This window comes from Chamaea fasciata, unplaced genomic scaffold (assembly GCF_029207755.1).
Source record: "Chamaea fasciata isolate MVZ Bird 193981 ecotype frontalis unplaced genomic scaffold, bChaFas1.0.hap1 SCAF_12, whole genome shotgun sequence".
NCBI classification, from domain to species: Eukaryota; Metazoa; Chordata; class Aves; order Passeriformes; family Sylviidae; genus Chamaea; species Chamaea fasciata.
The window spans coordinates 14,604,584-14,656,672 of record NW_027094097.1 but is presented as its reverse complement, the minus strand read 5'-3'; the positions used below and the strand labels follow the sequence as shown (position 1 = coordinate 14,656,672).

The 52,089-nt window shown below is 56.5% G+C and overlaps 1 protein-coding gene and 1 long non-coding RNA gene across 8 annotated transcripts; one reads left to right on the top strand and one right to left on the bottom strand.

Annotated features, from left to right (window-relative positions):
• The first annotated feature begins 5,579 nt into the window (after positions 1-5,579).
• Positions 5,580-29,190, top strand: KIAA0513 (KIAA0513 ortholog). 4 transcript variants are annotated; one of them, XM_066194731.1, is made up of 13 exons: positions 5,580-5,692; positions 18,114-18,597; positions 19,827-19,926; positions 20,336-20,409; positions 20,532-20,602; positions 21,073-21,283; positions 21,699-21,739; positions 22,171-22,249; positions 22,748-22,825; positions 24,398-24,427; positions 26,761-26,841; positions 27,121-27,215; positions 27,328-29,190. In XM_066194731.1, exons 2-13 carry the CDS (start codon positions 18,257-18,259, stop codon positions 27,375-27,377), a joined length of 1,251 nt encoding a protein of 416 aa, XP_066050828.1. In that variant the 5' UTR covers positions 5,580-5,692; positions 18,114-18,256; the 3' UTR covers positions 27,378-29,190. The 4 variants fall into 4 exon arrangements, with proteins under 4 accessions (XP_066050828.1, XP_066050827.1, XP_066050825.1 ...); XM_066194730.1 differs by lacking the exon at positions 5,580-5,692 and adding an exon at positions 6,060-6,207; XM_066194728.1 differs by lacking the exon at positions 5,580-5,692 and adding an exon at positions 12,995-13,114.
• Positions 29,191-32,670: 3,480 nt separating this feature from the next.
• LOC136295902 (uncharacterized) lies at positions 32,671-36,011 on the bottom strand. 4 transcript variants are annotated; one of them, XR_010722833.1, is made up of 5 exons: positions 35,804-35,938; positions 34,332-34,444; positions 34,113-34,226; positions 33,368-33,521; positions 32,671-32,892 (listed from the first exon to the last, which is right to left on the bottom strand). It is a non-coding gene; the product is annotated as an uncharacterized lncRNA (long non-coding RNA). The 4 variants fall into 4 exon arrangements; XR_010722834.1 differs by lacking the exons at positions 34,113-34,226; positions 35,804-35,938 and adding an exon at positions 35,945-36,011; XR_010722832.1 differs by lacking the exon at positions 34,113-34,226.
• Between the last annotated feature and the right edge of the window lie 16,078 nt (positions 36,012-52,089).

The window sequence follows — 52,089 nt, the reverse complement described above, 5'->3', positions numbered from 1 at the left end:
GGGGTTCAGTCCCAGGGGTTCACTCCCAGGAGTTCAGTCCCGTGGGTTCTATCCCGGGGGTTCAATCCCGTGAGTTCTATCCCGTGGTTTCAATCCCGTGGGTTCTATCCCGTGGATTCAATCCCGGGGGTTCTATCCCGTGGTTTCAATCCCGTGGGTTCTATCCCGTGGATTCATTCTCGGGGGATTCTCCCCGAGCAGCCGCTGCCGGGAGAGGCTGAGCCGCGCCGTGTCCGCCAGGGGGCGCCTGGAGACCGGACACGGACACTCGTGGGATTGGGATCCGCATGGACATGGACACTCGTGGGGTTGCGGTCCCCATAGACAGGGACATGGACACCCATGGGATTGGGATTCACATGGACAAGACATTGACATTCGTGGGACCGGGATCTGCATGGACACGGACACAGATGGACACTCGTGGGATTGGGATCCACATGGATGTGACCAAGTGCCAGCCAGGGATTCACATGGACACCGACGCTTGTGTGACCGGGATCCACACGGACGCCGGTGAGATCAGGATCAAATGGACACTGACATTTATGGGGCCAGGATCCCTATGGACACAGACACTCACGGGATCAGGATCCACACGGACACTCGTGGGACTGGCAGCCACACAGACATGTGAGATGTGGCACCCTGAGGCTCTTGGGTCAGGCCACCTGCTGAAATCGGGACCCCTGGAGGTCCCTGCGGGACTTGGGGCATCCCCCAGATGGGACATGAGGGCACCGGTGGGACGCGGCCCCTCCTTCCCTGCTCCCCCACCAATCCCGTGTCACACCTCCCACCCCTCTCCAGCTGATCCCAAGTGAACCAATTCCCATCATCCCACCTCCGGTACCTGGAGGGACAACCCCAAATTCCCTCCCTCTCTCCTTTCATATCCCGCCTCTCTTGGAAGCGTTTTCCTCCATGGGTGGCTTCTCCCCGGGCCTTTCTGTCACCCTGTCATTCCTCTCCTCACCTCCGGGAACCCAAATTATTCCTGCCCTGGGACACGCTGCCCACCCAGAGCTGCAGTCCCAGCTCTTCCCACGGAGCCTCGTGTGATCCCTGTCCCTGAATTCCGGCTTCCTTCACCCCTGAGCCCTCAGAGCAGGCGTCCCCCTGTTCCCTGCTCCTCATCCCAGCCTGTCGGGGTGATTTTCCTGATATCCCGTGACCCCGAGCTCCGTTACCTGCCTGTTGTGTTCCTGCTAATTAAAAACAAACGAGGAGATGCTGGTGAGTGACGAGTTGGATGGATTCCGCTCCATTTAGGAGTTCTTGCATAAATAACATAGAAATTTAATTTTCTGCCGCTCTGGAAAAGAGAGGCTTTGGATATCACTCGTGTACCTTTCCAAGCGTTTTTGCTGTGAAGGGGAAACTTGGCTTTGCTTGGGACCATTCCCAAATATTCCCGCATGGATAACGTGCTTGTTTCATCCGTGACCACATCTTGGCCGGTGCTATTTTTTTTTATTATTTTTATTTTTTTTTTTAGGGACGTGGTGCCAAATTGTCCCTGCGCTGGGCGGTGCCTGACACGGGGGCGGCTGGGGGGGAAACCTCTGCTCCAAAACAAACGGATACGGCAGCGATGGGAAAAGGCACGGCTGGGAGCCAGGAAACAGGAGCTGTATCCCGGCCCCCGCCGCGCTCGCTCGGAGCACAATTCCCTTCTCCCTCTTTGTTTTCTCTAATTGCACAGCGAGGCCTCCGGGCACAGCCTGTTTCTTCCTCCGCACCGCTACAAAGCCCTGCGGAACGGGGCTGGGACGTGCTGACCCGGGAACGGGGACTGCGACCTCGGGAAGAGGGATCCGACCGCTTTGGGCTTCCCCAAATCGCCTGGGGAGCGATGCTCGGGCCGCTCGGCCCTGGTGGTGACTCTGCCCTGCTGGGCTGTGCGGGATGAGACCCCCGGGCCCCGATTCTTCCAGCTGGAGCATCCCCTGGGATGGATGGATGGATGGATGGATGGATGGATGGATGGATGGATGGATGGATGGAAGTGCTGGGGCAGCCCCACAAACAGCCAGAGCGGGGTCCCCGCAGGGCTGGCAGCAGATTTAACACTTTCCTTTAAGCCTTTGGGGCGGGATATCAGCTCCTCCCGCTGGGCACGAGTTCCCTCCTTTCCCCGGCGCTTCCCTGCCCGCCGCGGGCTTGTTTCCCGTCGGAGAGGGCTCAGGGAGGCGAGGTGGAATTACAGCATTACAGACAAAGCCTTAATATAATCTTCCCCGCATGAACGGCGTTGCAGGGGGAACGTTCTGCGGGGCGGGCTGCAAATGAGGCGCTCCGCGGCGCAGGATGTACGAGGGATTGCTCCATCACCGCTCCTAATGGCTTAACCAACAAAATCCATATTCATAAATCAAGGCAGGAGCGGGAGCCGACCTCTGCTCGGCGGTGCAGCCAGGAATAAAGGCAGATTATGAATTGCACGGAGCTGCTGCGGCTGCCAAGGCTCGGCCTTGGCATTAAAGGGAGCCCAAGGAGAGAAGATACAATCAAAGCTGTCTGGCGGCAGCTGAAGGATTAGCTGAGTCAACCAGCGAAGAGCTGAGCTCATTTATCGGGTTATTTTCAGGACCCTGGATGGAATTTTACCCTCAATTACCGATCTCACCCTTGGACAGGAGGGAAGGATCAAAAACGGGCTTTTGCCATGTGTTGGCTGTTTGGGTTTGGGCATTGCAGGGGTGGAGCTCACCGGGGTGAGCTGGTGAGGGCTGGGAAGCGGAGCCAGGGAGAGATGGATGGATCTGCCCTCTTCGGCCAAGGGAATTGTGGTGCAGGGAGTGTCACAAATGTGTGACAGGGGGAGCCGGTGGTCTCCCACCACCACACAGGGCTGTCACCAGCACTGGGTCAGGCCAGCTGTGGCTTTTTCTGCCCCCACCAGGGACACAGGATTCATCATTTTCCAGCCTGAAAAGGACCAACGACCCCTAAAATGTCATTGGGAAATTCAGCACAAAGTCTGGCTCTGCCCCTTTGCAGCTGAGCTTTGGGTTATCACAGGATCCTGGAATCATTTGGGTTGGGAGGGACCTTAAAGCTCATCCCATTTTACCCCCAGCCATGGGCAGGGACACCTTCCACTGCCCCAGGGTGCTCCAAGGCCTTTCCAGGTGACACTTCCAGGGATCCAGGGGCAGCCACAGCCAGGGCCTGCCCACCTTCCCAGGGAACAATTCCTTCCCAATATTCCATCCACCCCTGCCCTCTGGCAGTGGGAAGCCATTCCCTGTGTCCTGAGCCTCCATCCCAAGTCCCTCTCCAGCTCTCCTGGAGCCCCTTTAGGTGCCGGAAGAGGTTTTAACTTCTCCCTGCAGCTTTCTCTGCGAGCCAGCTGAGGGTGGATTCTGCAGCTCGAACCAAAAGTTCCTCTTTTTCCCCCCCAAATCCATCCATTCCCCGGTGAGTTTGGCAGTGGGAGGGAAGGGGCTCTGCAGGGCTGGCTGCTCTCCCAGCCCCCAGCGGGTGCAGGCAGCAGCTCCCCGTGACGGAGGGGCCAAAAATAGAACCTTTCCCGGGAGAGGAATAATACTTCTCCTGACACCCTGCAATAGCCTCGAGGCTGCCAACGTGGTGATAAGCAGTTGTTTGCCTGTGCTCTGGAGCAAACGTGGTTTATCTCTTCCTTGTTCCAGCGCTGCAGGAAAACCGCAGCGATTTCACTGCCGTGGGACACCCCCACCCCCCAGGTCTGTATTTGATTTTTTCTCTCTTCCAGCAGCACCTGGAGATTTCACTGGAATTCCCAGCCCAGGCAGGGCTCGGGGCCCCGCCGTGCTCTTGGATTAAAAGGCAGAAGCAGGAGGTGCAGGGGAGCTCTGCAGGGGTTGGGAGGGGGGGGGGGGGGGTGAGCTGAGTGGATCTGATTCCTGAATTCGGGGTGTTTTGGAGGCTGGGGAATTCAGGGATGTGAGGCCCCATCCGGGCTGCTCCCTCCGGAGCTTTTCCGGGAGGAGGAAATGTTCCCAGCCGCCTGTGCAAACAAAAGGCCCCGAGGAGGAAACACATCAGGCTGGGGAAAATCCTGACCTCCTCCTGCACAGCTCAGGGCTCCAAGAGAGGATTAAACCCCAGGGAAAACTGGAGTTCTCCCCTCCCTCTGCTGTCCTACCCCCAAAACTCCTGATTTCGGGTGAGGTGATGCCGCTGCCCCGTGCAGGGCTTGGTGATGCTGCGTTTAGTGTGCAGGGTTTGGTGGGCTCAGGAGAAAACCTTGCTGAGACCTTTCACAACAGATTGAAATTCCACACGAAGCTGATTTTAGGTGTTTTTCAGCCAGCAGCTCCTGGGGGTGATGTCTCACTTCAGCGGTCACAGCCTCCTGCAGCAGCAGCAGCAGCAGCAGCCCTGCCCGGGCTCAGCTGAGCTTTTCCCTCCATAAAACTCCTCAAACCCCCTCCTTTGCTTCCACCTTCCCCGGGGCATGGTCGATTCAAGCAGAGGCTTTTCCCAACCCCGGCCCATCTCCAGGAAACTGGGTGACATTAAATCCAAAACAAATTAGGTTGTGCATTGGAGTGAGGCTGCTCGGATGCCTTTTCCCTCCCTAACGATGGAGGCGGTGGGAATTGCAGCACCATTAATTCCTTCTTTGGCCTCCTGCGAGTTGTCAGTGCCTCTCCCCCGTGCCTGGTAAGTGCCTCATCCGCCGGCTCAGGATGCTCTGCTGCGTCCCTGGGACCTCTCGTACAACCTCAGCGCTGAAAGATCTCCCCCGGCAGCCCGGGAATGCTGTGGGGAGAATCCCGGAGCTGCGGGATGCAGCAGGGATCCCAGGGAGCTCCGGAAGGGCCGCCCCACTCCCGGCGTCCCGCAGCGTTTCCCTTCTGCTTTGGAACCTTTTTTGGGGGTTTTGGTGCAGGGTGAGGGGATGGAGCAGCTGCCGGGCTCCAAAGCATCCCCAGCCTGGAGGAAAATCGGCTCTTGGAACGGGAAACTGCAGCTCAGAGGACAATAAAGGTTATTAAATGTCAGGGAGAAATAAAGCTGCCTTTCCCACACTTTTTTTTCCTCCCCCTGGCCGCGCTGTTTGCCGGCGTTTTGTGCTGCAGTGGGAGGTGGGCACTGGGAGCTGCTGTCCCGGGGCGTCCCCGCGGTTCTGGATTTGGGATAGGCGGTTACTGGGGTCACTCCCCGAGCATCTGGGGGTCCCAGCCGCAGGTGGGACCCTCCAAGCCCGGCCTGACTCAAGGACAGATTAAATGGGTTCATTCCCTGGGCAGGCACAGCCTCGCAAGGGGGTGAAATAAGTTTGGGATCCCTCTTTGGGGTATGGGATGCATCCGGCCGGCACTGAGGTGTCCCCAACCCTTTGCCAGGCTCAGGGTGGCGGTGACAGCCCGAGAGGAGGTGACAGCAGCCCGGCTGGCCTCTGCCACACCTCTCCTGGCAGCGCCGTGCCCTCGTGGCTCCGGCAGGAGCACCGACAGGTCTTTCCAGTCCCGCCGGCAGCTGCCAGCGGCGGGCGGCACCCGGGGACACGGAAAAGCAGCGGGTGCATCCCTTGCCTCGCCTTGTTTGGCTTTCACTTTGTCACCCGGAGCTTGAATTAATCATTGGAGGGCGGTGAAGGCCGGCGGGAGTGTCGCCGCCACGCCGGGCTGTCCCCGCCCGGGGCCGGGCATCGCCTGCCCGCCGCGTCCCGAGGAGCAGCCCCGGCCGGGGACAGGAGGTAAAAGGATATTTTGGGGACCCTCTGGGAGCAGGCTGGTGCTGATTCCACTTGGAAAAGCTGCTGAGAGGGAATATTGGGCGCTGGCCTGCAGCAGGGAGGTGTGGAACGGCAAAAGTTGGAAGTTTTGTAGTTTGGAAAGTTTTTGGCGTTTTTTTGGGTGGTGAGCAGGGCGAGCCTGGGGGGGGGGGGGGTCAGAGACCAAAGCGTGGCTCCCATGAGATCCCAAGTTGTGGCATCTCCGCTGATCCCCCTCAGGGGCTCATCCGTGGCACTGCTGTGACACATCCAGTCCCTGTACTGTCCCCTGCACTGCCTGGCTCCCGGTTTGACAGACGGCTGCAGTGACAATTGCTTGCCTCCAAAGGCGACATTTGTGAATTCCTCGTTGGGCTGTTAGCCGGCACGTGGTGGAACTTTACACAAACAGAGATCCAGGAGTCACTGCTGGAGCTGGAAGGGAAAGAACAACACACAAGGTGCTTCCAGAGAGCCCAGAGGCCCGGCCAGGAAAGGTAAAATCAGAGAATCATGGAACGGTGTGGGTCAGAAGGGACCTCAGAGAGCGCCTGGTTCCACCCCACAGCTCAAAATGAGCTTGGTTTGGGTATTTTTGGCGTGTGTTAAAAAAATAACCGCTTAGGGGTGACTGGCACTGACATCTCATCCCATCCCATCCTGCCCCATCCCATCCCACCTGACCCCACTGGAAGGAGCACACCCCATCCCAGAGAGCTGCGGGACCGTGGATTGGAGTTGCCTTCCATGCCTGGAGTTAATTCACTTACTTTTACTATTCTTGGTTGTTTGCTCATGAATTTGGAAGGTCTTTGTGCAAACCAGTCAGGGATGGGATTCCCTGGGCATGGAGTGTTCCCTGCCTGGAAGTGCAGTGGTTCTTTCGTCCTCCCTGTCCCTGTCCCTTGATGCTGACCAGGATGGTGGATGCCGAATCCTCTGGGATTGCAGAGGTGACTTTGGAAAGGATTGGCAGACCAGGGAGGTGACACCTCAGCAGGATGCTCAGGAGAGGATGGGTGAGGTGGCATGCTCAGGGATCCAACCTTTGGCAGGATTTGGGAATACAAGCAGGAAAAGGGCGTTGATCCTCTGCCACTGTCGTGCCTCAGTATCCACATTCCTGGGCTCTGTTCCCACCGTGCTGGTGATGTCACCATGGTTCTGGTTCCCTTTGGCCACTGGGGTGTCCTGAGCATCCTCTGCCCTCGTCCTGGGGGCTGCAGGGCTCCCACCAGCTCCTCTCCCACGTGTGAGGACCACACTCTTCCCAGGGAAGATGGTACAGTTGGAGGTGATGCTCATCCCTGAGCTGGGGCAGGAGAGGGGACACCAGAGCTGTGCTGGAGGTGTCACCAGCACCCCAGGTGTCACCAGCAGCCCGTTTGGGGGAGGCTGGTGGGGAGCTGTGGGGTGGTCAGAGGTTGAGCTGTGCTGCCATTCCCTGTCAATCCCATTGTTTTGCCCGAGCCGAGGTGGATCCCGCTATCCCCAGGCTGCTGCTGCTGCTCCAGGTGGCTCCTGCCACCACCCCAGCCCCGTGACACTGTGACAACAGGACGTGGAGCTGTCACCTTCGCCCTCCCAGCAGCCCCACGGCTCCTCCTTGCCCTTCTCACTGCCTGCAATGGGTGGGAGGGAGGAAAACCAACCTCCTTCCTGCCAGCTCCACCACTGCTGAGGCTCCACGGGTGGTTTTCCGTGCTCCAAGGGTTGCTTTGCCAAGGACTGGATCCCTCTGGATCGCTTCCCCAGCTCCACGTGGACTTGCAGGCAGTGTTGGTGGGTACAGATCCCTGTGGATGTTCCTGTCCCGAGTTTGATGGATCCAAAGAAGCTCCAGGCTTATTTGGAGGGGAAGCAGAGGGGAAGGAGCCCCATTCCTGCTGCTCCAGCCCTGCCACCTGTGTCTCCCTTTACAAACAGGTTCAGCTTCCCTTTTAGGAGAGATAAAACAGCTTTCCTTCTCCGTGGCATGACTTCCCTGCAGATCCCAGGGAGACAGAGGGTAATTATAACACTTTCATCCTCCTGGCTGAGCTGCTCTGACACACGTGTGGTGGCAGATGTTTGCTCAGCGAGAGGACCCCGGGCAGGGTTTTTTCCCCTCCCTGAAGGAATCAGCACCACGGGGGCGTGTGGCTGTGACAAACCCACAGCTTTGTGTCCTCCTGACGTGGGATCCATCTGTGGGGTGGCCTCAGGGAGGGCAGAGCATTCCCAGCCCCGAGTTGTGGTCAGGGGGAATGTGGCTCTGGCATCTTCTGTGGGAATAACGCACCAAATTAACATGGTTTTGGGGCTTGTTTCCTAACCTGGAGCCCAGCTGGGATTCGTGGGGGAAGCTGGAGGTCAGAGCAGGTTTATGTCCTCCAGCTCTTCCCTTGTGTTTGGGTAAGGTGGAGAAAGCTCTGTTTTAAACCCCATGAATCCCAGCAAAGGAGAACTCCTGGCTGTGTCACCCTGGCACAGGGGGAGGTTTTCCACGTGTGGACACAGGGGATGTGCCAGTGGGATGTGGAGTCGGGAGTGCAGGTGTAGCCCTGTCCCCAAACACCTCCACACACGAGGAGAGGGAAGCTCTGGCCACTTTTTCATCAGAGCTTCCACCAGGACCGAGAAAAGATGAGGATTTTCCCAGCTGTTGAGCAAACAGGGGCGTCCAATATGGGAGGGTCCAACTTAATGCCACAAACAAGATTGGATTAGGAGGGATTTGCAGAGGGTCAGTCTGGAAGAGCGGCTTATTTAGGTTTTTAGCAGCTGTGTCACAACCATCCGTGGTGTGGCAACGCTCGGTTGCATTGTGCTGGTGTTGGGTGTTGGGTTTGAGGGCCCAGGGAGCAGCCAGGAGCTCCAGGGCTGGGAGAGGGCTCTGGAGCACGGATCAGCACCAGGAAGCTGGTATTTCCCTTGTCTTGGGAGGCTGAACCAAATCTTTCAGCCCATGAGATGGTGGAGGGTGAGTATCCTTTGGGGCTCAGGTGATTTCCTATTGTTTGTTTGTTTGTTTGTTTTTTAATGCAAATTAATTCATCCTTGTGCAGGTGGCTCAGTGATGTTGAAGCCTCTTGTTGTCACTGTCCCTCTGCAGGTGCTTTGGGTCTGGAGGAGCCCTGCCCAGAGGAGCTGCCCCTCTTTTGGCATGGGGTCAGCCTGGCCCTGTGGACCTGGGTTTTGGGGTTTTTATCAGAGCTGTTATCTCGTTTCTCCCCAGCTTTGCTCTGCTGTCATTCCTTACAGCAGGATTTGACATCACAGTGGGGATGGCAGCAGTGACACCTCTATGATGACCAGGGACAGGACCCAGGGAATGACAGAGCTGTGCCAGGGGAGGTTTAGGGTGGATTTTGGGAAAGGTTCTTCCCCCAGAGGGTGCTGAGCATTGCCCAGGCTCCCCAGGGAATGGGCACAGCCCCGAGGCTGCCAGAGCTCCAGGAGCCTTTGGACACTCCCAGGAACAGGGTGACACTGTTGGGGTGTCACACAGGGACTGGATTGTCCCTCTGGGTCATTTCCCACTCAGGACAACCTGTGATCCTGGGATCCTTCTGCCATCAAACCCCTGGCTCCTTCCCGAGTCTGCCAGCTCCTCCCCCGGCCCCTGAGCCTGATCCTGCTGCTCAGGGGTGTGAAGCAAAAAAAAAAATAATTACCCAATACCTCAGTAACTTCCACAAAATTTGCCTCCCCTGGGTGGATGTGGGTGTCACCCTGTGCCTGATGGGGATGTCACCCTGTGCTCAGCACCCACCCCTGGCAGATTGTGGCTGTGGCACTGCTGCTGCTGCTGGAGCCGTGCTGGGATGGGCTGGAAAAGGGAAAATAGGGCAGTGGTGGTGTGTGACAGACACAGCCACCCCCGGAGCCTTTGTCTGAGCAACGGGAACGTCCGTGTCACGGGCAGAGCTCCCTGTGCCAGCGCCGCAGCTGCGGCCCCTTGGCCCCGCACCGTGCCAAGGAGGGAGCAGGGAGGTGTGGAGGAGCCGAGGGGGGCACTGGGAGATGGTTCTGGGCTGAGGAGGCGTCGCTGTAGGATGCAAAAGGCTCCAAATGTTTCAGAAGGCAAAGAGTGTCGCCCTGATTTTTCAGCCTTCGGATGTTTTCACATTTTTGCTGGAGCTTTCTCAGGAGCTGTAAGATAAACCAAGAGTGATGTTCTGTAAATTCATTCCTTCCGGGGGGAAGGACAAATTGACAGACTTCTAGTTTAACCAGTGGGGCCAGAAAAGTGTTAACCTCACCTCCCAACCGCTGGTCAAAGTCCAAACCCTATTTCAACCTCAAACCAAAATAAACTTTCTTCTTGTTCTCACTTCTCAACTTGAGGGGTGAGTTTCCTTCTTTTCATGTCCTCTAGTGACAAAAGATCACAGAAAAAGAAGGCTTTATTTTCTAATTTTTACTATCTTTTATAAGGTGTTCCCCCACAGACTTAACATGGTTGGTGAATAGGATCAACACCTCTCTGATCCCACTGGTTAAACCAGAGAAAAACAGCAAAACACCAGCTGGAGAAAGATTGTTTTGAGAAAGGAGGGTGTTTTGCCAACATTGTTCTGAGAAGAAATTCTCTTGAGAAATTTTTTCCTTGGGGAAAAAGTTAGCAGCTGCCAGCAGGCTGAAAATCTCTCAGGCCCACAAGGCTGGAGCTGGGAGAAGGGTGACCCTCCCAGGAGGGGCAGCACCATGGGGACGTTTCCACTTGGGAAGTCTTGGAAGTCTCATCTGCGTGAGGAGGGTGAATAACTCAACCTGAGCCTGGGTCCTGCTCCTTGGCTGCTGCCAACCGTGGCAGCTGGCAGCCGTGGGATGGATGCTCTCCCAGTGCCTGGGGACTCTCCTTTCCTTGTTAAGGTGAAGAATTCCCAGGCAGGGCTGTGAGCTGAGGTGAAGGAGGCACAAAACTTCATAGAACCATGAGATTTTAGGTTTAGAACCTTAAAGCTCATCCAAACCTTAAAGTTCCACCCCCTGCCAAGGGCAGGGACACCTTCAACTACCCCAGGCTGCTCCAAACCCAACCTGGCCTGGAACATCTCCAGGTGCCAGGGACATGTGTATTCCCAGGATTTCCACCTCCCGTGCTTCAAACCCAGGGTCAACAGCAGAATAATCAGATAAAACCAAACAAATCAAGGCCAGGCATCCACGTGGAAAACCCAACCGGCAAGAACTGGCAAGGGGGAGGCACCAAAACCCTCCCTGCGGTGTCCTATCAAAACTGGGGAGCTGGGGGGTGTTTTCTTCCATGTCACCTGCAATTCCTGAAGTCTGGCTTAATTATAACAATCTCCCCGGGCAGACAGTCAATTAGGGATGCTCCCGGGTTTGTGCTGAGCTCAAGCGCTGTGTCACAGGAGCCCTGTTCCCTCCGTGTGGGGACAGAGGGGACAATGAGCAGTTTCACGCTAATTGGCATCGTTTGAGCTCTCCTGACCAGGATGCTCGGTGGCAGGAGTGACTCATCCATCACCCTCACTCCTGCCTGGCTCCAGAGCACTGAAAACCTCACAACTGAGGCTTTGGATTCTCTCCCAAGGGTGCCCCTGAGCAGCAGCACTGGGGTTTGGCCGGGCTGTGCCGGGGGTGCTGCATTTCCCACCCCAGCTGTACTTCCCTTGGGATCACACCATTTGCTGCTCTTTGGCATCTCCAGAGGGGGAGGATGTGTCTCTTGCTGGTTTTAGCTCTTCTTGGGGATCAGAGCAGGACTGCAGGTCCTCCAGGGCGTGCCGGGTCAGAACTTCCTGCCTCCCTGTCCATGGGGGATGCTCTGAGGCACAGAAAAGGGCTCTGCTCGGCGTCGGGGTGGTGCTGGGGCAGGGAGGATGAGCAGGACCAAGGATCCTGTGCTGATATGGGGGTTTCCAGCCTCCTCTCTCCGTCAGGGGCTGCTGCTCCCCCAAATCCTCAGAGAGATCCCTCCGGGTTCCTGCAGGCAGTGCTGGGCCCTTTTGGGAGGGGCTGAGGTGTCCTTGTGAGCTCTTTCAGTGGTTTTCTGTGGTTTACCTCAAGGTTACAAGGACATGACAGCTTAAAAAGGTGTGATCTCAAATTCCTTACATGATTGGTGCCGATATATTGATTATTATATGATGTGGACTTGTTGATTTTCTATATTTGTTGCTGACTTCTTATATGCTTTGGTGGGGATCCTGCCTAGTTTTGTTTAATATTCCAGCTGTCAGGGCACAGAGGGACAAGGACAAGGAGTTTTGGGCTGGAAAATCCTCCTTTTATGGGCACCCCACCGTACCCTAGTAGATATTTGGGATATCTGCATGTGCAGGTAGTTAGGCTGCAGGACTCCCCATCGATGGAGGCTCCACCTTATTTTAGTTAATTTATTTATTATTTGATTAGATAATTAAATAAGAAATGATGTAATTTATTATTTAAGTTAATAGATTTATTTAATAGATTAATGGAATTATTTAATAGATTTATTTATTTTATTTATCATTTAGTTAATAGATTTGGGGTATCTTGATGTGTCGGTCTGGTTTGGGGTGGAGAATTTGTCTTTGATGTGACTCCTGTCTAATTTTGCTCAATATCCCATATGTCAGGGTGCACAGGGGCTTGGACGGGCTGCTTTGAGATGGAGAATCCCCCTTTTATGGGAACCCCACCTTATTTTAGTTAATATTTGGGATACCTGCATGTTCCAGGGCTTCACCTGGTTTGGAGAATTCCTCTTTGATGTGAATCCTCCCTTATTTTGCTTTAATATCCCAGATTTCAGGGTGCACAGGAGCTTGGATGGGCTGTTTCAGGCTGGAGAATCCCTCCTTGATGGGAACCCCACCTTATTTTGCTTGACATTTTGGATATCTGCACGTGCAGGGACTTAATTTGGTCCCCACCTTTTGATGGGGACCCCACCTGATATTTTGGATATTTGCCTGTGCAGCTGCTTAGGCTGGAGAACTCCCATTTGATGGAGATCCCACCTAATTTTTCTCAATATTCCCTCCGCCAGCGCGCACCGGGGCTGTTTTTTCGGGGGAGGAAGGGATGATGCCCGGCGTGGGGAATCCCTCCCCAGGCAAAACGCCGGCTCTGCGCCTCAGGAAAAACTCCGGGGAGGCACCGGCCGTGCAAAAGCGTGGCCGGAATGACACCGGGAGCCCTTTTTTTTTTTTTTTTTTTTTTTTTTTTTTTTTTTTTTTTTAATCCTTCGGCCCTTTTTTTTTTTTTTCTCCCGGGAGCCGGCGCCGTGCGCGCAGCCGCGCGTGGGCACCGCGATGCGCCGGAGCTCCGCGGGGAGGGAGGGACGGAGGCAGCGCAGCGTCGCCTCCATCGCCCGCTCCCCGGCGTGCCGGCCACGCCGGCCACCCCCAGGGCCCGATGCTGCTGAGCCAGGGGCCAGCCGAGGCGCTGCGAGGCTCCCGGGTGTAGGTAAAAAGCCGAGGGAGGCGGCGGAAGGAGGGAGGATGAGGATGGGGATGGCGCGGTGACCCCGCGCTTGGGGACAGGCCTGGGCTTTAATCCGTTCTCTGTCCCCGTATCGCGCCGGGAGGTGACACTCTGCTGGTTTTTCCAGCTGTTTTTAAGCTCGGCACATCCTGGGGGATGCGTCCATCCTCCCCGGGAAGGGTCCCCGCCTGCTCCCGGCGTCCCCAAGGCTGCGTTGGCAGCGCCGGCTGCATCCCGGACCCCTCCGGAGGGGCTGGGAGCAGCGTTTCCCGTGGGAATGGGCGGGCTGAGGGTGGTCGGAGCAGGGAATCCCCCCCCTCCACCCACGCTTGCGCTTTTCGGGGGGTTCACTCCCAAAATACAGCCTGGTATGGCCCCCGGGGGGAATTGCTGCCAGGTAAAAATGGGATTTTGCGGAATAAGTAGTTGTGCGGCTCGCCGGGGATGTGGCCGTGGCCGAGGGGGGTGTGTGGGAGCTGCGCCGCCGGGAAGTGTGAAAGGAGAAACCGCTGCTCGGCACAAAAGCCCGGCTTACGCAGCTCGGGTCTATTCAAGAGACATTTAATTCTCCTCGCCAAGCCCAGGCGAACGGGGAGCTGCCATCTGGTGTCTGATGGCAGCGGGGGGAAAGGAAAAGGCTCTCCGGGAAGCGGGGCAAGCTGGGAGCTCGCCGGGCTTCACATTCCCTGGAAATGGCTCCGGTTTAAGGGCTGGGTGATGGTTTTGTCCGTGCCCCGTGTGGGAAGGGGAACGATCCACCTGCAAGGCAGCAGCGCCCCAGCGCCCCGGCCGGGAGAGGGAATGATGATGGGGGAAAGATCCTCTAGACCTCCACACATCGCATCCCAAAAATCCTCCTCCATCAGCGATTGGGAGATCCCGGTGCGGGCTCGGGGTGAGCTGGGAGCTGACTCTGGCACGCACCGGGTGCGTGCGGTCTCTGCCCCACCTGAGCATCCCCTTGGCATCCAGGGAATTATTTTCCCGGGCCGTGGGCAGTGCTGCAGCCCGGCTGCGCCTTGGCCAGGGCACAGCTTGAGCCTCCCCGATGGAGCCGGGAGCAGAGCGGGTCTGCGCCGGGGACGGGCCGAGCCAGCGAGGAGGAGTTTCGGCTCTCCAAAGTGCCAGGATGTGTTTAAACAACACAGGTTTGTGTGTTTAAATTCAAGTGGGGTGCCCGAGAGGGGGGTAGGCGCTGGATTTAGGGCGCGTTTGGGGTTCTGGCACTGAACGGGTCCGTGACCCGGCTGCCGGCGTGTTCTCCCCGGGGGAGGGACACGAGGGAACAAGACTGACCAGTTCCCTGGGGAGGAAACAGGCTGTTCCCTGCCGGCACAGGGAGTTTTCCTTGGCAGGCGCTCAGCCGTGCCCAGGGTGCCCTTGCAGAGCCCGGCCGGGCTGGCTCCGTGCCCGCGGAGCTGGGGACAGACCCGTGGGTGGCAGTGCGGGTCCCCGGGCACTGCCAGCACCAGGAGCAGGTGACGTTCCCGTGCCGGGGCAGTGCGAGGATGGGACAAGGGAGGGTTTCCGTGGAGGGCCGCAGCGTGGAGAGGCGCCAGCACTGAGCAGTGGCACTTTGCCAGCGGCGGTGACTCCCTGAGCGTGTCCCCCTGCATCGGGGCTGCCTCCTCTGCAGAGCACACGGTGTGGGAGGAGGCAGCAATGCTGCTCTGACCCCTTTCCTGCAGGCTGGGGAGGACCTTTCCCCTGGCACAGCTGGGAAGAGAGGCGTGGGATGTGTTGGAATCCCTCCGTGCTGCGGCACAGGGCACAAACCCTGCCCCGGCCAGGGCCGGGCGCTGCCCGGCCAGTATCCCTCGCCCCCGCAGAGCAGAGGGATGCTTGGCGTGGCCGCAGTGCCAGAGCTCTCTGCAGAGCTCCTGGCTGTGTCCAAAGGAGCAGAGCTGTCCCCTCTGGGCTGCCAAAACAAGTGCTGCAAGAACATCAATTGTGGCTTTTCCCCCTTTTCCCCGAGCTGAGTGTTTTCAGAGCTCCCGCACTCCGTGTCTGGGTGCCAGACTGCAGGGATGAGGCCACGAGCAGCCAGCCAGAGGTTTCTTTGCTTTAATTACAGTTTTTAGTCATCCCTGACAGCTCCAGGCTGGAGCACGGTCTCGTGCAGGATGCAGTGAGTGTGGGTTCGAGCTCTGTCATCATGTGGGCTGATAACAGGGATTATCTCAGTTTGTCATCCAGCCCTGGGGACAGGCTGGCAGCAGAGCGTTGGAATGCTGTGCTTGGAGGGAGAGGAGAGCTGGGGCACAGTTTGGCCAAATCCTGCTCCCCACCGGGTTTTCCACTGCAGCAAAGTGGGATTGGATCCCACTTCCCAGGTGTGAATTGCTGAGGCCACAGAGCAAACCTGACCTCACACCTGGAAAAAGCCCCGAGGGGAAGCTCTGTGCAAGGTTTAGGGATGCTGGGAGATCCAGCCAGGAATGCTGGATTCAAGGGCAGGTCATGGATAAAAGCTGCTTGCACATATATGCAGCTGTAGGTGAATCATTCACATCTACCCCAGCATTTCTTTTCAGTAAAAACAGCATTTCCCGAAGTTTCAGGGCACCACGGGTTCCCTGTGGCATTCCCATGTATGGCTTCAGCACATTCATGGATGATATTCCTGGGCTGGTGTCTCCACCTGTTTGGTTGATCTTCATGGTTAAAGTCAGCCCAGGAACTGCTGAATTTCAGGATGATGCTGAAGTTCAGGATGTTGTATCAAGGCTCCCAAAAGTCCCTTTTGATTCCAGAACCCCCATTTAGTCTCAAACTTGACCCAGCCAGGACTGGGCCCTCCCTGGGCTGTGCCTGGGCAGTGGTGGGATGTGCAGCTGTGCTGATGTCCATGAGTGGACAGTCCCAGTTGTGGCACCTGAGGCTCTCATTTGGTATTTTGGCTGTTCTTTCCCTAGATTTGTTCTGCTGGAGCAATGAGCAGGCTGTGGAGTGGGGACAGGGCTGGTTTTGCAGCTGGTTTTGTTTTTGAAGCTCTCCTGGGCTCCGTGCTGAGAACCCAACCCCTTTGGAGGAGCCTGGAAAATCTGGGCACCCTCAGCAGCCACCAACACCTTGGAACACCTTTGGTGGCCTTCACTCAAGGGCAGGGCTTTTCCATGAGCTGGCCAGTGAGGGATTAAATCTTTTCCATCCCTCTGTGAGCAGGATGCACTCCCTGGGGCTCCCGGGCTGAACTCCAGGTCCACTCTCCCAGAGGGTCATGGGGCACCCTGTGCCAGGCCCTCACCACCCTCACAGGAGAGAATTCCTTCCTAAAATCCCATTTAACCCTGTCCTCCGACAGTGGGAAGGAATTCCCTGTGTCCTGTCACTCCATGCCTTTATCCAAAGTCCCTCTCCAGCTCTCCTGGAGCCTCTTTGGGTGCTGGAAGGGGCTCTGGATCCTTCTCTCCATCAGTGCCAAAAGGGACTTTGCAGATGCTGTGGGAGTGGGAAGGGCTGAGGGCAGAGGGATGGATGGATGGATGGATGGATGGATGGATGGATGGATGGATGGATGGATGGATGGATGAAGGTCCCAGCTGGTTTGGGATGGGTCACACTGCAGGGACACGGAGCCAGGATGCAGCTGGCTGGATCCCCATGGGAACACTGCCAGTCCCCGCTGTGCTGCAGCCTTGGGCTCCTCCTCTCCCAGGAGCCAAACTCTCCACATCTCCTGGAGTGCAGCAGCGTCCCTGCAGCTCCTGGGAGCAGCTTTAGGTGTGTGCCAGGGGGCTCAGTCTGAGGGAGGCTGGGACAGCTGACAGAGGTGGCTGCAGGAGTTCTGCCACCCGAGGTGACTTCTCTTTCTGTCCCTGCTGTCTCTGGGGGACAGGGGCTTTTCCCAGCCACTCAAGGAGTTGTGTTCTCTCACTGTCTGGTGCCCCAAAGGGTCCCTGGAGGAGAGGAGGAGGAGGAGGGGGATGCTGCTGGAAGATTTGCTGCTCCTGCAGCCCAGGGGTTGTTTTCCCCCTGCGCTGCGCTTGGTAAAACACGCCAGATTTGGTTTCAGTTTGAACTCCTGTCTGTCTGATGGACTGGACATCGGTCCTTTGGGGGGTTTTTGCTCTGGGGGTGGTTGCTGTGTCCTGGGATCAGTTCCCTGGAAGGCAGTGGGGCTGCATCTGTGTTACTGTTGTGCTGCCCTGCGTTTGTCACTGTGACTGTCCCCTGTGCTGCTGTCCCTGCTCCTGTCCCATCCTGTGCCCAGAAGCTGCAGTGTGTGCTGGGTCTCAGACACTGTAATTCGCCACCTCCAGGGGCAGAAACGCCCTCACTGGGTCCATCAGTGACTCTCTGGCACAGGGGCAGCCTCAGGGTGGCCCTTTCCTTGCCTCTTTTGCAGCAGCACTGTCCAGGATGGGCATGTGCCGGAGCATCCCAGCCCATCCCTGTGGTCTCTGTACCTCCTTTGCAGGACCTTTGCAATGTGGGGTGCCAAAACCCCTGAATTGCAGTCCAGAACTCTGCATTCTCACGCCATTCCAGTTCCTGTCGTGTCCAGCATCCCCTTTCCATTCCCAGCTAAGTTAAACTCCATGATGTTCCACCCCGGAGATGATCCCGTTTCCAAACCGGGTCAGACAGACCGATGAGCAGAGCGAGGGCAGGGACAGAAGGATGTCAGGGCTGCCCTGGAGAGCCACCAGTGTCCTGCCAGCTGCTGGCTCCTGCCAGCCCAGTTCTGCCCGTCAGGCCACGAGATGTCACATCCCCAATGTGACATATGGAGCTGAGGCTCCAATTGTCCCTTTTCTGGGCTAAAGGATGGAAAACCCTCTCGAGCGGTGCCGAGAGCAGGCGAGCATTCCATGGGATTGCTGATTCACGTGGCTGGTGGAGAGGAGCCAGCCCTGCCTGTCCCTCCAGTGCTGACGGACATCCTGGGGACATCGAGGGTGGTGGCCTTGCCCAAGGTCCATGCTGGTGCTTCCCGGGGGGGTCCCGTCCTCACTTTTGTCCTCCTGGTGTCTTTCAGATGTCCTGTGGTAGCCTGTGCCCCCCCGGGAGGTCCTGCCTGCCTTAGCCAGCGTCCTGCCAGCGATGGCCTCACCGCCCCAGTGAGGGCCCAAAGGACGAGGAGCGAGTGTCCCCAACGCTGCCACATCCCCGGGGAGAGCCATGGAGGCCCCTCTGGACGTGCCCGTCGGGAACCTCATTGACTTTGATGTAGAAACGCCGTCCTGTGACAGCTCAGAGCCCGCGGCTCCCGCCGCTCCCGGCGACAGCGGCCACCCGGGGGACGCGGGGGAGGTGGCGGCGGAGGAGGAGAGCGATGCCACCGAGTCTGCAGACAGCGAGAACGACATGGGGGACTCCCCCCGGCACTGGCGGGGCTACCGCCGCTCCTCCTCCAACGAGTCCTTCTCCTCCAGCCACAGCACGGAGTCGGCGCAGGACGAGGCCACGGCCGAGCGCCGCGAGTTCATGCGGAGTTACGTGGAGAAGATCTTCACCGGAGGGTGAGTGGGCAGGGCTGGGGATGCCAGGGACATCCCACGGGGTGGGTTTGGGTCTGGGCTGCTTCCCCACTCCGGGAGCAGCAGTTTGTGCCCTTCCCATCGTGAAAAGCGAGTTCCACTCTTTTAGAAAAATTTGTAAGTTTAATAAAAATTAAAAAGAGACATATTAGGAGAAAGAAGAGCAAAATTTTCTCACCAGAAAGCACAAACTTCTCTTTCAATTGCTGTGTTTTAAGGATCACTGTTTTATATATTCAATAGATATTAATGCATTCTTTTTGAGTTTTTTATCTGTTTCCAGCATCCCCAATCATCTTATCCGACAGATTTATTTGTGGGTGGCTCCGCTCTGTCTGGTAACATAGGTCTTATGAATCTTTCTCTTGAGGTTTTTTGGTTGTTTTCATTTTGATAAAAAACCCAGAAAGTTAGCAGTCTTTATTGCAGGGTTACAAGGTGACGGCCCTTCCCCCATACCTTCTGCCTTGGTCAGTTTAGATGTTACACAGAAGAAAAAAAACCCAAGTCTTTTTGCTATTGACATTATGTCACAATCAGAAAATGCATTCGTCACTTTTCTAAACTCTGTTAATAAAACGTAATACAGTGCAATTATACATTCAGTATTCATTGTAATATCTGCGAAAAGCCAACTTTACAATGTGCATTTATAACACCCTCCACGAGGTCAGCGCTGGGGGGATGCGGCTTTAGCCTTGCTCCCCTCTCCTGGCCACATCCCAGCTCCCCTGCCACCTCCAGCTTCCCTCCCTCCTTCCCTCTCCCCATTCCCATGCCAGGGGCTGGCTGTCCCCATCTGCTGTCCCCACTGCTGCTCCCGGAGTGGCTCCCAGGGTCCCCGTGGCTGTGCCCCCAGCCCCGCGTCCCCCAGCTCCCGGTGCCGCCGTCTCGGGAGCTCCGCGGCTCCGTGTCAGGCTGGATGGAGCAAATGGAGCGTGAGGAGCAGCAGCGGGGCTTGTTCTTGCTCTGGGGCTCCCTGCCTGTCTCTGGAGCTCAGTTTCTGCCCGCTCTTCCTTGGCTCTTCCCTTCTCCCTCTGCCTTTGGTTTTCCCCTCCTGCCAGGGAGGGAGAAAAGAGCAGCGCAAGGCGAGGGATGACAAAATGGATGCTGCTCTCCTCCTCCTCCTCCAGCACCGCAGCACCAGGATGCTGATGCCAAGAGGGTGCAGGTCACATCCTTTACCAATTTTCTTCCCCCTCCTGTTTCAGAGAGGATCTGGACCAAGAGGAGAAGGCCAGGTTTGGGGAGCTGTGCAGCAGCGAGAACGGGAAGGGCAGGGAGTGGTTTGCGAGATACGTGAGCGCCCAGGTAAGGGGAGTTGGGGGGAGGCAGCGGGGAGGGATCCTGCATGGGCTTTGCGACAGCCTCGGGCCAGGGGGGTTTATTTATATCCCAAAGAGGTGTTTTTGGAAGGCAGGAACTCAAGCAAAATGAGGAACAGCAAAGCTCCCTCTGAGTGAATAGATGCATTTTGAGCAGTTAAATATACACCCTTGGTGCAACGTGGGAGAGAACCCACTCGTTTTATTTAAATTTAAATCCCACCAGCACTCAGACACAAAACAACCACAGCCAAACAACCCAGACAGGCACAACGCTGTCTCTGAGGGGGAGGCCCAGCCATGGGTGGTTTTTTTCCCCCTGCCCGCGGTGGGGGTTCCCAGGGGGCTGAGGGGGTTCCTGCTGCTGTGCTGACCCCTGGCCTCTGTCCCTGCAGCGCTGCAACTCCAAGTGTGTGTCGGAGCAGACCTTCTACCGCCTGATGCAGTCCTTCGCCCTCGTGCTCTTTGAGTAAGTCCTGGGGGCTCTGAGTAAAGCCTGGGGGGCTTTAACCCCCCAAAAGGCCCTGAGGGCAGCGCTGTGATTGGGTTCCCATCACGGGCTGTCCTCACTGAGCCCTCCCTGTGTGTCAGGTGTCACCAGATGGACGATTTCAGCCCTGCCAAGAACCTCATGACCATGTGTTTCACCTATTACTACATAGGTAAGGGAACCTGCACCCCTGTGGAGGCTCTGCTGGGGCTGGGGGCTGGTTTGAAAAGTGTCCTGTGCATGGGAAAGATATTGGAGGGGTGCCCCAGGTGGAAAAGAGCCCAGAATCCACGCAAACCTGGCAGTGCCCCTCACTGGGGTGGTGATGCTGCTTTGTCTTTGCTTCCAGCTGGGAAAATTTGTATGTGACCACCCCCAGATGATCCCAGCCCCTGGGGGTGGCATGTGAACAGCCCAGAAGCACCTTGGTTTATTGTTTGGTGTGGGGTGACCGCTCCTCCACAGGGATTTTCTATCCAAAGTGGGAGTGGGGAGAAAAAAAATAAAAACCTGCAGGGATTGTGATGGGATCTTGGCTGCTTCCATCTCCTGGTGGTGCATCGTGGAGCAGGACGCAGGTCTCTAGGAGCTGGCAGCACTCAGGGTCGTGGGCCCACTGAGCTCCTGGCACGTTTTCCCCAGGGAAACCTCACGCCCTGCCCTTGGAGGCCAAGGAGGAGAAGCCCACGGGCAGCATCGACTCGTACCTGAAGTCAGCCAACACCTGGCTGGCCGAGAAGAAGGACATCGCGGAGAGGCTGCTGAAAAACACCTCGGCCAAGACAGAGAACGTCAAGGGCTTCTTCGGGGGCCTGGAGACCAAACTGAAGGGTCCTGCCACCAAAAAGAGCGAGTGGGTACCCCTGGGGTGGGCAGGGGGGGCCGGGCAGGGACCCTCATCATGACCAAACCAGGGGTGTAGGGCCACCATGAGAGGTCATCTCTAGCCTGGTGCCACGCTTTAGCCACTGTCACCTCATGGCCTGGGAGTCCTGTTTCCCTTGGCCATTGTCCTCGTCCCTCCCAATTTGTCTCAAAACCAAGAGGTGTGGAGTTGTGTGGTTACAAGCTCGTGGTTTTCTGCATCATCTCTGCTCTGGGTCCCAGGGGAGGGACATCACTGTCTCTTTGTCACCTTTCTGGCCCTGGGGATGGTGGCATGGGATCAGGGGGTCTTTCAAATGAGGTCCCCTTTGCCAGGGGGGCCATGGGCTGTCGGGGGGGGGGAACAGGATTTTTGGAGCTGATGTTGATTTCTTGTGCCACAGAGAAGGTGAAGACAAACCAAAGGAGAAGCTGAAGAAGACGGGTGAGTGCAGCCAGCATTGCTGAAATGGGCATGGCCAAGGCACCCCTGGGGAAGGAGAGAGGGTTGGAAATGCTGGAATTCCTCAGGGCTGGGTTTGAAATTCCAGTCACAACTCTTGTCCTGCGAGGATGTGGTCCTCAGTGTCACAGGCTGCAGAGGTTTGGGCACCCACTGCCTCTGAGCTCCCCCAGTACCTGTGTGTGCTCCCAAAGCAGTGGTCCAGCCCCTCCAGGATCCTGCTGGGACATCCCTGCCTCCATCAGGGCTGATCCCTGCCCTCCAAGGGCGCTCAGAGCTGCTCTTCCCCTTGCTGTGGATGTGGAGAGGATGTGTTTGGTTTGCAAACCATTCCAAACTGGGAGTGGGCACCAAATCCACACGTGGGTGGGAAGGTGGGAATCCCCCAGACGTGTGACTGTGTGTCCCCACAGTGTCCCTGCAGAGCCCAGAGGAGGAGAAGAAAGGGGAGAAGATTTACCTGTACATGCACCTGAAGCAGCAGCCGATCTGGTAAAGCCCCGGGGCGAGCTGGCTCCTGCCTGGGGAGGGGACCGTCCTGCTGGTCACATGTCCCCAGATGTCCACAAGTGGCCCTACCGAGCTGGCCTTGGCTTTGGCGTGTCCCCTGTGCTAATGAGGGTGTGTTTGCAGCCACCAAAGGGCTGGTCCAGAAATCTGCCAGGTTTGTTCGGCCCATCCTGACCCTTGGGAGGACTCGGGGACAGGCTGAGATGTGGAATTGTGAGATGTGGAATTGTGAGATGTGGAATTATGAGATTGTGGAATCCTGGAATGGTTTTGGTGGGAAGGGACCTTAAAGCTCATCTCATCCCACCCCTGCAATCAGCAGGGACACCTTCCACTGTCCCAGATTGCTCCAAGCCCCATCCAACCTGGCCTTGGGCACTTCCAGGGATCCAGGGGCAGCCCCAGCCTCTCTGGGCACCCTGTGGGTGTTCCTAACTATAAAATCCCAACTGGCCATTCCCAACACCTCCCTCCCTGCAGGCACAACCTCCGGTTCTGGAACGCCGCCTTCTTCGACGCCGTGCACTGCGAGCGCAGGAAGAGGTCCCCCACCACCAGGTAGGACACGTCCCTGTGGAATCAGGAGATTCCCTGTCCCACTCCAGCCCCTCAGGGTGCTCCTCCCAACAGCCCTGAGCTTGCCCAACCCTGGGGAAATGCTCTGCTTCCCACCCCCGACTAGAAACCTGCTGGGAGCAGGGGGCTGGTGAGATCGGCAGCCTGGCAGGGGTTCGGGAGCAGGAAGGTTTTCTTGCTGCTTGTGCAGCATTTTTGGAGGAGCCAAGCCCTAGAGAAATGCCCAGAATCCCAGCCGGGGCTCAGGCTGTTGGTGCTGAGTTTGCCAGCAGGTCTGGGAGGTGCTCGGTGCAGCCGTCGGGGAGGTGTAGTGGATGGAGGGGATGTCCCCAGCTGTCCCCAGGAGGGACAACCTGCAGCCAGCAAGGAGAGAACCTGGGGATGGTGCGACACTGCCAGCCCCAAAAATCGTGCTAAACCTGCCAGGGAAGGGGCAGCTCGTGTCGGGGGGTGCAGAAATGAGACACTCGCCGAGCTTGTGCCCACCTCTCGCTCCACCCCGGGGCTGTGTGAGGGCTCCAGCCACTCCTTCCTCTCCTGGCCGCAGTTTCCCACCCGCAGCCGGCCCCTCCCGCTGTCTGTGCAGTGCCCTGAGGCTCGGAGCTCTCGGGCTGGAATCGCCGAGCTCGGAGCGTTCCAGCCGCCCCTTTCCGGAGCTCTGACAGCCCCTTTGAACAGCGATCCCCTCTCCGTGCCCTCCCCAAATCCCGAGCTAAGCCTCAGCAGCCCTGGCTCGCACCCCGGGATGCTGTGCCAGGCTCAGCTCACGGATCAATCCCTGTTTTCCCCTTTATTGCTTTCCTTTTTTTTTTTTCCTCCCAAGCAAGCACGGGAAAAGCCTCTTGAGCAGCAATGTAACCATAACTGCATTTGCTTTGATTAAGCCCCAAATTAGCAGCAGCAAATGCCTCACAAGGACAGACGCCACCGGCAGCTGCTCCCTGCTCCGAGTGCCTTTCCCAATTAATCTGATGGCTGAGCCTGCCTGGGCTGCAGGAACGAGCCTGGCTAACAAAGGAGCTTTGGGAACTGCAGCTTGGAGAACCCTGAGTGTCTCGAGGGGGTTGGGAGGTGACAGTGACCCTCCCGAGTCCCCTGGAGAGGATGCAGAATCCTGACAGTGAGCCGGGATGCTCCGTGCTGGGCTGAGGATTGAAATCCCTGCAGGGAGGACGTGGTTGGTGCGGGCTGGGTTTGGAATTCCAGGTGGGTCCTTGGCCATGGCAGATGTCCAGAAGGTCCGTGGGGATGGGGTTGAGGCCATCTCCGTGTCGGGGTGACCAGGACATCTCGGGGCTGGCCGGGCTTTGTCCTCCCAGGGCTGCAGCCAGACCTGGAGGAGGATTTTCCTCCTCCGGGTGGGGAGGGCAGGGGAGGGGTGGGGAAGGAACCAGAACTAAACTCCTCTTTTTCTCTCTCTCTCTTTCCTCTCTCTCTCTGTGCCTCTAACAACCTTCTTCCGTCTCTTCTTCTCTCCGTTCCCCTCCATCCCTCTGTCTTGCATGACCTTTTCACACGCCACTTTTGTCGGCCCCGTTTCTGCCGCCGCTCCAGAGGGAACACTGGGGAGGAAGAGGAGAAGAGGTGTGTCTGTCCCTGTCCTTCCTTAGTGTCCACAGCCTGACGCTCACTTCGGGCCCACATCCTGCCCTGGGGAAGGGGGGGATGTGTTTTTGGGGGGCTCTGCAAGGCCCTTTCTCCGTGGAGGAGGAGGAACTGCCGGAGGTTGGAGCATGAGCATCGCCCTCCCAAAGGGCCAGAGGGGTTTAGATTGGCTCCTCTTTCATGTGGTTTTTAAAAAGGACCCTGAATGGTTTCAAGCTGTGATATATTTTGCTGGGAACATCCCTCTGGGCAGGTTTTGGACACGAACTGAGTCTCTTTGTGTAGAAAGCTTCCCCCTCTCCTGTCCTTCCTGCTTGCTCCTGGCTTCTGCTGCCACTTAGAGGTGCTGGGGATCCTTTGCCAGCTGGAAAAGCTGGCTCTCTTCCATTTTTAATGCACTTTTCTGCTGCCATCCCTTAACAAAATTAAACTTGCAGATGGGGGGGGGAGCTGCATATCACAACTGGGAACGTGTCCTTGGGGCCATGAGCTGGTGTTGGAGCAGGGGAACAGTCACTGCTCTCTTGGAGTGTGGGATTGGGGAGCAAACCCCTCCAAGTGATGGCATCAGCAAGAGGATGAGGATTTTTCAGAGGCCTGGCAGCAAATTTTCTGTGTGGCTGAGGAAGTTCCTGGCTAAGGGACGGTGTAAATACCACTGCTGGGGTTTGCTGTGCGGGGAGAAACGCTGCTGCTGGAAGAGGAAAGAGTTGATAGAGAGCTCTCAGCATTTCCAGGCACAGCAAGGATACCCCAAAATACAACCCCACAGCCCCGGGGGTTCCTCACCCCCTGTGCCTGTCCTGCTGGGCCAGTGTGGAGATCAAAGGCTTTGAGTGGAGCCACATGTGGGTTTTCTCCCTTCACAGGCATGTTACTCTCTGGTAAGAAGCCAGAAACACGGCCAGATTTTTTTTGGCGGGGGGTCACTTTGATAATGTTGGGGTTTTTCTCCCTTCTTCCTCCCTCCAAAACATAAAAAGGCAGGAAAAAAAAGAGTTACAAACATGTTTCTTCTGTGAGTGAGCCAGTGGGGTCTGTGAAGTTTTACTTCCAGATTTCAAAGCCCCTTAATTCGATTCTTCCCCTCTGCATTTGGCTGTGGGTTTTATTTGCTATCCTAAGCTTTATCTGAGAGAAATTACACCTTCTTTTCTTAAAAAAAAAATAAAATCCCCTGAAACGTATTATGCACATTTCCAGAGCCCTATAAACAGTGAGCTGGTGGCTGGAGGCTCAGCTCGGCGGCTTTGCACATTTGGGTTGGGGTGATTTAGTGGGGTCTGGCTCCCTTTGTGGGCTCAGCCTGGCTCAGCACCCATCCTCTTCCAGTTCCAGCCACACTGGGGCTGAGCCAACCCCACTGAATTTCGGGTGAGACCCCCTCTATCCCAGTTTCCACCCAGCACAGCTCCCCCCTCCTGCTTGCTGTTCTGGCGAGCTACAAGTGTCCGTTCTTCTCCTGCTGTTCTCCTCTTCCTTCTCCTCCATTTTTCTTCTGCCTATCCCTGTTTTTTCCTCGCTTTTCCTCCTCTTATCCTTGGCTGTAACCTCACCTGGTTCTCGGGAAGGGGCTGGCTTCACCGTGGGGCTGTAGTTTCCCTGGCATGCATGCACCGAGCCCTGCTGCCACCACCCCAAAGTGACACCCCTGTGGCACAGGCTTTATTCCGGGGGTGGGGACTCTGCCACTGCCTGGAGCTGGTTGCAAACACGCAGAGCTTCAACCCCCTCCATCCTTTGAGGCGATGCTGCAGTTGCAGGGAGCCTGAAGTGGAGCCGGGGCATCCTCTGGGATTTTGGCCCGTGGGGAGGGGTGTGGGAGCTCCCAGCCCTGCCGGAGGGGGAGGTATGTTTGGGGAGCGCCTCGGTGGGGATTCAGGGAGTTGGAGCCTTGCTGCAGATGGAGGGACAGGTGCCTGGTGTCCCCCTGTCACCCTCCCAGGCTGGGGGGCTTCAGCAGAGCCCTGCTGGGGTGGCCATCCCCTGCCTCCTGCTCGTGCCCACGGTGGCTCTGAAGGTGAGATCTGTGCTGGAGGGATCGATGCTACTTTTAGCTCTTAATCTTAGGGCCTTGCCAGGCAAAGCCAAGGTGGAAAGAGGTTTTTTGCTGGGCCATCTCTTGCTTTGCTCCAGGGCAAGAGCTCTGCAGGTGGATCCATGCTGTGAGCTCATCCAACACCCAGCACCACACCCGGGGGCTCTCGGTGCCTTCCTGTCCAGCAATGTGGCCCAGGGTGGGAGGATGCAGGCAGGGGCTCCCGAGGTGACAGTGGTGACAGAGCGGTGCCACACTGTCTCGTTCCTTGCAGGGAGAAGTGGTGCCACATGACGCAGGAGGAGCGCGACGACAGCCTGCGCTTCAACGAGAACATCACCTTTGGGCAGCTGGGGTGAGCAGGGCACGGGCACCACCTCCCTGGGGCCCAGCTGCTGAGGGGGGGACACTTCCCAGGTGTTCCCCCGCTGGGGACATCCCTTATGGTGCAGAGGATCTTTGATGCTTCTCCCTGGGACCTGCTCCTGCCCCTTCTGTTGAATATCCGAAGAGACTGAGCTGAGCATCATCCCACTGCCTGCTATGGGGGGCTGTGCAGAGGGAGAGGAAGGTGGGGGGGTAGGAGGGCCAGCCTGGCCATTCTCTCACCCAGAGCATCTCTGTCCTCCCTCAGCACCTTCATCCACAACATGCTGGCCTTCGGCCTCAACAAGAAGCTCTGCAGTGACTTCCTGAAGAAGCAGGCGACCATCGGCAACCTGGATGAAGGTAAGGGAGAGCCCGGGGGATGTGCAGCCCCTTTCCGGGCGTTCTGGAGGGACAGAGCGTGGATGGGATGGTTCAGCAGCCTCCCCTGAGCCCTCTTCTCTCTCCTCCCCAGAGCAATACAAGCTGCTCAGTGACCACATCGAGCAGATGGCCACGGAGTAGCCGCCCGGCCGGCACGTGGTGGCGGAGAGACAGCGGCCGGGCAGGTGGGGAGGGGAGAGGAACCCACCTCCGGGGCTACCTGAGACTGAAGCTGGGCTACCTACAAACCAAACCACACACACGAGCTGCAATAAAACCTGCATGATCGTCCACCAAACTCTAGAGCTGCCCCAGGGCAGCCTGTAGACATAGGAGCCAAACAAGCCCCCGCCCTTGCCAGACCCTCCCGCCTCTGTTTTTGGAGTAGACAGTCCCACAAGGTGGATTTTGTTGGTTGAAAAGCAAAACAAAACACAAGGGGAAAGCAGGCAGAGCGTGGCTGTGCAGGTGCTGTGTCTGCAGCCCCGCCATGAGATGCTGGTGAGGTCTCTGGTGGTAAATCCAGAGGTGACCGAGGTTGCTTTTCCCTGCTGGTGTCCCCTCTCTGATGCTGGAGGTGATGGCAGGGACCACTCAGGTTGTGTGGTCACTCCGAGGATGTCACACTGGCTGGGGACACGGGCAGGGTGGGGCCTTGCTGGGGGCAGAGGTGGGGCTGGCCAAAACCCTGGGTGTGCAGCTTCTTGGGAGCTGGAGGGAAATTCCTTCCCCGGGGAAACCTTCACTGTGCTGCCTGTGTGGGTTTGTACCTCTGGGCAAAGAGACAACGGTTTGCTCCACATCATTAGCCTGGATCAGTAGGAAAAAAGCCATGGCCTTGGGCAGGATTGCGGGCAGAGGAGGCAGAGCAACTCTGCTTGGCTTGGGAGATGAAAAAAACGCCTCATCCCTCTCCCTGCTGCTCTGTCAGTGTTGGGATGCTGCCGGATTGTGACATTTCCCGAAGCCTCCTGGCGTCCTGTGGCAGTAGATTAATTGTCCTCCCTCCCCGGGCTGCTCCTCTCTGCCCTCTCCTTGGCCAGCCCTTCGCTCCAGCTGCTCATCCATCAAACCTGAAATAGCCCTGTCCAAAGGACACCTCCTGTTCTGCTCCAGGGGTGGCAGCTCCCACCATGCAGCAGATCTGTTTTATCCCTTGGACCTTGGCACGGTGTTTGCAGAGACGCTGGGGACACGGGGACATCTCTGGGGACATGGGGATGTCACTGCTCCCCTCTGCAAGGAGCAGAAACTCCCAGCCCTGCACAGCCAAGGGTCCAACAGAGTCTCACCCCAAAAAACATCATCCTGAACCACGAGTCCAGGTGTCAACCAGTCCGTTTTCCCTGTGCTGCCAGCTGTATCCCATAGGAAATAGCATAAAAGGATATTTTTTTCCCACGTAGCTCTCGGCTTCTGGTGTCATTTCCGAGCATCAAAGTGATGCTTTTACCTAAGCTGGGCTTCCCTTGCTGCTGGGGATGGGATCCATGCTGGGTCTTGTAGGAAGGATGAATCCAGCACCAATTTTTCCTTGGCCATCCCCAAACCTGGGCAGAGTTATTGGAGAAGGGTTTTTGTCGGGGTTAGGGGCTGATGTTGGTCCCTCGTCCCAATAAACACCTTCCTGCTGGATAAAATGTGCTGGACCGTGAGCAGCTCAGCATCCTGGAGCATCCCATCCCCACGGCCTTCCCTGTCTCTGTCTCCACTCAGGTCTTTCCCAAATCCCCCTTCGTTTCTTTATTATTAATATTATTTTTTTCCAACATGAAAAGAAGAGTTCAGCGCTGAAGTATATATATATTATTTGCATGTGTATTTTTCTAGAAAAAACAATTAAAATCCAATAAAAAAATAGCCATAAACCCTCCTCAACCGGGACTGTGTGAAGGATGGGATGTGAGAGAGAGAGAGAGATATTGGAATAAATTATCTTAAAAATGAATCTTGTTTTTTTGTTTTGTTCAGTTGTTGTTGTGTGTTTTAAGCAGATGGATTTTCTCCACGCTGCCTGTTCGACCTCAGTGGCCCCTGGTGCCTCCACCAGCTTCTCTCTTCTGATAATCTATTTTTTAATAGAGAAAAATCGTTGCACCTTTTACAGAGATGTTCGCATTTGCCCCGGAGCCAGAGAGGCACATGAAGGAGATTTCAGTTTTATTTTCTTTTCCCTTGTGCTTCTTCCCATCTCTGCCAGCGGCCTCCGAGCTGGGATCCTGCTCTGGCCTCGGGACATTTGATTTCAGTGTACTTAAAAATCAATTACTCGGTATTATCTTATTAAAAAAAAAAATTGTTCCCTTAGGTTAACAGGCTGGGAATGTCATATTCCACCCAGGATTCAGAGTCCGCGTCCCCTCAGGTCCTCTCAGGCCAAGCTGAGCTTGTTCCTCGTCCTGCAGGGCTGGTTTCTCTCTTGGTAGCCCAACATCTCTCTTGGTAGCCACATTTCTCTTAGGAAGGAGCTTTCCCTGCTCCTTGTTTTTATTTCATTACCCCCCACTGCAGGAGGGAAACCCCCCAGCCCCAAAGCCTGGACGCTTTCCCCGGTGTTTTCCCTGGATGTGAACTGCTCAGCTGTGGAAAACAAGGAGCATGGGATCAATCTTGTTCCCTGCACCTGCTGAATTCCTTATCACCTGGCTGTGCCTGTTAAGTCTGTGTGGATAAGAAAGGAGGGGATTGTTCCTGAGGCATTTACCCAGCCCCGGGTGCCCTTTGCAGTGGGTGCCCCCTGGCACTTCCCTGCTCCTGATTTTGCTGGCTGGGTGCTTAGAATGGTCTGGGGAGGCTGCAGGGACAGTTTAGGAAGCAGGAATAAGATCTGGGGCTGCTTAATCCCAACCTGGGAGGGAGAGAGATCAATGACCAGTTACCCTGGAGCTGGGAGATCTCCTGAGCTCCAGGAAGTGCCAAGGGACACTGTCCCTGTCCTGTTTGGGAGGTGCCAAGGGACAGTCCCTGTCCTGCTCGTTAGGTGGTGGTCTTTGAGCCCATTTAGTCATTAAATTAGGTTAAAAAAGGTTGAAAAGCAGCGTCACCACACCCAGGAGGGTCATTGGGGCAGCTGAAAGCAGCCTTGGTTTAAATCCTTGCAGGTGGGTTAGGCTAGGGGTGATGAGGGAGCTGCAGGAGGAGCCCCTGGAGAAGGTACTGAGTGTCCCAGGCACAGCCTGTCCCCCTGTCCCTGCCGGGTGTTAATGACACCGTGCAGCAGCTTTAGGAAAGCTGATCCAGCTCCGGGATGATTCCAGCCGTCCATTAAACCCGGGGTCAGCCCAGTGGCTGCTCCAGCTCTGCTCCCTCAAGCCTGAGCACAGCCAGCAGCTCCCAGCCCCTCTCCCTCCCTCGGGAGGGATCAAAGGACGGCTGCTCGCCCGGCTCCGGGGGTTTTATTGCGTCTCTATTAAAGCTGTTAAAAATCTTCCCTTTGTAGCGGTGTCTGGGAGTGATAAGTATTCATAACAGAGGGGATTCAAGATGGGTTTGGTTGTAAAAACACCTCTAAGCTGGCTGGATTTATGGCCGTTAAATCATCCCTCCTCTCATCTGTCACAGCCTTTTCAGATGTTCATCACTGAACAACAGCGAAGTTGGGGCCGTAATTTGTGGAGCAGGAGGAGGGGAGTCCTCTCCACCAGTAACTGGCTCAGGATTTATGGACACTTCTCCCAATCTTTTTTTTTTTTTTTTTTTTTCCCCCCGAGTAGGAGAGGCTTTGCCTCGATTTCTGCTGTTGCCAGCTTGTTCAGCCAGCTGGAGCCAAGGAAGTCGGGGTGGATTTAGAGCCCTGCTGGGAGGGTTGGCAGCAGCTCCCAGGGAATTCGGGGCTGGATCCCGCAGCAGGATCTGCAGTGCGGGGCGGTGCCTCTCGCTGGGCTCAGGGCTCTGTTTGGGGCTGGGTCTTCCCATCCTCCCAACCTTCCCATCCCCTGGTTTGGGGATGAAATATGAGAAAGTCCCGCTGATGCAGCTGGCAAAGAATCCTCCTCAGAGCGGTTTGGGTTGGAAGGGAACTAAAGGATTTGCTGGCTCGCTGATATCGAGGTGTAGGCTTTGGGGAGGGTCATCAGGCTCTGTGCAGCTCCAGGCTGCAAACCAGGAGCTCCCTGCCTGCTCTGGCAGCCCGGGGGAAAATTTCTGGAGATCTGGGGTGATATTTAGAGGGAATTTCTCACTCTCTGCACCCACCCGAAAGGAGGCTGGAGCCGAGGGGGGACCAGAGGGGAGCTGTCCCTGCCTGCCGCACGTGGTGCCCCAGCAAAAGCTTTGGGTTGGAGAGATTTTTGTTGGATTGTGTGAATATTTCAAGGAGTTGGGGCTTTTTGTCCTATACTTGTGTGAAAATAAAGGATGGATTCAAAGCTGAGTTGGGGAGTTTGCTCCCACAAACGGAAGAGTGGGAAGGGCATTCCATAATCCCATGGAGGTTCCACCAGGACACTTTTATACCCCTGTGGCAGCTAATAATGCACTAATTACTACCAATATTAATAAATCTACTATTTATTACAAGAAATAATCATAGTTTTAGGTTGCAATAAGTGATTACACTACTGCATCCTAAAATACAACATTGTAAATGTAGAATTTATTGAGGATTGTATTGATGGCCAATACCAATACTAGAGATGCCAATGCTTACAGGAGATGATAATAAACACTAATAAAATAAAATAATGCTGCTAATTAATAATAAATATTAATAAAGCTAATAACCAGCCCCCTTTCACTCCTCTGCGAGGACAGAGGGCCAAGGATGGGTGACAGCACAGGCCACTGGGTGACCCTGGACTGGACTGGCAGTGTTTGAACCATGACACCAAAGTGCCCATTCTCATTTGGCCACAGCTCTTAAGAATTAACCCCTGTGTGCCCATTCGACCCCGCAGTCAATTAATGGAGACTCAAGTGACCTCAAATGACCCCTGTGACCTCAAGTAACCCCGATCTGGGCCTCAAATGACCTCAAGTGACCCCTATGAGGGACTCAAATGATCTCAAGTAACCCCTGGATCAATTCAAAAAGACTCCAATGACCTCAGCTAACCCCTATGACCGCAAATGACCCCTATGACCTCAAATAACCCTGATCAAGGCCTCAAATGACCCCCATGAACTCAAGTAACCCAAATCAGGGCCTCAAATGACCTCAAATAACCCCTGGGTCAATTTTAAAAGACTCCAATGACTTTGAGTAACCCCCAATGACCTCGGGAAAATATAATGAAGAGTTCAGTGTATAAAATCTCATTCCAGTGCTGCTGTTGAGGGAGGTGTAATAATAATTCTGACATTAATTCACTTTCTGAGCTCCCAAAGGGAGGTTGGGTCCCTCCTTTCTCCAACTTCTGCATCAGCCACGCCTGTTTAGGACTCCAGACCAGTTCTTCCATGAAAAAAAAAAAAAGACATCTTTAGGATGTACAGCAATATTTTATTGTTAAATTTAATGGGGAGTTTTGGAGCATCTTTGTTTTCTCTTCACTCGAGCAGAACATCCCATCTTTCTATTTACAAACTGGAAAAAAGAGTTGGCTGCCACTGAGAATGAGCCCTGGGTGGGATTTGTCCTCGGGTTCTCCACTCCCAGGGCAGGCTTACTCTGCTCTGTGCCATCCCTTTACCAGGCACTGGCAGCACAAGGAATGATCTGGAAAGGGAAAGAGAACATGTGAGCAAAAAAACAGGATTCAGACTCGAATCTCTGGGATTCAAGGAGTGACACAAACCCTTCTGTTTGTGGGAGCAAACTCCACAACCCAGCTTTGAACACTTTATTTACACATGGATTTAAAAAGAAAAAACCCAAACCAATCGTGCAAGTATCAGACCGAAAAAAACCCCAACTCCTGGTAAAAAACCACTTAACCCTGGCCACAGGCTGAGCTGTGCAGTGACAGTCTGCAGGCAGTGCTGAGGTAAGGGCATCCCCAGCTCTGACTAGACCAAACCCCTGCAGGAACCACGGGAGAATAAAACACAGACAGTGAATGAACTCCCCCAGGGAGGGAAAACAAGAGGTTAGGGATGAACACAGAGCCAATCCTCTGCTGCAGGTGGGGTGGTGACACACACACAGTGGGGTGGGGGGCAGCTGGGGCACCCCAGGGTGGCTGAGCACCCACCTGCGGTGAGGGCAGGGCCAGACAGGGACTCTCTCCTGCTGTGGCCTCGTGGGATCTTGCCTTTCTTGTGCAGGAAGAAGATGACAGAGCCCAGCACACATCCCAAGGATGGCCACAGCGTTCACCCCTTGGTTCTCTGCTGCTGACTTTTGATCTAAACACAACAAGGAGATAAAGTAATTAATGCCTGTCCCACTGTGATCCCATCCATCCTCCCCTGTGTGTTAGGAAAGGGCCCCTTCTCCCAAAAAAGCTTCCCCAGCTGCCCGCAGGATGCAGATTTCAGATCAGAAATGTCCCGTTGGGGCAGTTTCTGTAGGAACACAGGAAGTCTGCTCCAAATTCCGCCGTGCCCCACGTGCCACAGGAGGGTGGATAACAGGAATTCCTGCAGGGCATTCCCTCTGCTTCCCTGCCCCGTGGGTCTGGGCTGCAAGAAGCTACACTGGGGACAAGCAAGCAGCTTTCCCCCTGCTGGCGACAGAGCCTCTGCCTCCCTCCTGGCTTGGCAGGGAGAGGAGCAGCGAGAGGAGCAGTGCCAAGCTCCCTCCCAAGGCTGGAGTTCAGCATCTCAATCTCAGGGCTCTCATAAACCCCTGGAAACAGAAACACATTTTAGGAGGATCAGGATGATCAGAGCAGCTGCCCAGCCCTGCTGCCTTCCTGTGTCACTCACTGCAGACCCTGAGCTCGCCCACACCGTAGCTGCCAGTTCCAACCTGGCACTGGTGTCCTGCACTGTCACCTTGCTGATGGCCACAGCCTTGTCCCCACTGCTGGTCCTTGTAGTCAGTGTCATCCTCCAGGACCCCACTGGCCGGGATGTGGAACAGCCTCACCTGCTTGTTGCTGTGCCCACCTGCAAGGTGAGGGGCAGGCTGAGCTGGGGAGCCCGGCAGGAAGCCCTGGGCTGGTTGCCACCCCACCCCAGCAGCCAGAGCTGCTCTCCTGGGCCAGCACCCACCTAGAACCAGTGGATGTAGGTGTAGGAAGCATCTTCAGGGATGTAGAAGTTGCTCTCAATCCTGGCTGTGCCCATCAAAGCTGGCGTGGAGATCTCCAGCTTGCTGGCTGCAGCTGTGGGGCAGAATTTGATACAGGAAATTAGGGGCAGGAAGAATGGGCAAGAATGGGCAACAGTGGGCTGTCCAAACACAGCCCATCCCCATCTGCATCCCCCAAAAGCTGTGGGGAAGAGCCACGTCCTGTGCCACTGTCCCCTAGACATGTCCCAGCCCAGCAGCAGTGACAGCCAGGAGCCCACGGCCACGCTGCTTTCAGCACCCACACAGATCCCACGGGCTCAAACCACAGATCCTGCTCCCAAAGAGGGGACAAGACATGTCGTGGCCACACCGGCTGTGTCCCCAGGACACCGTTGGGAGGCAGCACGTCCCTGACCAGCGCGGCACAGCCAGGACACTCCACAAGCTGCGATCCTGCTGTCCCAGCAGGAACCCAGCAGTCCAACATCCATCCCAGCAGCATTCCCGAGGCTTCCCCTCGCTGCTGCTCTATTCCCTGCCCAGCTCTGCCCACCCACGGCACCCCTGTGAGCAGAGTTTCCCATCCCTGCACCCCACCTTCCTGCCAGCCCAGCCAGCTGCAGCAGCGATGGAGCTGCTGGCCCTGCTCCAGGGAGGATGGGAAAGGTAATGGCTGTTGTTCCAGGACAGGGAAAGGAGCAGATTCCCAAGGGATTGGGAGCAGAGCAGCCCCAGCCGGGCAGAGGCAAGGGCGGCATCACAGCAGGGCTGGGAGTGTCACTGCCACCATCCCTGCCACAGCAAAGCGGGCTCTGCACACCCTGGGCTGGCACAGAGGGCCCTGCAGAGGGGACAACAGCCTGTCCCCAAGCAACAGAGCCAGCCCAGTGTGGGGACAGGAGGTTTGGAGGAAGCGATTGCGTCAACACCCTCCTTGATAGCACCTGGTAACAGCCAGCACTGAGACTTCAAAGGGCAGCGCCGTGCCCACAAAATGCTCTTTGTTTGGAGCGGGGATGTGGTGGCACAAAGCCAAAACACAGCCACGGGCTTTTCTGCCACAGCAAAGGCCCCGACACGCAGCACCAGCCACCTCAGAACTGCCCAACACACGGGGTTTGGCCCTCACCCGTCCCCTCAGCACGTTACAGCTGGCACTGAGCAAAGAGGGGTGAGCAAAGCAAAGAAGGTGCTGGAAAAACAGTTTTAAGTCCCAAAAATAAGCACACACCATCCAACCTGGCCTTGGACACTTCCAGGGATCCAGGGGCAGCCACAGCTTCTCTGTGGGGTCACCCCACCCTCACAGGGAAGAGTTTCTCCCCGATATCCCATCTCACCCTGCCCTCCGACCACGTGAAGCCATTTCCTCTTGTCCTGCCCCTCTGTGCCCTTGTCCAAAGCCCCTCAGAGAGCTTCAGGCAGGTGGGAGGTAAGAAACTCCCCTCACCTTGCAGCCGCAGCAGAAATCTCCATCAGCACTTTGCCAGGCAGCGACTCCCGCCCTCCCTTCCCGTCGCCCCGCTCAGAACATGGAAAAGCTTTTGGAGGTGAAGCCTCCAGCTCTCTCCAGGCGCTGCTAGACACTCACTCAGCATCCAAGAGAGGTGGAGCCTGGATCGACGCCACCTGGTGCCAGCCCCGGCGTCTCGTGTCGGGGGGTGGCAGCTGTGGCACGGCCAACCTGGCACCCGTAAAGAGGGACCCCAAAACATCTGGCGGAGGCCGTTGTGGGCCCCCCCCCGGGCCGTGCCAGCTGTGCCGGTAACCGGTTTCGTAGCCCCATCCAGTGTCTGCCAGGGCGAACTGCACGACTGGCTCCCGGCGAGGGCAGCGCCTGGCCCCGGGGGGGCTCACGGAGCTTTTGGTTCGTTCCCGGTGCCGTCGAGGCCGGGATGTGGCTGGAAAAGCCGCCCGGAGGATGTGCTCCACCTTCTTCTCTCGCTGGGAAAGGCTCAGGTGTGAAGGAGGGTTCTGGGCAGGGCAGTCAGTCCCCGCCATGTGTCCCTCCGTGCCTGGTGGCAGCAGTGGGGAAATAACAAAGGTGAGTGTGCCAAGGGCTCTTTGGGGGTTGATGTGGAAAGGGAAGCCTTTCCCAAGGTGGGGGAAGCTGTGTGGGGATTCCACAGGAAGGCCCAGGAACGATGAGCTGTACCCAGCTGGCTGCAGAGCTGCCCCCCTTTAGATTGTCTGATGTCTCACACGTGGCGGCTCTGCCCCGTCTCGGCGCTTTTCCACTAAATGCTGCTGAGTTTCCTTGGGATTGCGGGAAGGAGACCTGCTGAAATCCCCTAATTCCCCCCTCCAGACATGGAACATCTCCAGATGTTTCCTCTTGCCCTGTGGGACGTGTCCAAGAAAGCCCAGGGGACTCCTCACTGTCCTTCCCACTGTGACTGGGACATGTCTGGCTTTTAAGTCTCTAAACGCAGAGAGATGAATCCTGCCACTAACACAGTTGATTTCATCCTTCTCTGAATGATTTACAATTGAAATTGGTAGATTCCCATGGAGAAACATAACTTTGATTTGTTTTAATTTATTTATTTTTCCCCCTTCACAGGAGCCTGAACTTCCCAAATCTGTTTCACTGCAGCTGAGGGAAGCTGCTGGGAAGGGCTGTGCTGTGGCTCCTTTAGGAAGGGCCCGAAGACAAGGCTGAGTCACCGAGACAGAGCTGCAGAGAGGGGCTGGACAGTAATAAAACACATCTGTCTTCTGTGGCCACAGCCCAGATGTGAGTCACATCCTCTCCTTCCTCACTTCCAGCTCCAGGCCATGTTTGGACAAGGCCACTGCAGCTCCTTGTCCAGCTGAGACGCACAGGGGGTGTCTTGGTTTTTCCTCTGCTAGTTTCCCCAAGGGACTTGGAGCTCATCTGCTAGCAGTCCTTGCTGTGGGCTCAGCCAAACTTGCCCCTCCACAGGCAAAGAGGGATGGACAGCTCTGTAAATGCTGGATAAGCTGGAAAATCCCAGAAAATCAGCAAGCTTCCTCTCCCTCTGGAGCTGGTTGGGTATGGAGCTCAGGGATGAAGCTCAGGGATGGAGCAGGATGCCGGACTGAGGGGGCCAAAACCCACCAGGCAGTTCCCTTCTCTCCTGGTGCTATTTCTGACAGTGCTGCAGAAGCTTTTTGTAGTTTTATTCCAGCCCTGAGGCTTCTCCAGGCGTTGTGGCTTCCCAAGGAAGAGGAGGAATGCTGAGCTGGCTGGCTTGGGACCAGCACGCTCTGGAGCCCCCACCAGCGAGAAAAGCCAGCCCTGATCCTGGGCAGCTCCTGCAAAAGGGGAAAGCTTTGTGCGTGTCCTTGCTGGGAATGGAGACTGGAGGGAGATTTTCCTCCTCCTTTTCCAGCCTGGATGGAAGCAGGTGTGTTTTCCCCCAGAGCACGCTGTCTTTATCTGGCAGCTGATCTGCTCAGCTGCATCCCTGAGCTTCTGCTTTATGAGCCGTTTCTGCACTTTCTCCACGAAATTGGACATTTTTGGCTGCAACCCTGGGATAAAAATCCCGTGGGGCCAGGTGGGACACGAATTCTCTTGTGTCACCTCTGTTCAAGGTCACCTTGCCCAGCCTTTAGCTTTTAATCAAGGATAAACACCTTCCCTTCTCCCCGGGGAAGGGGAATTCAGGGTGTGAGCAGCCATTTCAGCGAGAAATTCAGGGATGTGGCTCAAAAGAGAAAAGACTGAGGTCCTCAGGGGATTGCTGTGGGGCTGGCAGCCAGCAGAGCTACTTCCTCGCCGAAGGGAGGCAAAATTGAGCAGTTTTCCTTGGCTGGCCTCTCCTGCCACTGCGTGTGCCGCTTCCAGGCAGGATGCTCGGGGACACGAGGGGACAGCAGGGCCACTGCTTGCTTCCCGCAGGCTCCCGGCTTTGCTGTCACTCAGGCCGTGCTGGAAGTGGGTCTGAAATGACCTTTCCCCGCTGCAGCCCCGGGGGTTGTTGCTTTAGCCTGTGGGTTTTGGCATCCAGCCCCTGCATCCCTCACAGGGGGCATGGCTGCTCAAAGAGGAGCCGGTCCCTGGAGCAGGCAAAGAAAAGGATGCTGGAACTGCTTAGCTGGGAGGTCAAGTGTCCCAAGATGGCACTGTGGTGGTTTTTTTGAAGCCGTCACTGCCAGCAGAAGGGGAAAAAAGAAAAAAAAAAAAAAAAAAAACCACAAAAAAACCACTACCCAAACAACAACCCTCCTGGATAATGTGGGTCTTTTTGCGCAGGGCAAATATTTGACGTGCAGAATAAATGAGCAGGAGGGAGACGTCAGGGAGAGCTCTGACTCATGTTCCCACAGCGCTCCAGACACCTTCCCGGCAGGCAGCTGCCAAATGTCCCTGTCCCTGCAGCATGGCAGGCACAGGAGAGCCTTCCCACAGCCCTGCTGGCAGCCAGGGATCTCTGCACATCTCCAGGGGTGCCGTGGATACCCCTAGGTGGGCTGGGACAGATCCAGCAGTGACGGAGAGGCAGCAGCCAGGGGAGTCTGGGAATGGGATTTTGGGTTTGGCCTGCTGGTTCTGCTCCCCCTCCCCTTTTTTGGGGATGCTGAGCGCAGTCCAGCCTTATTCCCACTGAGGATGCTCCTGCCGAGCAAACAGCCCGGGGATGCTGCAGCCACCTCGCTGTCAGCGTGATGGGCTTCACCTCCCGGCCCCGACACAGCTTCGGGGTGAAAATAGCGGTTAATTTCCTCCCTCCCAACAAGCGATTTAAGCGTGCGGTGAAGCAGCAGCCTTCCTCTGGCTGGAAAGCCGCTCGGTGTGAGCGTTTGAGCAGCAGAGCTCCGTGGTTTTCCTGCCCGTCCGCCTGCAGCTGAGGGGAGGGGGGAAAGCGGACGATCTCGGCTCTGAGCTCTCGTTTCCCATCAGGGCAGCGCTTGTGCACAGCGGGGAGGGCCAACCTGCCATTCAGTCGGCAGCTCTGGGGACAATACAGCCTGTGTCCTGCTGCCGACAGCCATCCTGCGCAGGGACAGGCTGTCCCAGCCTCGTGCTCACGCTGGTGGCACCGGAGCCTGGAGGGACAGCTTGTGCCTCTCTGAGGACACGGAGTATTTTGTGATGTGCGTCGGCTTTGCTGTGCCTGCGTGCGGCTGGGAAACGCTCTCTCCCCCACCGGCTGCGTCCTGAGGTTTGTGGATATGAAAGTCCACATGCCTCTTTCTTCTTCTTAATTGCTGTAATTTGTCTGGCTCTTGCCCGTGGTCAGGAGCAAGGCTTGGCTCCGAGTTCCCTCCGTGGATTTATTTTGGTTTCGATGCTGTGCAGGAAAAAAAACCCCAAAAAAACCCAAACCACCCCAGCCCCTCGCGTGGTGCCCCGGGTGTGCATCCCGTGCCCGGGTAATTTTCCCCGCTGGAGTAATTTCCTTGCCCCCAGTGGGACTTCTCTTGTGAATAAAGCTATGTGGGATAAGAGGCTGAAAACCACAGCCTGGGAAATTTATGCAGAGGAGGGGAGGAGGGAAGGAGGGAGATTGTTCCTAGCAGGCGAGCGGCGGCGCTGATTGCTGTTCTCATGGCAGGAGGACGGGGCTGGGGCTCATTAGCGGGCGGCGGGAGGCAGGGCAGGGTTCGCCAGCTCACAAATTGCCTCGGAGCAGAGGTTGGTGCCTCCTGCCCTGGATGCCGTGGGGATGAGTGCCCAGGGGGGTGGGAGCGCTTCCCTGTGCCCGTGCCAGGCGTGCGGGGTTCGGTCCTGCCCCCGTCTTCCAGCAGCCTGGAGTCTGTGATCCCGTTTCCTCCCTTGAGCGGGAAGGGAGCCTTGGATGTGCTGCTCTGCTGGGGCTCACTGGGGTCTCTCCTTTCGTGGTGTCCGGGGTGGGGTGAAGACAAGGGCCTGAAAGATCAGGAAAACGAGTAGTTGAGAAAAATAGAGAGTCCCAAGCAGAGAGAGGTGAAATGTGAAGCATCATGGGCAGGAAAAGGTAAAGGCCGATGGGTTTCCATGGGGAGAGTGCCAGGAACAGCTTGGGTTGAGCAGAGGGCGCGGAGCAAGGGAAGGGCTGAGCTGTTACGGGACGCATCCCCTGGGACACGCCTCGTGGTCCTTTCCCTGCAGACACCAGCAATGTCCCCATCCCTGTGGCACTTCCCAGGAGCGGCTCCCACACCCAGGCTCCTCCTGCAGCCATCCCCGAGGAGCGGGCACCCCCCGCCCCTTAGCAGAGGGGATCAGCACGATCCCCCCGGACCTCACGCCGAGCCCCGGCAGAGCCAGCGAGCTGCGTGTCCCCACGCCGGCACTGCCGCCCCAGGTGGCCTTGTTTTCCTCGGCAAAGGCGGATGGGAGCCACCATCTTCTGAGCAAAGAGCATTTTTAATCTCCTGCTCCCGCTCCGTGCAATTAACTTGATTCCCTCCCCTCGTTTCCTGCGGAGGTTTAATTAAAATGCATTGTTCGCCTCGCCAATTATTTGCTCTGTCCCCCGGATAACCTCTGTGCAGCGGCTGCTTCTTGGGCTTTTTTTTTCTTTCTTTCTTTCTTCTTTTTTTTTTTTTTTTTTCGTTGTTGTTATTGAGGTTTCTCTCCTCTCCCCCCCTCCTCGGAGCGGCTCCAGCAGCGTTTTTACCTGCCCGGGAGAGCGGGATGGGGGAATTCTGGAAGCGCCGCAGCCCCTGCACGCACAGGGGGCGAGCTGAGCCGGGCGGGGGGAGAGAGCGCACGGAGAGCTCCGTGCCCCCGAGCAGCTGAAACAACAAGACCTTGTTGACTCGCTTTGAGTTCCCGGCACTCGGCAGCTGCTGCTCCAGCAGGTGATAATTGAAACCGGGAGCGAACCTGGATGGCGGCAGGGGTTGAGATGTAGTTCAAGCCTTCAGCCCCCCTCCCCCCCGCTCCTCACTTCCTCGCCCCGCTGCTGCCACCGGGGTTTGCACAGGGTGGGGACCCTGGGGACGGTGGGTGACAGTCCCAAAGGAAAAAAAAAAAAAAAAAAAAAAGGGTGGTGGGAGCAGCGTGTGAGCGGCTGCAGCTCCGCAAGGTCATCCCTGGAGGAGCCGTTTGGGAGAAGGGGTGTTCAGCGCTTTCTAAAAATAACCCCGAAGCAGGACCGAAAATAACAAGCTGCTCTCGAGCAGCGCCGGGCTTGAAGCCGGGCCAAGGCAGCTGCTGCCGGGCCGGCGGCGGCCCCTCGGGTGTGCCGTGCAGCTGGAGCCGCCGGGGGGGCCGCGGGAGTTCCCCACACCGGCCCGGGAGTGAATATCGGGTACAGGACGGCTCGGGGAGATGGTGATGCTCGGCCTGGAAGTGGGGGAGGAAGGGCAGGGTCAGCTCTTGGAAGAGGGGTTGATCCCCTCGGAGGAGCTGGGTGTTGGGAAGGGGGGACACGGCCGTGTGCTTTCCTCCTTTTCCACGGGGTCCTGTTTGGAGAGCAGGGCTGGTGTCTGGATCTGCTGGAAAACGCTGGGCGTCTGTGGAGCGTCAGCGTCATCTCCTCCTGCAAAGTCTCCTTAACGTGTCCCCAGAGGCTCCTCTGCTCCTGCCTTTTGCAGATCCTGCCCCAGTTCTTGGCTTCCCTTGCAGGGGCTCTGGCAAATGTCACATTCCTGGTGGTCCCACACACTGGGATTTGCTGGCTCGCTGATATCGAGGTGAAAGTCTGGCTTTTGGGGGGGATCATCAGGCTCTATACAGCTCCAGGCTGCAAACCAGGAGCTCCCTGCCTGCTCTGGTAGCCTGGGGGGGAAATTCTGGAGATCTGGGATGATATTTAGAGACCATCTCACTCTCTGCACCCACCTGAAAGCAGCCAGGTGTGAATGGTCTCTCCTCTCAAGGAACAGGATGAGGAATTGTGAGATGCTGGAGCTGGGAAGGCCAGGCTGCGTTTTCTTTGTTCCCTGGGATGATTCTGGGAGCCAACACCGCTCTTCCCACAGGTGATGGGGTTTATTGGAATGTCCAAGGGGCTGCTGGGGATGGAATTCGGCCATTCATGGACATCTGCTCCTTGAAGTTCCAACCCAGCAGCCTGGCTGGACCTCAGGGAGCCATCCCTGAGAGATGCAGGTGGAATTTACTCCTGCAGGACATCGGGATGAGCTGCTTTTGGGGCTCCAGGGCGAGCAGACATCCCTCAGGGGGTGTTGGCTGGGCACTGCACACAAGCCCAGCAGTGCCAAGCTCCCCTCCTTCTCCCACTGATGAAACTTGGAGCAGTTTCCAGTCTAATTGCAGCTCCAGAGTGGGAAACCCCAGCCCTGCAGGGAGGATAAATCCCCTTTTTATCCCTTTGGAAGAGGGTACAGCCATAGCCTGGGGAAGGCAGCCCCACTCACGCATCCTTCGAGGGAAAGGTCCAAACCTGCCTCACGTTCCTGCTCAAAACCTGGCTTGAGTTCAGCCCTGGCACCTCCCAACCAGACTTGTGGGGCACATTTTTGGGAGAGAAGGGCCCAACTCCGTGTCACAAGCTGTCCCCAAGCACATCCATGGGCGAACAGTGGTGGCCCTGCTCCACACAGCCAAGCAGCAGCAGCTCCCTCCCGGGGCAGCGTGTCCTTCCCTGTGCCTCTCATTTTGTTTTTATTTGGTTGGGTTTTTTTGGTTGGTTTTTTTTTTGTTTTTGTTTTTGTTTTTTTGAGGCTTAAAATCCATACTCCTGGCTGTTCCTGCCCTTATATGCAAGTGCTCTATAATTGAAAACTCTCAGTTGTGCACTTCTCCCATGCAAAGCGAAGGCTTCAGAGCAGCAGGTGGAAATTGAGCCGATATCTTGGGCTGCCCAAGTGAAAATTTGAATGAAAATTTAATTTTTCCCTCGCAAAGCAGAGAATTGGGTTCCTGGGGCCCTGGCCAAAAGCCTGACGTGACCTTGACTTGCAGGGGCAGCGAGGGGAGCAAACCCCAGCTCAGTCCCAGGGATACGGGAGATGCAGTGAATCAGATTTTTTCTGAGAATTCTCTTGGCCAGATGGAGTTTCAGCTTCTGTGTAACAATAATGTGATTTCCTGATGGTTTTTATGGGTTTAGCGAGTTGAGGAGAGGGGACTGAGCATCTCCTGGGTTTTGAGCACCGCCTGTGAGGCTCAGTCCTTTCCTACAAGGACACTCAGCAGCCTCGGAGCCTGTTGGTGGTGTTGGGTGGTGCTCCCAGACTCCAGGTGTGCTCCCTCCATGTGCTTTTCTGCAACATCAAACTGTCCACCATCCTCTTCGGCACCCTGCTTTTCATCCCCACCCACCTGGTGGCTCAGGACTTCGTCCTTCCTGCCGTTGTCACCTGCAGAATGACTCTGGCATTGAGCAGGAGGTAAAACATCACCGTGATCATCACCCCCTGGCCTGGGGGCATCCAAAGGCTCCCGGGGGATGCCAGGGGCTGAATCCACGGCGGAGGGTGCAGGGCAGGAGCTTCACACCCCCGTGGCCACATTTGGGGACCAGAGGGAGGAAGAGAGGAGAGGGAATGTGGCTGTGGAGTCACTGCCCGAGCTGGAGCTGTGCCGCTGCCGGATCTGTGTTCCCCCCGAGGGGCCGGGGGCTTTTGGGGCGGCGTGTGGCCCCTTAGGAGCGTTCTCTCGCATCCCACGTGGATTTCATTTCCCAGCCCGAGGATTCCTTTGGGCTGAGGAAAGCCGGAGGAGCCGCGCGGCCGCAACGGGCGGGTCCCTCCCGGCTCTTATTTTGTGTTTGTTTTTAATTGAAAGACAAAAGGCCGCATGCTGGAGGCAGCCTGCCTTTCCCTTTGTCCTACGCCTTCACGGGACGAGGAGAGGGATGCGAAGGGAACGCGGCAATGCCGATTTTACCCATCCCCGGGGCCAGCATTCCCTGTTCCCAGGAGACCCCTGAGACCCCACCGAGCAGCAGCTGCCCCTTTCCTGGGGGTGACGGGGGAGCAGCTGCGGGGTGATGCCACAGGCAGGTGTGTCCATCGCTCCTGCTCTCCTGAGCTTTGGTCCTTTCTTCTTGTTTTTTTTTTTCCCCCTCCCTTTTAATCCCTGGAAACAAAGCCGGAGAGCAGCTGCGCCCGGCAGCGCATCCCGCCGCAGGCAGGGCCGGAGCTCTGCTCACAGGCGGGATTCTCGGCTTTGCAGGTGATTCCCGAAAAAATCCCTTTGCCAAAACGAACCCTCCGGCCGCCCGGGGGGGTTTCCAGGCAGCTCAGGGTGTTGGCAGGAGAAGGGATGCTTTTTGGGAGTCCAGGAGAGGAGCCCACCTTGCGGCACCCGGGGCTGCCTGGCTATTTCTGGGCTGCAAAAGGGAAAATTGTCCAACTGCTGAAATTGGCAGTGAACCCCAGGACTATAATAAACAACTTCCTGGCCAAGGTCTCTGGCTATTTTCTCTCTGTTTTGGCTTGGAGAGGAAGATTTATTTTGTTTGCTGCTTGGAATTTTTTTCCCCGTTGTCTCTTTTTTCTTTTTTTTTTTTTTTCTTTTTTTTTTTTTTTTTTTTTTTTTTTTTCCCTTTGGAGGTATTTCAAGCCAACAACCTCCCCGGAGGCCAGGCTGGGGTTGCTGCTCTCCTGGATGTCTCTGGGTCCAGGGAGGTGACAGTGCCACCAGCTCCCATGGTGGCACTACAAGCAGAACCTTTTTGAGATGTACTCAAAGCCGATCCCTTGCAGACCTGCCGGGCATTTGTAGCCTCCAGATGAGCCTTGACAGTAAAAAAATAAATAAATAAAATTAAAAAATGGAATAATAAAAACCAAAGAAACAAGCAGGAAAAAATTCCACTGGCTTCCAGGAAGGGTTTTCCTGGCTGTGGGACTGACCAGTGAAGCAGGAAGGTGGATTCTCTGTGCAATCTTTTCCGTCCTCCTTCTCCTTGGGGAGCTGTGGGCTGCCAAAGCCTGGTTTGGGAGCTCCCACATGGCTGTGCTGTCCCTTTCCCCATCCTGCAGAGAGCTCCTGGGTGCCACAGCTCATTCCTGTGGGATACAAAGGGCATCCAGCTGGATAAATCATGCAAAAGTGACGGGGCTGTGCAGCATCTCTGCGTGGTGACAGCTCCAGCAGTGCTGCAGCTTCCCAAGCCCTGTGCCTGCAGCAGGCTGGAGCGCTGCAGGTGGGATATCAGGAGCTGAGATCCATGTCTTGGGACAGCCCTTGCTTTGCACGAGTGGTGGAGCAGAAAAGTGAGGGACCACCAGCCCCCAAACCCCCTGGGAGCAGGGGAAGCTCTTGGCACGGGGTTTCCCTTGCAGGTGGAGTGGAAGTTTGTTGTGGAGGGGGTTTGGTAGAGGCTGCTCCTGTCTGTTTATTGATGTAAACTCTCTCGGAATGACATTTTCCCCCTCAGTTTTCCTGAGGCAGGGCTCACTTTGCTCCCCAGCCAGCAGCAGGGTAAGTCCAGGTGTGCTTCCCCTGATACCAAGTCCTCAAGGTGCTGCCAAGGATGTGATGATTTGGGCAGAGTGTGATGCTCCAGCCAGCTCTGGCCCCACAAAGCCACCAGCTGTGGCAGAGGAGACCCCCAAGAGGGATACTTCAGGATTTTGCATGGAATTTCTTCCTTTTCCCACAGAGCCAAGCTGGCTGGTTGTTGCCAAGCTGAGTGTGGGCATTATCTGAGGTCTCTTCCCGAGGCAGGAGCAGTGTTTGGCCACCAGTTCCATGACTCTGTGATGTCTGGGCTGGGGAATCCTGGATTTGCTGGGGGTCATTCCCCACTGGAGGGGAAGGGCAGGGCAGGATGGGGCAGGTGGTGTTGGCAGCACCTCCCTGAGGAGAGCCTCTTGGAACACGAGGTGCCATCCACAGCGGGATCCCTTGGCATGACCCACATCTGGCTGGAATTTCTGGGATGCTGGGAGACACAGAATGGGGCCAGGATGAAGCTGTGCAGAGCACATGGAATGAGAGGGCCAGGTCTCAGCAGAACCGTGGGAAAGGCTCCCTGGGGCTGAACTTTTCTGGGTGAGCTCAGAGCTCTGTTTTCACCTCTGTTCCAAGTGGATTCCGTGTGTTTATACGGGCAGCTCATCCCTCAGCACCCCAAAAGTGGATCTTCTATCCCTATAGCTGGAATGGGGAAATGGATGGGAACCTGGAGGGATTTTCCTTTGGGGGAGAATGGAGGACTCCTCTCCTGGAAGCAGAGTGAGAGCTGAGGTTTGCCTCTGCCCTTGCTGCATTTTCCCAATGAGAACGAGGTGCTGCCCTTTCCTGAACCCACATCCCTGGATCCATGTGGGCTCCAGGGGGCCTGGGGAGGCTCTGCAGCCCCTCCTGGGCAAGCTGCAGCCCCGGGGAGCTGACTCTGACACGAGCCAGATTTGGGAGCCTCGCCTTGGCAGAGCAGCCAGGGGAACAGCTTGTGACAGCCTCTCTCCTTCCCTGAGAGCCTGCTGGGGTGCATTCCCTAACCTTTCCTGCCTCCGTTCCACTCCTGTGTTTCTCTCTCTCTCCTCTTTTTTTTTTTTTTTCCTTCCCTTTCCCCCTAACTGTAAATGCGCCATAAAAATGGATCAAATTGCTTAAATCACTGTCATTAAATCAGTGTGAGTCCCCCCTCCGCCCCTGTGCTCGAAGCCTGGCAGAGAACATTTGTTCCAAAGGCTGAACAGCCGTCTTATTGCTCTGAAAGCATATTTGCTGCTTGATGGAAGGAGGAGAGGAGGAGAAAAACAGCCTGCAAGGGAAGGGGGGGGGGTGAAACCACCGGGGGCTGGTTCTCCTTGGACACAGAGGGGGGAGTGGGGGCTGCATCCTGCGGGCTGCATCCATGGGAGGTGATGGGGTGACAGGGATGAGGGGACTGGGGACACCCCCGGGGTTGGCTTTGATGGTGAAGTTGGGGTTTCAGGGGATGCTGGAGAGGGGTGGTGGGGATCCCAGTGCCAGCACAGACCGCACAGCCCCATCCTGCACTCCTCCAGAATGCTCTCCAGTGAAGCCCAGCAGTGATGCACAGGAGAGCAAAGGATTCCCAGTGAACACGGCAGGTTGAGCTGGTGAACCTTCCTGAGGCCCTGGGTTGATTAAGCCCTGCCAGTCCCAGCTTAAAGAGCGGCTTTAGACCCGCTGGTGTTTGCACATACAAATAAAAACCTTCTGCAAACCCTCGCCACGGGCCTGAGCAGCTCAGGGGAGCTGGGGAAAAGTGATTGCTCTGGAAAATGGGAGTATTTTGGAAGCCTGGGTTTTGGCACGGCAGAGCAAGGCAGCGATGGAGGCAAAGACAAGGCTGACTGCAGGAGCTGCCACATGGGGGAAGGCAGGAACGCTTCTACCCAGGTGGTCTGGAAAATCCCTAGGGAGAGCACCGAGAGCCGGGAGCTGGAGGCCGATCAAAGGGCTGGGGAAGGGGCTGCCACAGGTGGCAGGTGCTGGCAGGGAGGGAGCACATCCCAAAGGCACCGCTCTGCCGAGCCCTCCTGCTTTTCCAGAGCTCCAGCCTCTTGCAAAGCTGTTGCGCTCACCGGCGCTTTGTCCCCGGGAAGGTTTCTCAGAGGATGCCGATTCCCTCCCCATCCATCATCCTCCACCCCGCTGAGCCGGGATGACGCCTGCTGCCCTGGAGCTGCCTCCTGGGCTCTGCCTGAGCTCTGAGGACGGCACTGAAGCTGTCTGCAGGACCAAAATGTGACCCCCGGGGCTGCTGTGCCGTCCGTGGGCCGTGGCAGGGCTGGTTGGAGCCTCCTGCTGCACTGATCCCAGCTCCAAAGCCCTGAGCAAAGCAGGGAGATGAGGGGTGCTGGCGCAGGGGCCTGCGTGCGGGGTGGAGCTGGGGGGGGCACAGCCCTGCTCCTGCCTCTGCCCTGGGTGCAGGAGCTAAAAGCCAAAATGCAGAGCAGCTCCGAGGGCTGGACAGCTGCCCGAATTTCCACAGCTCCAGATTAAAAATGCACCGGCTCGGAAAAGTGCCTGGGGACTGGGGAAAGGCTCAGCCTGCTCCGGATGCCTCCGGATGCTGCTTTGGGGAGCCAAGGTGGCCCTGCCCAGCCTGTTCCAGGCGAGCAGGGACTCCCGTGCCCTTGAGGACCCCGTAGATGGTGAGCAGGGACCCCCTACCACGAGATAGGATCCAACTGGAGCATTTCCAGGGTCCCCTTTGGAAATGGGAGCACGGAGAGGGCAATGCAGCCCTTCCCTCCTCGTGGGCTTTGCAGATTAATTATTCCCAGGGTAAGGAGCTGCTTAATGGCTCTCCCCCTCCAGCCCTCCTTCCCATGGGAAACTGCAGGGACAGCTTCTCCTTGTCCCTCAGGGCCAATGCATGTCAGGCTTAATCCCTGAGCATCCTGCTGCTTGTTGGGGACACTCCGAGCTGATCCTTGGCCCTGGTCTGAATCAGGAATAACTCCCTTAAAGGCAGCAGCAGTGAGTTGGCATCTCCCAACACTGTGACGTGGGAATTCTCCACAGAGGAAAGCGGGATTGATAGGAAGAATCAGGTTTTGTTTAACCATATTGAACTTTAGGGTGAGGGGCAACTCCCCTGTTCCCGGCTTTAGGTCTTTACTTTGGTTTCTGAGCGCCTGAGGGCAGCAAATCTGTCTTGACGGAAGTGCTAATGGAGAAAAAAAGAATGGATATTAATTCGGGAGAAGTGTTTCCAGGCAGGAATTCATCTCTGTAAGCACCACTGAAGTACATGAGCTGCTCAGCTCAAAACGGGAGCAACCATTTTTTTCTGGTTGCATCCTGGTCCACAAGGATGCTGAGGGACAAAGCTAATTTTGGGCTCATTTGGACCAGATACAGACCTGGGGGTCTCCTGGGTGGTGGCAGAGCATCCAAAAATCCACTTTACCTCCAGGTTCCACAGGCCAAGAGGCAGTACAGAGTGGAGGGGGTGACTTCCCTTCTTTCCACCCCAAAACCCCTCTGAGAAGCAGAGATGTGTCATCATCATCTCAGGCACGGCCCAACCCTTGGCTTGATTTCGCTCAGCCAGGCACCCCAGGAACAGGAATTTCTGCCCAGGGACGTTGAGGGGAGGAGGGAGCAGATCTCTCCTGGCAAAGGCAGTGGCTGCCACAGAGCCCTCGCAGCTCCCTTCAGTGCAGGTGTGTGTTTATTGGTTCCTGCCACAGATGGGATCTGTTTGCTCAGGACCTTGTCAGGGGGTTGTGGTCTCAGCTGCCCTCTGCCTCGACCTGCCTGGAATCCTACAGCAGGGACAAATCCTGCCAAACCTGTCCCGGCACAGTGCTGGCACAGCCTGTGTGAGCTGCTTCACCAGGAGAAATCCTCCTGGTTTTGGGGGCTGGTCACCTTCTGAGGTTAGGAAGCCAGCAAGGACCTCTCTGCATTGGCCAAACTCTCCATGAAATTCACCCAGCTGTGCCTGGGAGTGGCTGGAATTGCCAACAATGGCCTGAAAAACTGAGCCACGATGTTCCTCAACAGGAGGAACCCTCTTTCTCGCCTCCTCAATGGGCTGGACTGTCCTTCTCCTTGAGCAGCTGGTTTCTCTTGGGGCTTAGGATTTTTCCTTCTCTCATGGAATTTTGTCCCGTCTGTTGCTAAGAGAAAATAACGACCGGTATTTAAGAGACAAAAGAAATGGCCAAGGTGGGCAAAGGGCTGACTACTCTCTTACCTGGGGTTTTTTCTCTTAGGAAGTGATGGCTGGCAGGACCCTGAGTTTCTCTATTCCAGTGAACTTCTGCTCCCCACTCCTCTGCCAAAACCAAAGCATTTCCAAGCTGCTCTGGTGCTCCCAAGCCATGTGGGGTCACGTCCATCCACCCTGATGATCTGAGAAACAGTGAGAGGAGGGAACTGGGACCGGTAAGGGAAAGGTGGGAAGAGCTGACATGGAAGTGAGGAGTGAGGGAAAGCTGTGGGGGCTGAGGGCACATCTGGGGATGCTTTTCTCCAGAGACAAGGGATGTTTTGGAGGATGCTGGGTGGATTGTGATGCAGGGCTGGAATCCATGGACTCTTGGGAACGCCACCACAGCCAGAGCCAGCAGGTTCCCACTAGAGCTACCTCTGAGTGTGGTGGGAATGAAAGGGACATCTCTGCTGGGAGGAGCACCTGGGGCAGGAAGCAGGATACAGCCTGCTTGTAGCAGCCTGGGAACCTCTTGGGCTCTGGAGCTCTTTCCTGACAAGGCCCCACAAATCCCACGGTGGGATCTTGGCTCTGATTGCGCCGAACAACGTATGGATCCAATAGAGCACAAGCCCTGCCTGTCAGAGCAGCCCCCGAGCTCCAGCAGATGCAAAGTTTCGAGGAAATTGTGGTTTCTCCATGTGTCTCTAAACGCCGGATCCAAACAGAGTCCTTCTCCTCCACCTCCTGCTCTCACTGGGAGGCAGCAGGACAGCAGGATGCTTCTGTCCCTGCTTTCCTCTCTTGGAAGGGATGCAGGAGGGGCTGTGATTCCCTGCACATGGCTTTCCTTGGGGAGCTGTGCTGGTGGAAGGATAAACCCTTGTGTATTTGGAGAGAAAAGCTGCTGGTGGCGGCCGACTCCAGCATCCCCACGCAGGTAACTGTGCCCAGGCATCATTGCTGGGCTCGTTTTCAATTAAAAACTGATTTGCTACAGCCCTTTGCTGACCTTCAGCCTGGCAGGCTGCTGTTCTGCAGGGGAAATCAGCCCTGCTTCTCACCTCCCTCCCTGCTCTCGTTTCCTTCCCCCATGCCCGAGATAACTCCCTGTCTTGCTCTGTCATCATGTCTTTATCTTAACCCTACAGATTTTTCCCTTCCCCAGCGAGCTGGATGATTTCTTAATGCTTATTGACAGGGGTTTGTGAGCCGCGATGCAAGACCCGGGCAGGGGAACCTGGGGGAGGTCCGCGCTCCTGGTGGCAGGAGGGGCCAGGCACAGGCAACACCCTCGGCTCGCCCGCCAGCCCCACGGCTGTGCCCACGCCCAGCGCCTGCAGCTGATGCTGCTGCAAAACCAGGATCCCAAGAGATTCTCCTTCCCCAGAGCCCTGAGACATCTTCCACTCCCACAGCCTGCTCCAAAACCAGAATCCCAAGAGATTCTCCTTCCCCAGAGCCCTGAGACATTTCCCACCCCCAATTTGTGCCAGCACTGCTGCTGCATAACCAGGGTCCCACGAGGTTCCCCTTTTCTGGTGCTCTTGAGGCATCTTCCCGCTGCTCACGGAGGATCCCTCCTCCCTGCGTGCCTTGGAGCTCTCAAGGCCGTGGCGTGGGCAGGAATTGCCGGGCAGGCTCTGGCTCAGCAGCTCTGGTGCCAAGCCCGGGGACCCGCAGGCAGGGGCAGCTTTGGCCGGGCCCTCTGCCAGTGCTGGGACTGCAACGACAGCTTTGGATTCAGCAATCTGCAGACTTTGCCTTCCGGATGCCAGCCTGCCTGTGCCTCCTGTGGATTTGCTTATGAGAGGGGAAATTATGGAGCTTTGGAGTGAGGGAGGGAGGGAGGGAGGGAGGGAGGGAGGGAGGGAGGGAGGAGGGAGTTACCTGTTGGGATGGGCACTGTCTGCCCGGGGCTGGAGGTGGGGGGGGGGGGGGGGGGGAGGCAGGCACCAGGCACCATTGCAACTTCTCCAGGGCAGGTTGCAATCCCCCGGGGATGGAGATTGGATCTCTACCCCCTGAAAATTTGATTTTGTTTCCTGGAGATTTGATTTCTTTCCTGCATGGAAGGCATTGCCCAGCTCGCCTGAGTGTCTCTGCAGGCTCAGCTAGCAGCAGTGTCTGTGAGGAAAAGCCTGATGTGAGAGACAACAGGGACCTGGGACCTGAAGGGCTCATTGCCAGCCAGGGGGATGGAACTGCCACACGCGGGTTTGCCGAGGCGCTGGCAGCCGGGCTGAGCACGGGCACACTCGGCGCACAGGTGGCAGCA

Excerpts from the sequence above, each read along its gene's own strand:
- KIAA0513 (XM_066194731.1), top strand. The coding sequence starts at position 18,257 with ATGGAGGCCCCTCTGGACGTGCCCGTCGGGAACCTCATTGACTTTGAT. Across the intron at positions 18,598-19,826 it reads GAGAAGATCTTCACCGGAGG|AGAGGATCTGGACCAAGAGG; the intron begins GTGAGTGGGCAG and ends CTCCTGTTTCAG. Across the intron at positions 20,410-20,531 it reads TTCGCCCTCGTGCTCTTTGA|GTGTCACCAGATGGACGATT; the intron begins GTAAGTCCTGGG and ends CCTGTGTGTCAG.